We start from the raw sequence: 72,089 nt of genomic DNA on the forward strand, positions 1-72,089 counted from the left end.
GGTTTGGGATTATTCAGAGCAGTGTTTGATGAGCCAGCAGGTCCGCCCTGTGTCCTGGCAGGGATTTGTTCTATAATCAGGAACAGGAGATCTGGCAGAAATTCTGAAGTGAAAGAGCAGAAACAATCAGCTCCAGAAAAGGATCTGCAACGTTTGTCTGAGGAGTTTTTCACAACCTGCTCCATCAAAGGACAAGGAGGAATGAGTAGAGGTGGTATCTATCTATCTATCTATCTATCTATCTATCTATCTATCTATCTATCTATCTATCTATCTATCTATCTATCTATCTATCTATCTATCTATCTATCTATCTATCTATCTATCTATCTATCTATCTATCTATCTATCTATCTATCTATCTATCTATCTCTTTCTTTCTTTCTTTCTTTCTTTTTGGTGTCTACATTCCTATAACATTACCAACTGCTTGGATATTTTTCTGCGTACATGGAGCTCTAGTTTCCAGTGTTGGCATGAGGCCCACTGTGCCCACTGCATACTTCTGCACAGTGGCAGTAAAGTGGCTTTAGAAAGTAAATGTCAGGTTTCAGGGCGAATAAACACATCAGCGTGGGGGAATATGCCGTCCTCTGTTGTTACATAAACAGCTTTCTTCTCACTGAATGGTCTTTGTGATTAATGCCAAGAGTCACGAGGGTGAATTAACAGTGTGAAAATGTGTACAGATGATCCACGGATGTATGGATAATTATTTAATGAATGTAACTGGGCTGTTTTTTGTGAGAGAGAGATGGGGATAGAGAGGGAAATGGGCCATGAAAGCCAGAATAAAAGGTAATGTAGTTGAGGGTCAGTGGATGATGATGAGTGGGTCGGACGTCACACATAATTTCAGTTCGTCCCAAATAAACGAACAAAGCTTCACACCCCTTTGGATAATTTCCCAGCATTATTACTGTATTTTACATCCATGTCTTCTCATTTCCCCTCTTGCTCTGTGCATGACATCTGTTTTGGACGGCAGGACATGTCTCTGTCCAGCTGTTGTGTCCTGTCCTGTTGATAACTATATATCAAGTGGCTGCTTTGTAAGTTGTGCATCTGCCAAGATAATAGGCCTCGCACAGCAGTGTTTTCTGGAACTGTATAGCTTAAGCAATTGATCTGTAATTGATTATTCCATAAAGGAGGAACTCAAAAACGATAGCCTTAACTGTGCTGTATAGATATGAAAATATAGATACCTGTGAATCAGTATTAGTGACACTGAAGGAAATATTCTGCATTTAAAAAAGTATGCAAGCGTTATCAACAAAATAAAAGTATGATTAAGAAAAGAAGTCATTGTACACTTATACAGTATTTATTTATTTATTTATTTTTACAATTATTGGCTGTTTTGGATTCATATTAAGGCTGCATTAATGTATATATTGCATTTTACTATTTTTTTTCTCCCCAGCAAACCAAAAAGGGTCTTAGTTTAACCCATAACAGTCCCCTACTTTTATGTCAGTTCCCAGTTAAATTTTCTCTGTATCCAACTATTCGTAAGTGATTTCTCACCATTTATTTATAATAGTATCCTCGTTATTTTGTATTTTATCAGTAAATAAGGTATTTTCCTGTATTTAATTCACTGATCATGTAGATGTTCATAAAAGCTCAGGTTTAAGTTATGGGTTATTATATGAAAAATGGTGAAAACTGCAGAAAACGTGACCTTTTCAGCCAAATATATCAATACCTGAACATAAATCAAGTGTCTCCATCCACTGTTATTTATTCGACTCCATTGGTTTTACTGGTGAATCCATGTTGTAGAAGATGACGGTGTTTCCACGTTCACTACGGAGCCTCTGAACGTCCAAATGGGTCATATCTGATGAGCATGAAAAGATGACGAATTGTATTTGACACCAGTTATTTACATGGGTTGACAAGATTAGTGGATCAAGTATCAAATCCATGAAAAAATTCCAGCATGTGTCCACGTGTACTGTGTGAAACTGTATGATGTCTTATATTTGTGCTTTGCATTATCTTGTTCCTCATTGCAATTTTCGAAGAAAGGGGTTTATGGCAGCGCTCCACTAGGAGCAGCGTCCTGACGTCCCTAATCATCGAACTACAATTTCGTTTGATATACTCTGTATTGTCAAATGATAATAAAGACAATCAATCAATCATTAGACATTTTAGATCAGTTGATGCTTTTGGTCAACGATGGATGTTTGGGTCTTTATGGGTTAAGAAAAAGTAAAAAAAATCTTCACTCATAAGAGCACTTTTTCAAAATCAACACATTTGGAAACATGTGGTTTTCATTGAACAGTGAGGGGGTGAAAAACTAATGTTATAAAAAGGAACTAAAGCAGTCAGACAAATACAATAAACAGTGGAGTACAAGTATGAAGCTGCACAATATGGAAATACTTAATGTGTCAAATTGTACTTAAATAAAAAAAAAAACAACAACTACACAGTAAATTTGCCAGTGTAAAAAATGCAGTGTCAAAGTATTTTAATTCTTTTGGAGTTATTCCAACAGTGGACAGAGTAAAATTTAACAAGATAACTTCCAGTGTTGGTGAAAATAATTGGAGTTAACAGAGGTTTTACACTGTCAGTGTCATATATTCAGTGTTAAAGTAAATTGACTCTCAATGTTAATTCAACACTGATAAGAGCAAGATACCTTTAAGTGTTAAAAAATAATGCCTCTGAAAAGCCCCGCCCACCAACCTCTGTGCTCAAACTGGGTGAGAAGTTGGACTCTGGCATCGCCATCTTCCTCACATCGAAAAACTGTGTTTGTAAGTTTGTATAAATAAACTATGTCTTTTGTTTTTTCATCCAAGCAGAATCTGTGCAAGAATAAAGTTACGTCATCATTGTCAATGTTGGGTATGTGTTTTCAAATACCGATATTCAAATGGATAACATGATATCAGGTCGGCGGCTTTCATTTTACATGTCATTTTATGTTTACTTTTAATCGCAATATTTCATTTTTACTTGGAATAAATTGGGTACAGAAATAATTGTATCTTTTTTTCCCTCCTGCAGACACTGGGACTATAGTACATCATATGTAACACTGGTAGGAGGCAGAAAATCAACACTCTTTGGAGTAATTTATTTATCAACATGTAGTGTGAAGTAGGTTTAACACTGGAAAAGTTATTTCTTAACACTTAACTCTTCTTTGTTGAATTTGAATAACACTGTGGGTGTTACTTCTCACATAGTGTAAAACTTTATTGACACTAATTAGTGTAGTGTAGTGTAAAATATTAACTCTGACTACAGTAAAGTTGACTCTGGAAATGTAACTCTTATGTTCAGTGTAAATTTTACACTTTGTAGATAGGGATCATATGTTCACTGAGGTAGTGTTAAATTTAACTCTTTAAGTGTTATATAAACACTGGTGATTTTACTGTGTACATTAACGTCCTGAAACTCAGGAAAGTAAATATTTTGGCTTTTTTTTTTTTTTTTTTTTACATTAAATAATTGTCTTGATTGGAAAAAGCATAATGCTACAGTTTTTCAGATACAATTTTTATTTTTATTTAATTTTTTTGTGTGGAATGTCCAGTGCAGTTTTTTTCTAAGTAAAGCTATGAAACTCTTGTCCCCTACAGAGGACATAAATGCATTGCTGGGTCTCAGGAGTTTAACCCTTTCATGCATACTGGTCACTACAGTGGACAGCTATTCTACAGCTGTTCTCTTGTATATTCATGGATTTTTTTTTAAATTTTTTTTAAACATATCTTTATTAAAGTTTTAAGACACTACATACCTTTTCTGACATGAACTGGTAACATTATGTAGCTCTCTCCTGAGCATAAACCCCCAGAATCACAAGCCCTCCGCACAGTTTTCACACAATTTATCAGTAAATACATGTTTCTGTGTGTCAAAAATTAAACATGTGGTGTCCAGCTGAGTGGACATTTTTGCAACTTCAAGAAAAATAGGTTCATAAGAATTCTTTTTTTTTTTTCATTATTGTTTTTTTTTTTTAATGTATTTTTTATTTTTAAATTATTTTTACTTTATTATTTTTTAAAATTTATTTTTCAGAAGAAAATGTTCAACTGCATTGTTTTTTTCATGCCTAAAGAGGAATAAAAACAGGAAAAAAATTTTGATTAAGGTTCTCATAATTCGTGCATGAAAAGGTTAAATCACTGCAGAAACTCCTTTTGCCTCTGATTCAGCTGCAAGTCACTTGAAGCATTCAGGCACAAAACTGCTCCAGGGAAAACACACACACTGGGTTTCAGACTTCATCTCATAAAAAAGTGAAAGAAAAGTCTTGAGCAGCAGAGATGTGATGGGTCACGTGATCGCGGGATGCGCTCAATCCGTATGTTCTAGACAGCAGATGTGACAGTGGGTCCAACAGAGCTCAGACAGAAGCCTCCTCCTCCCCACCCCACCCCCTCCTCCTCCTCCTCCTCCTCCTGCAGGAGCGCACCATGATCCATCTCCACCGCTGCAGACCCGGCTGCGCCTGCACGTCTCCAAACTGTCACGGAATAAAAAAACTCGTCAGTTCCTGAGTGGGGGAAGCAGAGCAGAGGACCAGTTTGTTGTTGCATTAGAGGAGAATACTCAGAGCTGCTGCTGGATCTGTTTGGAAGGCTCTGTCTGTTCTGATTTGAGGGGCTTCACCTGCAGGAGTCAAACCATGCGCTCCTGGACTGCGCACCCCCGGTAAGTAAGTGTCATGACATAACTTTTGTTATGATTTGGCGCTATATAAATACAATTTAATTGATTGATTGATTTGATTGGTTTTCTCCTGTAAGTCGCTTTGGAAAAAAGCGTCTGCCAAATGCATAAGTGTAAATGTAAAAGTAAAAGTAAGTCACCCCCCAAACTCAGGTTTAGTCCTGGGGGCCAGAGGACTGTGATGGCTGTGGAATAAACAGGCAAAATTAACAAAACACGCAGATTTAACAGCTTATCTGAAACGTTTGCCCAAAATATGTGATTCCAAGAATTGCTGAAACACTCTATAGTGAAATATGTTAGTGTTTGTACATATGTATGTGTTAATTAAACTCCTAAATGAACATATTACAAGTCATTTTTTAACCCTTTCATGCATAAGTCACTCCAGTGGACAGTTCTTCTCCAGCTGTTCTCTTGTATCTTCATGGGTTTTGCTGTTTTAGTTCCATATCAGCCAACACAGTGGACGCTTATGCACCATCCCATACACTGACATTCAGACCATTACTGTAACTGTGCTGTTCTTGATAAACCTGATCTGCAGTAACATGTTTAAGTGTAAATCAATTGTTATTTGTTAGACAGGAAGTTTTTTTTTTTGCATATTATCTCCATTCAAGTGAGTAATTACATTAGAATATGTTAAAATGTGAAAAGACATCAGATTAGCAGCATTACAAATGTTTTTATTTCATTGTTTTCATCTCACTTTCTGATATTGGGTTTTAAACATATGTTTCTTTACTTCAAAAATTAAATGCATGGATATTTTTGGAACTCCATAGGGAAAAAAAACTCGATCGCATTGTTTTTTTCATGCCTAAGGAGGAATAAAAACACTGAAGAAAAAAATCTTGACTAAGGTTCTCACAATTCATGCATGAAAGGGTTAAAATATTAAATCTAGTGCCTATATATACTGACAGTGTATTTGCATTCTACAGTATCTAATGCAGTATCGGTGCCTGTTTTTAATCATTTTCAGCTGCCACAGAGAAATCTCCCCTTTCAAACATTACAAAGAAAAGCCTGCAGTCGATGTGAACATTACAAAATGTTTTTGAGCCTCTCTTGCAGGATTACAGCCTGTCCCCCAGGCCACTTTAGGAATTTTCCATCACAGCCTAAGGCCTGATCTTTGCCCTATCTGTCATATGTGCAGTATTAAAACCAGTGGAAGTTTACAGCGTCCAAATTCCAACGCAGATAAAAATTCTTCATGTTGAAAAACTCCCCTATCTTTCAGCTCCCATGCCTGTAATTACAAATACGTGATGCTGGTTTTTAGGAATGAGGATGTTTTTTCTGCAGACAATGTGAGAGGACATCCGTTTAAGTCGAACAGAACCCCAGCCCATGCTGAAAGCTGGGTCTGACCGGGTCACACACTGAATATTACAGAGTGTGAAGGCTGTGAACTCTATCCTGAATACTTCATCTGACCTGTCCTGTCCGTCCACAGGTCCTGGTCCATCCTTCCCCTCTTATTTCTCCTCTTTCTGTCCACTGTTGTCTCCTCTTCCTCCCGCCCACAGTGGGTCCTCCAGCGTGTCCCTGTAGTCCTCCCACAGCAGACAGAGGTTCGACCAGCTCCACACTTCCTGTCTGAAGCCCGCCTGGATGTCACCTCTCCTTGTGACCCTGAATGCCACATGAGGACCCCTCGCCCCAGCTACTGGGATCTGCGGCGTCTTCTAGCCTATGAAACGCTCCACTCTGACGGTAGACTCACTGAGACTGCCATTGGGATTTATGGCTACAACCCAAACTCTGACACCACTCCGGTCTACTCAGTTGGTTCATCTGGAAAGGCTCACGTCAGACGAAAGCGTCAGATCTTTGGACATGATGGTCGCTTTAGTATTGCAGGACAGGACTTCCTGCTTAAATATCCATTCTCAGTGGCAGTCAAACTGTCCACTGGATGCTCTGGCACCTTGGTTGGGGACCGTCATGTTCTCACAGCTGCACATTGTGTTCATGATGGTAAGAACTATGTGAAAGGAGCCCAGAGGCTTCGAGTTGGGTTTTTAAAACCCAAGCAACGAGACACACAGTCTTCTTCCCTTTATCTGTTCTCTAACATCACCAACCATGTTGAAGGAGGCCCTGGTCCTTATGCACCACCAACAAACGACAGAATGAAGTTCCAGTGGATCAGGGCAAAGCGTACCCATGTGCCCAAAGGATGGATTAAAGGCAATGCCAATGACATTGGGATGGACTATGACTATGCTCTGCTGGAACTCAAGAAACCCCACAAACGCCGCCACATGAAGTTAGGAGTCAGTCCTCCAGCTCAAAGGCTGCCTGGTCGACGGGTCCATTTCTCAGGATTTGACAACGACCGGCCAGGCCAGCTGGTGTACCGGTTCTGCAGGGCTGGGGAGGAGACGTCAGACCTGCTGTACCAGCACTGTGATGCTCAGCCCGGGGCCAGTGGGTCAGGAGTCTACGCCCGGATGTGGGATGGGCGGCGCCGGCGCTGGGAGAGAAAAGTAATAGGTGTGTTTTCTGGGCATCAGTGGGTGGAGCGACAGGGGGCGTCTCAGGAATTTAATGTAGCAGTCAGAATCACACCGCTGAAATATGCCCAGATCTGCTACTGGATCAAAGGAAACTTTGTTGACTGCCGAGAGGGGTGAGCTAAAAGAGGACATGAGCATAAGGCTGTTACTTTGAAATTGAGGGCCACTTCAATATTGTTATTTTACTGGAGTATTTTAGACCAGAATCAACAGACTTCCTCACCTGAGCTTCCAGCACTGACATAATAACCTTCAAACAGCTGCTGACTGTCCCCATTCACAGACACCAGACCCATCTGAACATAAACAACCTGGAACAAACAAAGTTTTGCATCCTCACATAAAATTTCATAATAAACATCAGTCACGTGCATACCAACAGGACATTACAACATTCAAGCTGTGTTCTGTAGACCAGAATAAGGACTATGGTTTTTAGAGGTGTCCCCTCTGGATCATGGACTGATAGAGACTGTCTTAGAAAAGGCCCTCAGATTACAAAGCACAGGACATAAGAGACTGTTTTTCTTTACATTATAGCCTTTTTAATGTGCTAATACTAAAGATTGCACTGTAAAACCTTTAAAACTTTTTCTACTGATTTATGTGGATGAATGTATGTGAGAAACCAAAGGTGTCGATAGTTTCGATCACTTCTTCTTCTTTACGTGGACTGCCTGTGTAAAGTCACATTCTGTCCACCACACATGGCTTCTCAGACAGATGTTAAACGACTGCAGATGATGTCATCATGGCTGCAGATTACTTCACGTGTGAAACGTTTCATACAAGAATGCTTTAATCATTGGCTCCCTCTGGTGGTAAAGACAACACATTGCAGGTGGATGCATTAAACAGTTATGTTGACTTGATGGAGACCTTGACTAGCAGCGTTTTTCCATCTTCTTCTTGTTCCTTATAGGTATAAATACACACAGACTTGGTTGGTACACGCTTTTTTTATTTTCAGATGTCAAAAAACATTGTCAGAAATGCCATGGGGAAACTGAACACTGTAAAAAGCCGAAATATGAGGACCAGCTCCAGTGACAATGGGTTCAATCAGGAGTCCATCCCTGTATCCTGGGATATGGCACATCGAATACATACCCTGCGAGTGACTTTGACAGCTTTTATTAAGGGGACACAGTTGAAGATGTCATCACTACACCAATTTAAAAATCATATTTTACCAATGGTGCCCAACTAAATTCTAATGCAAACAAAACATGCCAATTCAAGTCAACAGCACCATTCAGTTGCAAAATTTGCTACATTCATAAAAATGACCAAAGTTGCAATTGCAAGCAAACAGTACATAAGCACCAAGAATAAAGCAGAGTAATGGGCACATGTATGGCATTTGAGTTTAATCAAAACTCCTCACATTTCAGCTGAGGCACTGCAGCACCGAGCATCCAGGAACACTCACTGGTTTATTCTCAAGTGGTTACCAGACTTAATACTGCCGAGTTGAGTGCTGAATACAGCTGACTAATGAGGAGGCACAGTTCAGAGGAAACCAGTTAAGAGTAAGATGTTAACCTAGTGTGACTAAACAAAAAGGCAACAACATGCAAGGCAACCCGTTTGTAATACCATCCTGGTAACTGAGAATACATAAAATGGTAATGAGGTGATACAGTTGACACTCTTGAGCTTTCATTCATCCCCTCTAGCAATATTACTCCTAAATTTACTTTGCTGCCGTATTTTTTATAAGGGTGTCTTGAAAATAATATGTAGCAGGAGAAGGACTGGGTCCTAGACAAAGAACATTGTAATAGACAACTGTGTTCTGGCATCTTCATCCAATACAGAGAGATGGACCAGGTGTGGTCTTCTGTACCATTATGGTTTAACCATCCAGGTACCAAAATTACATAAAAATCAAACTGACCGGTTCAAGGTTTCCAGTATCAAGGACTACTCGTATTCAGCGTGTCAGAAGTGTGGTCAGGTATCAGTATATGTTTACGCAGCAGGGGCCATTCAAACACAACAAAGTAAACATCCTCTGCCAGACAGGCTATATGACAGGAAAAATGCACTTCTTTAATGTGATTTGGATGATACTTGATGCTTACGGTACCACAAGTCTTCCCTGCAGCCAATCACTTATCACTCTGACACCACGGTGTAATTTGGTACTGGTTCGGTAACTGCCCCTCCAGAAAGCCAATGATGTGAAACTAACAGGTCCTGATCGCAAACCACAGTAACACAGTGAATGGGAAAGAATACAGCATTACCTGAAGTGGCAAAGGACAGGAGTACCAAAGGAGTCTCTCCCTTCAGACTGATCTCAGGTCAGTTTGAAGGAACCTTTTAATCGAATGGGATTAAAATCCACACTAAGGGTCCACTGATCCACTCAGGGTCAGCACAAGTAGAACTGCCCAATAAGGGTTCTGGATCTCAGTTACACCGCATGACACCCTCCTGTTCTGATTCACTCGTCTGTGTTTAGAGAGGCTGTCAGATGCCACATCAGCTCTGTGATTGGCCACTTGCACTTAAAATATCTTTGGTGAAAAGTCACCTCCTGGCATTCCCCGATGTTCCTGTCACCTAGCAACAATATAACAAAACATGCTAATGTAGTCAGCGTGGAAATGCCCGGCGTAACTCGAAAACAGTATACAAAATAAAAATATTCTTTTAAATAGGTATATATAAACATTGCATTAAAAATAGAACCGTATCAAAACACGATTATGAGTTCACAGACTCTCCCTTAACCTCCAAGTGTGAGCACTAAAGTCTTCCTCTTTACAAGACCGTCACACGTCACCCTTCGACATCCAGAGTTCGTAGGTGATGTGGTCCCGTTGTGCCAGGACGTTACTGTGACTTGATCCCCAGGCTGTTGGAGGACACAGGGTAAGAGTAGGCCTTGCCGAGCACGATGCGGTCTCGGAGCAGTTTAAAAAGGACATAGTAGTTGCAGAAGAGAATAAGGCCCAGTGAGAGTGTATGGTTCCAGCGCTCCGAGCGCAGCAGAGAGTATAACTGGTACAGAACCACACTGGACTCGATCCAGATCAGCAGGTTCAAGATCCGCAATGGCTTGTGGAAGAGAAACTGGAGGAGAGAGGAGAAGAGAAGATCAGAAAGACTAAAAGAAAAACATTGATACAGAAAGAACATTCTAATTAACGCTTATATTAAACAGTACAGGGTTATAGATTTACACGACTGTCATCGTATACAACAGCTGAGGCATCTTTGGATGATTTCAACAAGACGCAGAGCCTGATGCTACCAACAGACAACGAAAAGTTAAGTCTGATGATCACCAAGTTCATTTTAACTTCATATTAAATTAAATTTTGGGGCTGGGGGTGACCTGATAGAGGACCTAACTAACTCCAATGCATGATTTTGAAAACGTATAAAAGCATATGTTGGAGTGGGATAAGAAATATCTGTTTAACTCTTTCGGTGCCAGACAGTTAAGGGGCTAATAAGCCTTAAAAGTGCCACAGATTTTGGCCGTTTTTCAGTATTTCGCGTCGTTTTTATAATATTTGAAGAATCCTGCAGGAAACCACTCGGTAACATCCGACCGATTGCTAATTAGATTCAAAACGCACCGGACGCAGCCGATTCATTATTGATCGTAATTTGCATAATTCATAATAATAATAATAATAATAATAATCTTTATTTATATAGCACTTTTCATACATTAAAAACTGTAGCACAAAGTGCTTTACATATCAGTTTAAAAATCAGTACCGCTCCCCACCCACACCCACCCACACACGCACACACAAACACACACACACACACACACATACATGCAAACCCACAAGCTCACACATACTTAAGAAGACTGACTGAGCACGGGTAGACCAGAACAAAAATATAAAAGTAAAAGTAAAACATCAGTTTAGGAGGCGCTGTCTCAGGGAGCCATCCGCACCAGGAGGCAGCCGCCGACCCCGGCGACCAGGCACCAGCAACACAGCCCCGCATCCCAACTAGTGGGAGAGGGCCAACTGGGACCCCCACCCACCAGAAAGGAGCGGACCCTAGTGAGAGAAGGCGCCACAGCCCCCGGAGTCCACAGCCGCCCCCCGGCATGGAGGGCTCCCTCTGATGAAACACCGGAGAATAAGAAACATTAAAAAGATATAAAAATATTATTCGGTCGCGTGACCTCAAATTCCCGTCTGCTTGGTCTCAAAAGGGGGACACAGAAAGAACGTCATCGAAATGTGAGAAAGAAATGAGGGTGGATGGTTTGTTTGTACACAAATGTGGCGTGTTCTCCAAAGCCGATCTGATCGGCCCGTGGCACTTTACAGGTTGTTTTCATAAAGCCGATTTAATCGGCCCATGGCACTGAAAGAGTTAAAGGAGTTACATTTTTGTTAGTTTATCTGAAGAGGATGTGTACAAACACTGAGCTTTATACTTTATTGAGTGAGTGATACAGTCGGTGGATACATTATGTGGAATTATTGATGGTTTTGGTGCTAGTAAGTGTGTCCTGGTATGTAACTCCACCTGCTTTTCAGAGTTTGAAATATCAACACTACATAGAGCCCTGAAAGGTGCGGGAGACTTTCGTGACCAATGTTTCATCAAATCTATAAAACTCCAGTCACAGCCTAAGTATCATGAATCTGTAAGTCTTTCTGTGATTACTTATTTTGAAGTGCCATCCACCATAAACAAACCATGCGCATTTACAAACCAAGCCGCGAGGTAACTTGGGCACCTTCGGAATTTTGTCGCAACGTGCATTGTGGGAAGCGAAGGCTTGCGCAGCCACCTGACAGCGGCAGCTGCTACAGACACGATGTGGAAACGGCAGGAGCTCCCTTCCCTCTATGCATATTCCTCCAACCGTTTCCGCGTCGTGGTTGTTTCATCCATATAATACCATATGTTTGTGCTGCCGCTGTCGGGTGGCTGTGCAAACCTCTGTTTCCCACAATGCATGTCGCCACAAAATTCCAAAGATGTCCGAGTTACCTCCCGGCTTGGTTTGTAAACACATGGTTTATTTATGGTGGATGGCACTAAGAAATTGTTCACCGTAATACAAGAGATTCAGGTGAGTAATCACAGAAAGACTTACAGATTCGTGATACTTTGGCTATGACTGAGGTTTTACAGATTTGATGAAAAATTGGTCACGAAAGTCTCCCGCACCTTTAAAGTCATCACTACACTTTGAAATATTTGTACCACTTTCTCTTGCAGTCAGACACAGAGCTAAAGCCCTTCAGAGTCAGACACCACTGACAAAAACATAAATTTCCTTGCACAACTGTCACTAATGGATTGTTGTATAATTATGTCACTTGGGTGTTTTAATCAATTATTTAAAATACAATTGCATTTCCCTTTTAAAAATGAGTACTGTTTCACAGACTTCCACTGAAGGTGGTTCACACACCTCAGATTGGAAGGCACCACTCACTTTGTATGTAATCTATAACATCAGCCTTAGAAGGTTCAGGGTGGTGTTTAGAAAGACTTTTGCCTAATTCATCCCCATTTGTTTTTGTAAATGTATACATAAGTTTTCCAATTTTTATACATGCAGAATGTGATCACTGATGAGTCATATGGCTGTATCACAATAAATAATTAAGTTTAGAGCACAAAGTCATTTTGTGCATTACCTATTGGAAGGTGCTGACCATGAACTGCATGGCCCCTGCTTTGTCTGCTGGTCTGTGGATTATTATTATTAATGAGCTGGACCTAAAATATCATGTTCATTCAGACCTATTGCTTCCTGTGGAAAAAAACAGATACCCGTACAGTAACTATGGCTTCATGTGTTTGTGATCCTAGAGCTGATGTACTTCAGACTTCCTTCAGCTGATCTGGCAAATCTGCAGTAATGCCACACATTAATGGATAGAACAAAATCATCTTAAGGCTCTTCCTCACTATGGTCACCGACCCAGATGAATGAAATTACAAAAATAAAACAAGAAAAGCATTCAGAGAGCGCAGACCTCCGCCAAGACAGATCTGCACCCCCCCCCCCCCCCCCCCCCCCAATCACCACCAAAATTTAATCATTTCTTCCTTGTGCCAGTATCAACATTTCCTGAAAATTTCCTGAAAATCCATCCATAACTTTTTGAGTTACCTTGCTAAGAAACAAACAAACACGCAAACAAACAAATGAACATGCAAACACACAAAGCAAAGTGATCACAATACCTCCTGGCGGAGGTTAAGAAGAGGAAAAATGTATACAACATTTTCCCAACATCTGGTTCTCAGCCAGAGAGTCATTCTGAAACAGTATAAACCACTCCACCAGTGTGAAAATAACACTACCATAGTTTGGCCTCTAGACCAAATTTAGTTTCCAGACCAGCTGTGATTCAAGGACTTGGGTTAATCATTACCTTTTTCTATATCCTGCCTGTTTCCTGCATCCTCTGTCTAAAATAATGGTGGAAAAAAAACAGGCCAATCTTCCACGTGTCACACAAACCCACCACCAGCTGGGTGTCCCAGTCCTACATCTGCACTACATCAAAATGATGGCAGCTTTCATAAACACTAGCAGAAGGATGCAACGTCATCCATCTTTATATACAACGAATGGTTCAAAGTGTAGGAACGTCTGCTCTTAGTGAAGGTGACCTTTATTTCAGGTGGGGGGGCGTTAGAATTGACTGTATAATGTCTTCATAACTGACTTTCTTCCTTGGTGATCTAAATAATTCATGAACCATTGAGCATGTCAGGATACTGTAGTTTTAGGCCCAATCCCAAGTCACCCCTTAGCCCTCCCCCTTACCCCTACCCCTTGAAACGGAGCTGCAAGGGGTAGGGGTTGAAACCCCTTTGCGACCTGATACATCATCAGCAGTCATAAATGCCACTATTAACAGATGCCACAGCTTTGTTTCCAAAAGTATCCATCATGCCATCAGTAGCTGTAACCGTCTCTGTTCAATTGGCTTTGGTCATCTTTTTGCGGCTATCAACTAGAAACTGCAGAAATGCGATCTATAACACATTGAAACTGCATTAAACGGTCGTGTTTTGCAAAGGAAATACGTACATTTGTGTGTTTCTTTCATCACACTGCTGCACTTTTTTGCTGTGTTTACCTCCATCTTGCCAATGATTCGAACAGAATTATGGGAAATTTCTCCTACCCATCTGTTCGTAGTGTGGTCCTGAAAAATCTCTGTTTTTGAGGGCTACTCAGCCCTCCGCCTTAGCCCTTCCCCTCCGTCTAATCGAGAATCGGGACAACACTACCCCTTCACATGTACGCGCAAAATGGAGGGGTAAGGGTAAAGGTAAGGGGGAGGACCAAGGGGTGAGATGGGATTCAGCCTTAATTTCTGGTTAATTTTCATAGAAATTATTATGACATAATGGTCTACTTTGTTAACTATACCACAATGCTATAGCGCAAATCTAACAATAATTTAATTATACAAATAGAATACATCTTATGGAGGACGGACAGACACTTGCATAGACTTTTAATATATAAAAAATACTTATATAACTGTATGCCTTTTGTTAATAAAAACTAAAAGAGGCAGATACAGTCACGGAAAAATTATTAGACCACCCCTTGTTTTCTTCAGTTTTTTGTTCATTTTAATGCCTGGTACAACTAAAGGTACATTTGTTTGGACAAATATAATGATAATAACAAAAATAGTTCATAAGAGTTTAATTTCAGAGCTGATATCTATCCATTTTCCATGGTTTTCTTGATAATAACCAAAATCACTTTAGTTCTTACATCAATAGCTATGGCATTGTACTGACAAAAACAGTGCTTTTAGACATTCCATGTTTCCTTTTCGGTCTGTTTTAGTCACACACAGGAGTTAGTACTTGATTGCATAACCAAAATCATAACCATGTTTTTGATGACTTTTGATGGTCTAATAATTTTTTTCCGTTGTTGTGGAAATGTTCAACTGACCACGCACTCAAAGAAGACTGTATGTGATGACAAACATGACTTCAAAAGTCCATAATTGAAATATTAAAGAATTTTACAAAATCTAAAATGAACCCCAGTGGTGCTACTTCAAACCAGAATAAGAATGAAGCGAAACAAAATGATGCCCTTCAAAGAGTCAAACAGTAGGAAAGGATGTACAAATAATAAAAGATTATTTCTGTTAGAGAATCACAATTATATGCGATATTCAGTATTAGTTCAAGTGTTTGCGATGTGGTGATTAAAAGTGTGGATACTTACATAAAATCTTGCATGTGACACATCAGAGGGCAGGGCGACGTTATAAGGTCCGACTGCCTTATACAGACATCGACTGTGTCGTACCAACACGCCCTGAGGCCAAATGGTGCTTTCTGACCACCTGAAAACCACAGACTCAACAGATCAGCGCACAGTCACAGGTGTGTCTAGGCTGTATTTTAACCCGTGTGTCCACTCACATGTGCTGAGGTGCATTGCTGTATGATCCGTGCTCCAGTTTCTGCCATCGACCCAAATGAGCTGCCGAGCGATGGAGCAGGTCACAGTAACTGGGGGGAAGCAGCTGACTCATCAGCATCACAAACGCATTGATCCACACCATGATCAGATGCTCACATGACCAGCGCATGTCATAGTACTGGGTGCTCTGCGGGAATCACATGTTAGAGGCAGTTAAAGCTTAAGCATCAGCCATGAAAATGTAAAATACACAGTAACGCATACGAACCTTGACAAAGCAAAGCGGCAGAAAGGCTACGTAGTAAGCACTGAACAGCGAGTTGAACAGCACTTCTTTTATTCGTCTGTTGAAGTCGCTCTTCAGCTCCTCCACCTCAGCTCGAATCAGCTCTGGTGTGTGAGTGTGTGTGTGCGGTGGGCAGGTGTGAGTGGGCATGTGCGGAGGGCTGGAAAACTGCTCTCTGAGGTTCTCTCGTAACAGGAAGAGGAAGTCGCGAGGTCGAAAGAACGGGGTCTCTGCCAGGTCGGTCTGTTGATGGTCAGCTGGGTAATCGCAGTCAGATGAAGCCGTCTGACTTTTGCCTCCCTCCTGGTGAAAACAGCAGAGAGGGACGTACACACCGAACCTGGAAAACAGAAACAGTAATGACAATGAAGACCAAAGAATACAGAGGCAATAGTTTTAGTTTGATTCAAATCAGAATAGTAGCATATAGGATTAGGAACGGAAGATGCAGTTTTTTTTAAAAATGAAGCACGTTAAGAATTTGGTTTTCTTTGACTGGGAACACCTCACTGCAGCCAACAACCACACCAACAGTACCTGCATCATTACTGTAAAACCCATGTTTATGGCTTTGGTTTTTCATGTTAATGCATTTCATTCCACTGTTAATCTCAACAATGGAATTTTACCATCAGTGTATTTTTTTTTTTTTTTTTAATTTTGATTAAGGATTGTGGGGTGTTGATGGAGTATAACTTCAACATGAAGATGTTTATCTGCACATGTTGTGTCTTATTTGGCTTTTGTGTAGAGATTTGACACAACTGGACAAATTCTGCATCTCCATCACTTGTAAAGGAATCACAAAAAGTATAATATGGAGCATTGTGCAAATGCATATTACAGTACTTTTGGATGGGATTTGACTGGATTTTACCTTGTCCCTTAAAAAGGAACTATATGTAGTATTAGTACTGTAAAAGGTTTAAAAAGTACCTTAAAGAATACCATACCATAAGAATATTTATAGTTAATACTCATATTAAAATATATATATATATATATATATATATATATATATATATATATATATATATATATATATATATATATATATATATATATAATATTTATTAAAAAAACAGAGTTTTGATGTAAAGTCAAAGCTGTCATGGTATCGTATTGCAGATATGTAAACTAAATTTATTCACAGCCACAGGGGGATATGTCACTGTGAATATATGAACACCAGAGGCAGAAATGAGTCACTTTGCTGGGCTTCAACCTGTTGTTTTCACCCCTGGACACAGCTCTAAATGAAATGAATGGAGTCTGATATCACAGTGTTTCTTCTACAGGGGTGAGTTTGATTATGAGGCTTATGAAGGTATAAAGTTATTATGTGATGTTATTATCTTTGTTCACTGTTTGTTGATCCACAGTTCAGACTAAATTGTGACAGTTCTGACCTTATTTGGAGGATTCCAAACGGTTCTCTACAGCAGCTACTGACAACACAAACTGTACAGAACAGGGAGGTGGTTTGTGGTTTCACTGGGATTGTTTTCTGTCTAAAAACAGAGCTAAGCTAACAGAGCTATAATACAAACTATCAGCTGATGCAGCATGTGAAGACATGATGATATTTTAACTCAGTGACGCCATAATACAGATGTGTGTAAATAATGAGCTTTATGGTTTTCAGTGAGTGACTCAGTCTGTGGAGATGCCTTTATTTGTGGTGGTTTTAGCAGCTGTTGGTGCATTGTGGCACGACTTCCCCCAGGTGTTGATAGTTTGGATTATGAATATATTGGAACGACTTATGTAATTACAGTCTCTGGTCCCAGGATATGTTATCTCTATGAGTTCCAAAAGTCAGGACAGAACTGGGAAAGAAAGCTTTTAAATTTTCTGCTCCTACTGCCTGGAACAACCTACAGAAGGAGATTAAACTAAAGGAACTGGTCTCTTAATACAAAGTCATTGTAAATGAATGGGAAAGGGATACATATGGAAGTAGAGGTTTTTCAAATTGACTGAATCGGCTTCTGCTTTGAGATGCTTTTAAGGAACACTGTTGTTATACTTTTAGTACCTCTTAAAATAATGGTGATGTTTTATATGTATGATCTTATCTAGTGTTTTATGTATGGTTTTAGTATTGACTTTTATTGTGTTTTATGTACACCTTTTATCCATATTTTTAGTGTGGATGTATGGCAGTGATTTCTATTTTGTGCAACTTCTGCTGCTGCTCTCTTGGCCAGGACACTCTTGAAAAGAGATATTTAATTTCAATGAGCTTTTTTCCTGGTTAAATAAAGGTTATAATGATAATAATAATAATAATAATAATAATAATAACAATAATAATAATAATGATCCCTTTAAGCCATTTTTTTTTTACATTTTCTTCATACATTTGCCTTTTATGTGCACAAAAGAATCCAACATGTATATGCCCTTAAGTAGAAACTGTGATTACGTGTGCACTGTTATTGCCATCTGAAAGACAAGTGTGTAATATCGTAGTCTTCAGAATACTGTGTGTGTGGGATGATGAAGACTCACGGGTATCCCAGGAAGAGGAGGTTCAGGACAGAGTGGTTCTTGCAGAGGTTGACCAGCGTCCAGCAGAGTACCCATCCACACATGGTGAGCAGGCTGAGTCGAGCTGCGATCAAAACCACATAGCGGACCAGCGATCCCCCGCTGCTCTGGGACACCTGGATGACACAGTGACAGAACTGTGTGACTCCGCCAGCAGAAACACAGTGTGCATGCAGTTAAAAAAGCATTAGCTGAAGGTATCTTTTTTTGTGCAATGTGTGTCATTTGTGTGTTTACCTCTGAAACTATAGTCCAGACCAGCCTCCTGGCCAACATGACTGTGATGAAGATAGCCAGGTGGTAGTCCATTAGATGGAAGTTCTGTACAGGCCCAGCAGAATAAAGTCAATTACTTTTGTGCTTCATCTCAAGTAAAATTTAATACTGTGACAGTACATGACAGTCTGAGCTCTACAAATGATGACAAACATTTGCTGTGCAGATACAGCGCGGGATTTTACTTAGAAACATAAAGAAATAACAGCATTGACTGCAAGTTCCTTACAAGTGAGGTAGAGGCAGCGGGGTGGCTGTATGGGTACCACCAGACCGTCCTGTAGATGTTTATGTACTGGACAAACAAGGCCACCAGCAAGTAAAGAAAGAGCAGAAACTCAAACAGCAGGCTGCTGTCCAACGGCAGCTCCGGGATCCTCGAGTGTCGGACCGGCTCTGGAGTAATGAGAGCTGAGAGGGGCGGAGCCGACAAACCCACTGAGTTACTGTTCCTGGAAGAGGACACATCACGCACACAAATAGTAGGAGTTAAACTTATGCATACCGCAATGTTCATGTCCTCAAACTATTTTAGTAAATGTATCTTATCAGAGTTTAGCAAAGAATATCCCTGAAAAACACTGCTGAGGTTTAAACTCGACAGCCAAACAAACACACCCCTCTGTTCAGGGTCGTTCAGGAGCTCCACCTCCCAGCTGCAGTTGGACGTTGTTGTAAAATGACATCTGGCTATAACTGTGTGGACTGACCATGGAAATTCATTTTTTCCCCAATTCCAAAAACAGCCGTTGTGAGAAAACTGTAATTTTTTTGCTTGAAAACTGTGAAAAAATATTTGTTGCATTTGACATTGTATTGAATCCGAACAGCTTAATCCACCTTTACAAGGCTCAGCACTGCCCTCCTTATTATGAGTAAATATCAGAGACCATTAGTAATTCAGAGAACATTGTGCATGCATAGAGGAAGGAGGTATTTGTTTTCATGCTCAAACATTTCAAATATATGTAGTGTCCATTTACATCTGAAATGATGTTGTTTCGATTCCCTGGCTATAACCTAGATGTCTGTCTGAAAACCTCTTCCAGCATCAAAAATACAAAGAGTGTAACAACAGCAAGACAAGAGAGGAAACTTTACCTGGCACACAAAACCAGGAACAAATGATGAATAATAACTGTCGGTGAATATGTTTATTTCAGTTCAGAAGCCTATTTCTAATAATATCTAATACCTCATAATATCAGTTCCCCTTTCTGCTGATACTGATGCTAGGCTGATTGATCGATACAGCTCTGTCAGGAACCATGTCTTTTTTGGAATAATGGACCTGCACATGTGGTCAGTGATGCAGAATATTGAGAAAACTGCTTCTGAAACCATTTAAAGCTAAACAGACAGTAAAAGGCATTTGTACCTGTTCCTGAACCCTGTACCATTCCCGAGGTTGCCCCCAACCAGAGTCTGCAGGGATGGCAGAGCAGAGCGACTTAGCTGCTGTCTGCTGGGACCCCTGCGACCCCCTGGCATGGTCGCCAGTTACCGTGGCAACCACGGACACCGCCCACCAACCGACAGCCTCTGGGACTCCTCTCTTTGTTGTCAATGAGTCACCATAAACATCCAGACCGCTGCAGAGAAGAAAACAGAAAAGAAAAAAATAAATACGCGAATAGAATTTGTTTTTTTCAATATGACAATAGAATAATAAGTTCAAGAATTAAATATTATAAAAGAACACATGGAGCCAAAGTGTTTACTTTACACTGAGCGCATATTATGAACTGTAAATTATAGTGAAGCTAAATGAAGTGATGATCACAGATGTCGGTGTCCCAGTTTCACAGAAAACCATTTCAGTGTGTGTTTTGTTGCTCATACTTTGATTTTTATTCCTTTTATGTGTCCTTTGAGTCTGTTAAATTTGAAAAACAATTCAGTTACAGCAGTGAGTTACCATTATTATGTGTCTGAGAGGGAATATTAGCTTCTTCTTATATGGTTTTATATTTAAACAGAATATATTAACCACATTATTCTTTGACATGGTGTGATTTACTGTGACACTTTTTAAGACTTCTAATGTTAATATAAAGTCAAACCACCTTTTTGTAATGGGTTTAAGGGTATGTGTCTGCCTTAAAAACTGAAGCCTACACATTTGTTTTTAGTTGAAGATGTTAGGTTAAAAGTAGGTAATGAGGTCATAGGTGAGGCCTAGAAAAACCCAGAACACCTGTGAAAAATGTAGTAGGTCCATAGCTTCAATGATTTTTTTCAGTTCCAAATATAAATAAACCTGAGGAAAGCACATGCACTCATTTTGATTATGTTCTTGTAGTCATGAAACTGCAAAAAATCAGAAACACAGCAACAGTAACAGAAAACAAGAACATATCAGTTCTACTAAGAGTGACAAGGTGACGTGATATAACCATGTCATGTCAACCCTCATACAAAGCCACCAGGTTTTCCCCAGGAAGTGATCTAAGATGGTAAACTGCGTCCTCACATATAGACTCTTGTGATCAATTTACCGAGTAAACACCAGGAGGCTCGACGTTTTACAGCTTTTTGGGTGTGAAGGAACCGTTGCTCTTTTTAACCCTCAGTGCTAATATTTGATTTAAAAAAAAACAAAAAAAAAACAGATTCATTTGTGACGTTAGCAGAGTTAGTAACTGGGATAGAAGAATCTGGTTGGCAATGAAGAAGGTCAGACAACAGTTAAAGGAATTTACACATCAACTTATCATTATGGCTTTTAAAAAGACAGAATTTACAGCCAGGCTTTAGTTTTAGCAAAGTGTGGTGCAGAGTGTTTTAGGACTCTGAAAAGTGTTATAAATCACCTGCACTGAGGCACTTTTACTTATCTCCACAGATTTCAGACCACAGAACCTCAAGAGACGTCTTTCCTTCCTTCTGGTTCCTGTCAAACCTCTCCTCAGCAAGCACCAAATACAAACAAGACATGCCACTTAGAGGTTTAGATGCAATTTTTGTGCAGTCTGCCTGCTTAAGCTCATATTGGGAAACAATCTGCATGAGGTTTTTTGTACAGACAGTAACAACTGACAGCAAGTACTGTACGTCTTAACTCCTTTTACAGCTGATATACCTTTAGGGCATTTACATCAGAGTTAAATCTATCAGCGGAGACTTAATGCACCAAACCACCTGAGCAGGACTTAACTCGTCTCAACTCCCACGTGGAAAGTATATAAGATGACTGGTATGAGTTAAAAATGCTGATCACAGGACTTTTCACTGTGTGCACTTGAGGTGTCATAGCAAGAGAAGCTTAAGTGTGACCGACTGCCTCCTGTACTTCAGGATGAGCACTGAGCCAGCTTGGACAACACTCCCAATTCATGAAACACAGCCATTAATTATCTTATTATTGATAACATCTGGGCAATTCCTGCACACTCGACAAACCATCTGTTGCAACAAAGAATAATTAGTTCACTTGTTCAGACCTTCATTTCAGTACTGGAAAGGTCCTAACAGTATGTAACGGGCTGAAACAAAAAAGCAAGATGGATTACCTAGATTTTGACCAGTTTTGTGTTATTTGTTGTCTTTTTCTGCTTTTTTTTCTTAATTCATTCTGCTTTATAATTTTTGCCATCATTATTTTGTCAAGTCAATTCATTCCAAGTACAACAACAGCAATAAAGACAACAGGGATTTATTCAAACTGGACAGTTTAGAAAAATGCTTATACAAAATAAATTATAATGTGGAAAAAAGAGAGACCTCTATTGTAGGTCAGGGCTGAATCAATTTTTTTTTTTTTTTTTTTTGCGATACAATTAAAATTTACAGTCTTTATAATCAGATTTTTATATATATATATATATATATATATATATATATAAAAAAGATGAAACAGAACAATTACAAAATGTAAGATTGCATTTTCAAACTACCATTTTAACTCAACCAGCAGCTCAATGCTTACAAAATAAAAATATACAAATTAGAACACAATTATCATTGCCAGCCAGTGGAATTTCATTTAGGAAGTATTTTTTTTCTGTTGAGATGACAAATGTTTAATTAGTGCCACACTTTTGCATTTTACTAAATATAAAAGAGAATGGCACTTCATTTAATACATCAATAAATCAACAAAAAATAAATATATGGTACATATTCTTTATATTACACATTCTAATTTAATCGCCTTCACACCTTTCAATTGTGACGATTTGCTGTTTCACTTGTCTGGATCAAAACAAGTATTAGAAAGACTTTAAGGCTATGCTGGGATTTTTAAACTGGGTTGCACAGTAAAAGAATGAATAATTAGATTACTGAATAATGTAAAGAGTACTCATTTAAAGTGGTGGATGGCATCTGTGTCAGAAATGTAGTTTTCCTATATATGTCAGATCTGTGCATGAAGGCTACAATGACACAATGAAATGCTTTATAAAAGAGTGAGTTAAAAAAAAAAAAGAAAGGTCCTGCCCTCCTTCGTGTCAGCCATTTATAGGTGAATCAGATAACATCCAGCCACTGTGCATTTGTTTCTGCTGACATGACTTCTGCAACTTGATGGAGATGATATTAGACAATGTGATGAATGTTCAACAGGAAACAGCCGTTACTACACGCACACATTCACAAACACACCACAAGGGGCTAAAACATTTCAGTTGAAAGTCAAAAGTGAAAACAGGAACTGAGATGCACAGAAATCAGAGGGATTGGGGGAAGATGTTTTTGCAATTTTGTGGAAATGCAACACGTTTCCAGTTTTCAGCTCAGTACAACTCCTGGTGTTCTTTTTTTTTTTTTTTTTAAAGCGACCGAAAAGCGTGAAAGATGTATCTGAACGTGGAGCTTAAATGCTTGTTTGATTGGACTGACTTTAGAGCGTCTTCTGGAAACACTTTTTTGGTGGTGTTTTTGCACAGACTTGCTATGACATGCAATAAAGCTGCCATCTGGGAGCCTTGTCATTTTATGTGTACCACGGAAACTTAGGTGCACACTTCACAGACAGACAGGAAAAAGGACAGTTCCGACCTCGTAGCTAACAGGTAGGTTGTAGAATCAAGGCCAAACTGTTGAAAAAGCTCTTACTCACACAACATGGACAACATACGGGGGGTGAACTAAACGAGGATGCATCAGTCAGTTGTGTGGCTTCCAGCCTGACGAGTCCAGGCAGCACCGAGCATTTCTCCGCCTTTCAGCTCCAATATCCCCGTCTGCACTTCCGAAGCGACGAGCTACCGCGGCACCGGCGTTCCCGGAGGCTTCCTTTCAGTCCAGCTGAAAACATAAAACGGCTTTAAAAGTTAGCCCTGGTCTGGTCTGGAGGAGCAACAGTGTAAATGCGTTGCACAGAGACCGACGTGGCAAACGCGCACCTCCTCTTCAAGCGACGTCATCAACGCGCGACTTAAACAGACCTTGCACAGTCGCAGTTTGACAGACGCAGCGGCTGATCTGGAGTCAGTGCTAGTGATGGGACTTTTTCGTACTTACGAAAAATCATCTTAGCTATCTAACATCACAGACAGATAAACCTTGTTAATTGATTAATGGCATTAATATTTTTAGTTCGAGTTGTAATAACAGACATATACGTAATGGATTGAATGAAAAGAAGAAAATCTCCCCCAGAGGTAATATCACAAAGCAACTTAGGTCTAAGCTGTGTTCTCATATCTTCACCCAAATTAATATGTCATACTGTTTTTCCCTGAAAGATGTTATATGTTATTATGAAAGTAAGGACAAATGTCTACAATATTTATTTATTTATTTATTTTATTGTATTGGGTAAATATTTTATTCATAAACAAAAATTTTCAGCCTCCAATCCAACCTTTCCTCATTTTTTAATTGAATTTAATTCACTTCATAAATCATTAATCCTTGTCAATAATAAAAAAAAAATTAAAAAAAAAAGAAAAAAAAAAAACAGAACATTGCTTGTTAGTTATGATAAATTATTTAATGTTTCCTCAGACATTTGATGAAATTTTAGGTGAGAAATTATTTATGTATGTATTTATTTATTTATTTGTATATGAATTATTGAAAATGTATTTCGAGCATATATTGATTTTGTTTGTATTTCATTTTTATATCTGTATTCTTTTGTATGTATTGTGTTATATACTAAATGTTTGACAGTTTGTTATTGATGTTTAAATAAAGTTGAAAAAAAAAAAAAAATCTCCCCCAGAGGTAAAGCAGTATGGAATTCAACTTCCTCTAAAATTGAGTGGTCAAAAGTATGGACATTACCATATAAATACTGTATTACAAACAAAATTAGAATTTTACATCTCAAAATTTTACATAACACATATCCCTCCAACGCTATTTTGTGTCGATTTTATGACATAGAAGAAATATGCAACTTTTGTCAGTCTGAATCTGAAACTACTCTACACTTATTCTTTTTATGTGAACATTCTTTTAATTTTTAGTCCAAAATGGAAAATTATATCATTTCTAAAAGTAACAATAAAATAAATATAACATCCTAAAATGTAATTACTTATTTTAAACATGATACTAACAATCTAGAATTTATTGTAAATTTATTCATATTATTTGGAAAATTTCATATACAAATATACTAAAACACACCCAAATTTTAAAATCTTCCTATTAGAATTTGAAAATTATATTAAATCTTTAGAATTCATTTATAATAATAATAATTAAAAAAAAAAAAAAAAAAGCACTAACACATTGGCTATTTATAAGCAATTTTTCAATACTGACTGAACTCTCTGTTGCATTTATTTATTTATAATTGTCATATTTATTATTTATTTACTTTTTTTATTATTATTATTTGTCTTTTATGCCTTGTATTTTTAAATCTATGCATTATTTTCTTAAACTTATTTGTTCAAATGCTTTTTTGTCTTTTGACATCTTGATGTTTTGTTTTAAATTTTGTACTGTATACTCAAATGTTGTTAAAAAAAAAAAGTGATGGGACTTTTGGCTCTTTGAAGGGAGCTGTTCAATCAGGAGTCATTCAAAAGACTGGCTCTTTTATGTTTTTTGTATTATTTTGAAACACCAATGTTTTAATGACTAAATAGGCTACATGTGATGATTGACATTACATTTTAAAGGTGTTTAATTGGCACGGCAGTGAATATCTTAAAAAAGAATAGTTAGTTCAAATGTGTGGGCTAAATACATGACATGAGAGGTGACTTTAAGCAAATGATGGAATTTGACAAAAACAAAAAACATCACGGTACATTATGTGGACTAGTCTAAAAATGTACAAAATGTAAGATTGCATTTTCAAACTACCATTTTAACTCAACCAGCAGCTCAATGCTTACAAAATAAAAATATACAAATTAGAATACAATTATCATTGCCAGCCAGTGGAATTTCATTTAAAAAGTATTTTTTTCTTTTGATGAGATGATAAATGTAAATTAAATGTAAATGTAAATTTAAAAAAAAAAATGAAATCTATATATAAGCATGACACAAAGTTTAGAAACATGTAAAATTTAAGCTTATATTCACATACAAATAAGAACAAGAGACAGTTTTGTTACCTTCACAAAATTCATTTTATTAAAACACAACCCGTATGTTGTGCAACAGTAAAAGAGAATAAAATATTCACAGAAAACCTTTGATAGACATGGATGCATCTCTGAAAATGACCATCAAAAAATATGGAAAAGCATTTTACTTAAAGCACACTATAGAAAAAGGCATCACGTTGCTGCACAATGTTCTCAAATCTGTAAATTATACAACCTTTGTGGCATTTTATAATTTTTGGCCCAGTACTTCTTTTACGACACAATGACAACTTCATATCAACTTATTGTTTACATGTATTCATAAGCACTCTGTGTATATAGTTCAACTAAGTTATACATATATTCCTTCAAAATACTAGTAACATAATGCAAGTCATTTCAAGACATCCAGCAGATATGAAACATAAAACTATTTACAAAAGTAATAAAAAAGACAATATTTCAGAATTGGCACAGTTTACTCATTTATATGGGCTAATGTAACAATAAGAGTTTTAGATACAAAAAGTGAATGGCCCTGAGGAAGACATTTCTTCTGTGCCAAATCATGATGGTTTCATGGCTTTATCAAGTAAGACTTCACTGACATATTTCCAAATTGACTTCGACTTAGATCTAAATCCACCTATACCCTCCGCAGACCCAACTATGGGTTTTCTGCCCACATTTGTGGACAAGAGTTTCACAACTTTATACAAAAAAGAAAAGCAAACTGTCCACCACAAAGGACATTCCATAAAACTTTTAAAAACTGCATCTGAAAAAACTGTTGCATGATGATGTTTCCAATGTAGGCACTTATTTAATAAAAAAAACAAAAAGAGCTTGTACTTTGCTGACATTTCCCAGGTCTTAGGAGGATAATATACCTACATAAAAATCTATAGTATTTCCATTTCAGTAATAAACTAACAGATGTGCTTATTAAATATGTAAAAGAGTGAATGTATCACAGCAGACTGATGTCAAAGTGATTTCTTTGCTGACATTTCTCACACCACGTGCATCGTTAAAAGGGGAAGATTATTCCAAATTGCAGAATCTTTCATTAACACATTTCATGAATCTATCTGCAGCAGCTAGAGTTTAACAAAGAGCCAACTCTGAATTCATTCTCTGACATAAAAACATGGGGACTTTGCAGTTTGCAGCTCCCAGTTATAAATGAGGTGTTCATGCTCTTTCAGAAAGAGATCGCAGGGCGTTTCACAGCTGGAAGGTTCAGATGACGACGCTGGTGCCACTGCGAGAACTCTTGTCCTGACAGAGAGACACTAACTTTAGATTCAATTCATTAGCAATCAGCAAATTTCACATCTGTTTGATGACTGTGCATTTGTTGTAAGTGCAATAGTGTAGATGCAAAACTGTGATTTTAACCCTTTCATGCATGAATTATGAGAACCTGAGGCAAGATTTTTTTTCTTGAGTGTTTTTGTTCCTCCTTACACATGAAAAAAAAAAACAATGCAATCAGTTGTTTTTTTCATGGAGTTACAAAAATGTCCATGCATTTAATTTTTGAAGTAAAGAAATGTGTGTTTAAAACCCAATATCAGAAAGTACAGAAGAGGATTAAAGCCACTGGAAAAAGATAAAATAAAATAAAGTCCAATATATAATAATAATAATAATAATAATAATAATAATAATAATAATTATTATTATTATTATTATTATTATTATTATTATTATTATTATTATTATTATTATTATTACTATTATTATTATTATAAAAAAGTCAGAATTCTGAGTTTAAAGGCAGAGTTCTGAGAAAAAAATTCAGAATTCTGAAAAAAAAAAATCAGAATTCTGAGATTTAAGTCCAGTGGCCCTAATCCTGTTCCGTAAGAAAGTAATATGAAAACAATGAAATAAAAACATTTTTAATGCTGCAAATCTGATGTTTTCTCACATTTTAACATACTCTAATGCTAGTTATTACTCACTTCATGGAGATGATATGCAAAAAAAACCTTTGTGTCTAACAAAAAAAACAAAAAAAACAAGTGGTTTACACTCAAACATGTTGGTGCAGATCAGGTTTATCAAAAACAGTAAAGTTAAAGGAATGGTCTGAATGTCAGAGTATTATGGGATAATGCATGAGCGTCCACTGTGTTGGCTGATATGGAACTAAAACAACAAAACCCATGAATATACAAGAGAACGGCTTTGAACAGCTGTCCACTGTAGTGACCACTATGCATGAAAGGGTTAAGGAATGGTTGTTTGGAAATTAAAGCACTGATTGTCTTACAGAGTAGTGTCCGTTCCTCCGTGCACCCGGCTTCTGTCCGGGCTCGTACTCCGTGTAGCTCGGAGGTTTGTCAGCCCAGCCGCCGCCGCCTCTCCTCCCTCCACCGCCTCCTCTCCGACTGCTGTCCTCATCGTCTGAGCTCCAGGACCCTCCTCTCGACCGTCGTGATGCTGGAGGAGAGTAGTTTCCTCTGGACCTGCTGTCAAACAGGTCATCTCTGGAACGGGAGCGAGGTCGGTTCATGCCTCCCCCTCCTCCTCGTGCACCTCCACGACTCGGCCCATCTAACGACTCCTCGCTGTAGCTCCTAGGAATGCCTCTAGAGCGGGTGGGCGAGGGGTAGCGTCTACCTGCCGCTCCTCGATCGTTGCGGCGGTCGATGCCGCTACGGCCACTCTCGCTGGAACTCGGGGGGCGGGTCTTGGGTGCAGGGGGCGGTATTCTGCCTATGTTCTGCTCTCTTATTGGTGGAAGCGTGATGATCCGGCGTTCTGCAGGACCATCATCCAGAGCAGAGATCATACTAGGAGGGCCTGGGGAAAAGGGGACAGTGGTGGGCATGTGCTGAGGAGGAGGAGGCATCTGCTGCATGTGTGGTGGAGGAGCTGGATGGGGCTGATGGGAAAAAAAAGGACAAAAGGAAAAGTAAATCCTCAAAGTCATACAGCGGTTGTGTCGTATTACCAATTTATTGTGGTATTTATAAAAAAATAAATAAATAAAAAAACCCACACACTGAGTGAAACAGAAATGTCAAAAATCAGACAGATGGCACCAAACCTACGAGTGAAACTTTATTTTTTATATAATCTTTGAAGGAAAATTAAGAAAAATAAAGATGTTTTGTAAAAGATTTCATACTTTTCAGTTTTGTTTGACTCCCAGTTAAAAGAAATATTTTTCTGTTTGATTTTAATGGATTACCAACAGGTTGTTAGCAAACAATACAGTTTGGACGTTGGTGATGCTCTCCACTTGAATATATACACTAGTGATGGCAGGTGTCTGTAGGCTTTCTACTGAAGCTGTATGTTTTTATGACTTCCCATGTGCTTTTATGCCTCAAGTTCCTGATTAAAGACTCTTCTTGCAAAATTCAACTGACTTTAACCAACACTTGTCAAAATTCACATTTAAGACAGTTTAAAGGGAAAGATTCAGATTACTGGAATCAGATGTAATGAAACCATGTTAAAGTGTAAAGAAACTATGTTATACTGGTTACTTTATTTACTATTATTATTACTGTTTATATCATGTAATCATTCATTCATTATCTGAACCCGCTTTATCCTCACTAGGGTCACGGGGGTCGCTTGGAGCCTATCCCAGCTACATAGGGGCGAAGGCGGGGTTCACCCTGGACAAGTCACCAGTTCATCTCAGGGCTGAACATCTAGAGACAAACAATCACACTCACATTCACACCTATGGGCAATTTAGATGAACCGATTAACCTATTAGTGCATGTGTTTGGATGGTGGGAGGAAGCCGGAGTACCCGGAGAGAACACGCAAACTTCACACAGAAAGGTCCTAGCCCCCGTCGACTAGTGTTGGAATCGAACCCAGGACCTTCTTGCTGTGAGGCACGAGTGCTAACCACTGCACCACCGTGTCGCCATCATGTAATCACTTTAATCAATTTTTTTAAAATATTTTTTAATCTTCTCTTTATTTTTCTATTGTATTTGATGTTTTTTGTCTTGTGCTGCTGTACATTTGAATTTCCCCTTTGGGGGATCGATAAAGTATATCTTATCTTATCTTAAAATGGTAATAAGATTTCTTTTCAAACAGTGCAAGCTTTTGAAAGTCACACATGTCCATTATGCCATCCTGTATGCAAATATCAGTAAAACCTTTACTGTGAAATAATCAGGTTTGTAACTGAATGGGAACTGATCAAAAGCATAACAACACTGGTGCTTTTATTGGCCTGAAGGCACAGATGAAGTGAGTTGGACAAACTAAAGTGATAAAGAGGTTGACATATAAACTGTTTTGAGTGTCAACAGGGTGACATGCAGGTGGGTTCCATACCTGCAGCAGAGGGCTGGTCATGTCCATCCCCCTCACCTGACTCTCCAGGTAGTCAAGCATCTGATTGGTGTTGGCGGGAGTGTGGGTGCCGTGAACACTGGGAGCGGGCATGCTGTAAGCTGAGGACTGGGGAGGGGGGAGGGGCATAGGCTTCATAGGCATGCTTTTTCCTGAGACAGATCCTGAAGAGAAATAATCAGCAAGAAAAGTTCTGTTATTATGGAGACATCTGTGGGTGAACACAGACGACAAAGTAACAACACAAACAGCCAACAGTCACAGGAGGCTCCTTCACTGACTTAAAGTGTAGTAAGGTGTGTGTGTGTGTGTGTGTGTGCATGTATGTATGTGTGTGTGTGCGTGTGTGTGACTGCGTCTTTTTATGTGTTTTCCATCCTCTCTCACAAACAGCTGATGTGTCATCACCTCTCTGCTCTGATCCTCCTCCTGCTGAAATCTGTCTGTCACTCTCGTATTCCCACTGTGTGTGTGTGTGTGTGTGTGTATGTGTGTGTGTGTGTGTGTATGTCTATATATATGTGTGCGTATGTGTGTACCTGCGTGTGTACCTACCTACGTTTGTGTATATGTGTGTATGTGTGTGCGTAGGTGTGTGTGTGTATGTGTGTCTATCTATCTATCTATCTATCTATCTATCTATCTATCTATCTATCTATCTATCTATATGTGTGTATGTGTGTGTGTACCTGCATAGAGCAGTGGGTTCATCTGAGACGAGGCGTTACTCATTGGTCCATACACAGGTTGTCCTCCCATCCATGGAGCCATGGCCCTCTGAGCCTCCTTCATCATTCGATGCTGCATCACCGCTGAAAGACAACGACGCTCAGATCTTTCAAATTCATCAACTCAAAAATCAGCATTTACATTAAACTTACAGTAAACTTTAAACCTGATTGTCTCCAAGAATACCTCGAATATACTTGTGAAATTCCACATTGTCTGAGCGTTTAGTTTAAATGCTCATATGCTTTGAATTTAAAATGATCCTCCTTGTTCAACTAATTACACTCTAAAAGCCTGTTTTTCTGAGCTCATGAAAATCCTAGTAATCACGGGACAGTGATACCACAAACATACAATGATTATACAGAAGATGGTGCATTACTTTAAGGCATAATAAGTATTTTAAATGAGCTCAGCCTTTAAAAGTAAAACACAACATGCATTTATAGAAGCACTAACATCAATCCAAAAACATCTGTAATTGTCAAACACTTGTGAACGGTGGTTACTTCTGCTTTTCATACATAATCCACATTTTCTGCACAAGAATTTATTATTTTTGCTTCAGTGAAGTTTTGAAAATAGAAATTTGTATCATGACAGTGTGGTTTTTGTGCTTTTACTAGAGTAAAGCATCTGAATGCTTCTTCTCTCTCTATCAAACAAGATTATAAGTGTGGAGATAAAGATAACAGTACACTGTACATATTTACTTTTTATCAACCTAGCATTCTCAATAACTTCAACAATCAGTAGTGATGCTTCCTAGAATCTTTTAAATGCACCAAACAAACAAAATAAAATATGATCTGCTTTATGATGCTGGTATTGCTGTGTGTGAGTTTCCCTGACTGTCTGTACTCTGTACCTTTTTCAGGACAGCAGCACTGCTGTGGACAGCAGGGACAGCGAACGTAACAGCAGCACCTCTGAGGACAGCACTGACAACAGCAGATACAGAAGAGGAGGAGCAGGAGGAGGGCTCCGATGATGATGAACAACACAGTCAACCAATCTGAGACAGAGAGAGAGAGAGAGGCAGAGAGAGAGAGGCAGAGAGAGAGAGAGAGAGACAGAGAGACAGAGAGACAGAGAGACAGAGAAAGACAGAGACAGAGACAGAGAGAGACAGAGACACAGACATCCTGTGTGATTTCAGAAATGATGTCTGACCACTTCTCATTATCAGTCTCCACTGATGGAACACTGAGTCTGTTTCCATGACCACAGAAGTCTGATATATGGGAGTAATCAGATAATTGTAATCATCAAATCTAACACATTTACATGCACTTAAGAAATGTGATAATCAGATTTTTAAAATCAATGACAGGAGAATTTATTTATTTATTTTTTTTAATAGGGCCCCTTTTTTACCTCCGCCAAGGAGGTTATGTTTTTGCCGGTGTTGGTTTGTTTGTCTGTCTGTTCATGTGCAAGATAACTCCAAAAGTTATGGACAGATTTGAATGAAAATTTCACGAAATGTTGATACTGGCACAAGGAACAAATGATTAAAATTTGGTGGTGATCTGATCTGCCTCGGTGGGGGTCTGTGCTCTCCGAGTGTTTTTCTAGTTGGATGAAGTGCAGAATAGATGACTTTGAGCGGATCTGACTGCAGTCTTGGTTATTCCTATGATAACTTAAGGGATTTGTATTCTGACACCACAATGTATTTCTGTAAATGTTTGAATGTTTTATTGTCCTGGCCTAGGCCTCATCTCACCTAGAAAGATTTATAATGGAACAGCATATCCTGTAGAACAAAACTGACAGTACTCTATGGTTTGTTTGTTTTTTTTTTTATCTTTGTTTGTTATTTTAACTTTTGATTTTATTATTTTTATTAATCTATTTTCCTTTAATTTCAGTCTATTGTATCACTGTAAAATGTTTATCGTGTGAAAAGAAAAAAAAAAACAGTAGTGTAGGTACGCACATAGTGATCATATACTCAACTTTCTGTTATTGTTTTCCGCTCACGTTTGACAACGCAACTTCCGTTCTCTACGATTGTCATTGTTTACACATGTGCAGATGTAAAAAAAAAACCAAAACAAAAAACAACTAAATAAATCAGATCAACCTGTATAATGCAGGAAGACATCAGAGTATTAAGGAGAAATCCAGGTGTGTTAATCTGATTTCTCATAATCAGATTACTGCTGTTACCTGATAAAACAGATCAGATTATCCTCTTTACATGGTCACTTGAATAATCAGACAACTCCAGAAATCAGATAATGATCGGAGTATTAGTGCATGTAAACAGGCTCAGGGATCAGTTCAGTCTTGTTGATTCTTACGGTAGACGATGAGCTTGACTTCTTTGTCAGAGTCTCCAGAGGTGTCTCCAGGAGCAGTGACGGTGCAGAAGTACACTCCATTATCCCACCACATCACCTCAGTGATCACCAGGTCGGCCTCTGTAAACATACTCACACATCAGGAAAGATGGCTCTCACTGGAAACATTAACCCTTTCATGCACAAACTACAAGAACCTTAATCAAAATTTTTTCCTGAGTGTTTTTATTCCTCTTTAGGCATGAAAAAAACAATGCGATTGAAAATTTTCTTCTGAAAAATAAAAAATAAATAAAATAAAAATAATTTGAACATTTAAAAAATACATTAAAAAAATAATAATGACAAAAAAAAAATTCCTATGAACCTATTTTTCATGAAGTTGCAAAAATGTTCACTCAGCTGGACACCACACGTTTAATTTTTGATGCACAGAAACATGTATTTACTGATAAACTGTGTAAAAACTATGGGGAGGGCTTGTGATTCTGGGGGTTTATGCTCAGGAGAGATCTACATAATGTTATCAATTCATGTCAGAAAAGATATGTAGTGTCTTAAAACTTTAATAAAGATATGTGTAAAAAAACAAAAAAACAAAAAACGAAAAGAACAACAAAACCCATGAATATACAAGAGAACAGCTCTAGAATAGCTGTCCACTGTAGTGACCAGTATGCATGAAAGGGTTAAATGAAATATTGGTAGGCAAATAATCGATTTCATTTAACTATTATGGGATGGACCAAAAAAATATACCCAGCCCAAAACCGGTTTAGAAAATGAAACCCACTGTTTAGAAACAGACACCAGTAAAAGTCATAAAAGACAGACAACTTATAAGCACTGACATTAGATGATTCCATTCCATCACTGTCACTGCACTATATCATTACTGACATTTAATTTAATGTAGATGCTCTTAACTCCTTACAAAGATCCTTCTTGATATGATTAAATCTATAAATTTTAAAAAAGGCCAGAGGAAAAAGCCCTTATCTCGGCTGATCTGATAAAACCGTAGTAAGTTTACTGCTACGTAAGTTTCCAAGCTATAAATGTGCATGATTTAAATCAGTTGTTTAGACATCTCTTGCCCATTTTCTTCTAAACACTTTTGTGCTGTGTGCTAAATTATTACCACAAATAATTTGTGATTCAGCTAAAACCTTGTCATTGACCCTGTTTTCTAATTATCTTTTTACTGGAAAGGCAAATGTCCTTTACATACATTAATTACAGCCTTAATCATTAATAAAAATAAAAAAAAAAACATACATATATATCTATATATATGTAATAGGATGAATACAGAAAGTTTTATTGCTTATATCCATATTGCCTTTCTAGAATTTTTCTTTATGGACCGTTAATTTGTGGTGAAACATTTATACAACAAAACAGAACAGAACAGAACAAGGGAGCGCACCACCTCACACAATCTCAGTTTCACATAACAGCAAATAGATTCACACAAAGCACACATCACAAATACAATCAGATGAAATCAGATCTGGTTGGTTTTACGTACGCAGTCCATTTGAAACAGATAATATAAAATTTTTCTTGTTCAGCTTTGATGGAAAAGGACATCTTCTCCATAACATAAATCTCACAGACAATTCCAACCCATTCATCAATGGTGGGTGGTTCTATTTTTAACCATTTCCTCATAACACATTTCTTACTGGCTGCCAACAGTATAGCTAATAATTTTTTGTCTTTAAAGTTCCATGACTCAAACTGTAGATTGCCCAAATACATGGTTTCACATTTTGACCCTGTTTTCTGACACATTAAGCCAGTGTTTCTCAAACTGTTGAAACTGGGATCACTGCTGGGTTCTTCAGGTTAGAACATGTACCAGGTGGAACTAATGTTTTAGCGTTGGAGCACCCTGGACTCATTTTAGGGACGTACAACAAACCAATCTACTGCCATGGTGATCTGTCACTAGACTAGACACAGAGTTTAGGTTTGGAGAGTGGACAAGGACTGGACTGGAAAAGAAACATGGGTAATGTTTCTGCTTTTGCACAGTTTGTACAGTTTGCACTTTAACGTTCTGAGATGTGCAATGGAAACAGGCTCATTGCAGCCACTGATATTGTTAAAATATTCATCTTTGTTACCAAAATTTGTTTGTTGTTCTAAAAAAAGTAACTTTATTGTCATAGTTGTAAGGTAATTGTGCATTTCCTATTTTTATTTGGAAAAAAATATTGTCTCAGGGAGCAGTCTTGTTGAGTTTATTTGTATTATTATTCAAGCAAAAATCCAAGTTATTTTAAGTTAAGTTTTTTTTTAATTGTCATTTTTTAAGTTAATATATTTTTAATTTGCACAAAAAATTATTCAAAGAAAAGCAAAAAGTATTGTTACAATATTGATGTTTCTTTTAATAAAAGTTCTAACTGCACCACTGTTACAATGTTGTTGGGGTTGAAGGGGGGTCTGGAGACTTTTCACCCTCCAACAGGGGGCCACACAGAAAAAGACTGAGCAGCACTGCATTAAGCCAAGTCTCCAACTGTTTTTATCATTTCACTTCATTGTCCCAGGAATCCAACATGTATCACCCTGACCAGCCAAAATAAGGGCACATTTATGAACATTACTGCAGTTCTACTTCACATTTTATGACTTCCAGTATCCCTAATGTACAACTGAATATCGAGCACAGACATGCATCTTAAATTTGTGTACAATTAGAATTTACAAGATAAAAGTATCTTCTAATTTTGGTTATATTTCACTTAAGACACGAATAGACCAGATAAATGCTGCAATTCTTTTGTATTTCAGTAGGTACATTAACTATGCATTTTCTTTCTAATCATGTTACATTCTGCTCATGAATGACTTCTTCTTTCAAGTTTGCTGCAGACCTAGAAATTTTTCTCAGGAGAAGCCAATGTTTAGCCAAAAACCACTTCCATTCTGAGAAAAAACAGATCAGTGCATTTCATTCCAAAAACCAACAGACGAATGCTAACCTAAATTTAGGACACAGCAGTCATTTACTTGCTAAACTGTACAGCTAGTTACAAAGCAGTCAGAGTTTTCACATTGTGGTTTAGACTCCAACTACTGTAGTGTTTACTGCGAACACTCACTGTTTTGAATGGTGATCCTGCGCTCCCTGTATTCTACCCCCAGCGTCGGCTCGTTGCTTCCTCTCTTCTGGATCACGGTGCGTACTGTCCGCTGACGGTCTGGACAGTCATTTGATGGGTCCTGACCCAGTTGAAGTGCAGACTGGTAAGCTGAGGAAAAAAAAAAAGGCAGTGTTCTCAGTAAAACCATAAATGAAGTCTTAATCAAAGTCACTTTATCTCCAAATTTTATTCAAAGCTGCAGCATTTGAATACTAATAAGTTATCATTCTTACAGAAATCGTGGGAAACTCACGAAAACAACAATAGATACTGATGTATGGGAGGAAATCTTACTTTTACCTTCAAAAATATCCATATGTAACAAACAGATTCAGAGAAATGCAATATTGTATTTTACAAAATGTCTATATATCTCCATACATGTGCAGTAAATCTACAGCAGGGGCCTCTCCAAACTGCCCCAAATGTAAAACTATTTTAGGGACAAGACTTCACTGCCTCTGAGAATGTGAAAAGATTCAACAGTTTTGGCGAACCATATGTGCTGAGGTCAGTGTGGTCATTAAGCACCAGTTCCAGCCTAATCCATTATTGTGTCTATTTGGATGTATCCCTGAATCATTGAGAACACATAAGTTTACCGTTCAGTTTTTGTTCATGTTGGGCCGAAAGGCTGTTCTGACCAAATGGGTTGAAGAAGAACCTCCTCCAACACATCTGTGGAAGTCTTTGATATCAGACTATATTTCTCTTGAAAGACTAAGATTTTATATTAACGATCAGAAGGACGTCTTTACAGCAAAGTCTGGAAAAGTGTTGGAATATCTGGGAACTCAGACTGCAACTACCTGAAATAGACTTAATAGGAACTTTTGAGATCATCGCTGTGGACATATTTTGGATCTGCCTTATATTTCATACAGCCTGAATGTACTGCACTGGACTGGATAATTTTGAAAATGTTCAATAAAAAGAATGTTAAAAAAACAAACAAAAAAAGACCATAAATGAGTCTTCATCACCGTCAACCCCATCCACACATGTCAAAAACATCTGGTATTTTCACTTTTATAAATACAGTAAATTGTAACTGATGGCAAACACACCTGTAAAAGTATATTCATCCACCTTAAAGTTTCCACATTTTGTCAAATTGTAATTGTACAACTTCTCTCCATCCAATGTGACTGAACTGGATCTATTTTTTAGAGAAGAGAAGTAGAGACTTGGTTTGGGGAGATTTGGTTCCAAATCTTAGGTATATAAAATTAAAATTGTAATAAATTAAAACTATACTCAAATATTTGACATAAAAGCAGATCTTTACAGGGGTTTTTTTCCACTTAAAAGTGCGGTAATCAAACACGGTTATCATGATAATTAGAATTTAAACGGTAATACTAACCGTTGGCAATTTTACCGCGGTTTATCGTTATACTGGTAATCGTTACATCCCTAGATGGGAATATAAAGCATGTTCTGTGTGGAAAAGATCTGCCCTAAGACAACTGTGTGATTTGTGAGCCTGAGCTGCTGAGGCCTTTCCTCTACATTAGACTGTGTGTGCTTTGGTTCACACCTGTGGAGTGGTACTCCAGGACTGGATCTTTGCAGAAGGACTTGTACTTCCACACAACCAGAACATCTTGGAGGTTTGCGGAGGTGGAGAAGTCACAGCGGAGAGTCACCGAGGCGAACAGGGCTGTGCTGCGCTCCTGTTGGGGAACAACCACCTGGATACCCACTGACACTGTGGAGACACAGCAAACACTCACACACTCAAAAATACAGGTACCAGCTTGTACTTAACCCTCCGGTATCCCGTCCACCAAGGCCCTTACCAAGCACCAAGTGTGCCATTTTGGCACACTTGTGGAATAATGCCAAAAAAATTTAATACAGTTTGTTTTTAATTCTTTTACACTTTTTTCTATTTCATCAACTTGAGCCATATATAAAAATACCAAATACTCAATAATTGTCACATTTTTTAACCCTTTAAATGCCGTGTTTGTAATATAAACAAACCTTTTTTTTTTTTGGATGCAAAAAACACACAAAAATGTATTTTTTTTTTCAATATACTACATAAAAAGTGGATCATATATTATTTGATTTTTCCAGCCTGGCATATGTCAATGAATTACAGTGACATTGGTTAATTTGCATTATTATTTTTGGCACTAGGTCAAATGTTCAAAAATACTAGCATCTGTCACCAAGTGTGCGTAAAATGCACACCTATAAATCAAACTATTAAATATTATATATTGATTTATTTCTCTGCTCTAATTTTATTTTATTTTTGGTAAATCAAGGTCAGCTCTAATCCTACAGATCAAATGGAAGAAATAGTGCGTTTTAGGCACACTTGGCAGACAGATGCTAGTCTGGTAATTTTCTTTTGTTTACAATGTGCAAATTTTAGTTGGTGGACAGAATTTTAAAGATCATGCACAAATGAACAACTTTTGAATTCTAACCTTATTTCAATTGTGAAAAATAATATGAAGTTTTTTAAAACGAAGTGCAAAGTGTGCCTAAAAGGCACACCCAGATACCAGAGGGTTAAAAGGGTACACATGCTTGTCGCTGGGTGTGTACTTTTTTGAGAGACATTTCTGTACCCTTTTGAAATGGTCCATTTTTATACCTTTAGAACTTTACATAGAAAGAAAACTCTCATATAGTTGATAATGCCATGATGTTTAAAGTTTGAACCGGTGGACTAATTGAGAAAAAAAAAAAAAAAAAAACAGCATAGGCAAGCTACGACACCAAGACATAGAGGTGTGAATGAAAACTGGATAAAACAGAGATTATGGCAATAATCAGAGGTCCTAATAAGATAAATAAATTATTAGGCTATTATCAGTGAGCTAATTGGGCTATTAAATTAAAACACAAATTATTATTAAATATACAATCTAACATTTTTTTACAATCTAAAACTTTAAAACTCATTGACCTTGCGGAATTCAAAACTATTCAAATAATATATGAAGCAAAGGATAATTTACTACTGGGCAATATTCAAGAAATGTTTTGTGAAAGAGAGGGAGGCTATGATTTACGGGGAAAATTAAATTTAAAGATTCATAAAGTACGCACTACATTAAAAAGTTTCTGTATCACCATTTGTGGAGAAAAACTGTGGAACAAATTGTGTGTGGAGATAAAACAAATATAAACATAATTCAGTCTAAAAAAAGATATAAAGAATTGATTCTTGAGAGGTCCAGTATTTAATAATGACAATGAGGCCTGTTTGTTTATGAATGATGTTGTACTGATGAATCTGCTGGAAGTATTGAAGAGAAGGTTTGATTTGTTGAGTCTGTTTGTCTGACTGCACTGACATGAACAGACTGTTGGGGATAATTCAGTTACTGCATTATGGATTGTTGTGGTTCGATGCTAAAATTAGGGAAATAGTATCGGCCGATTGATGTATTAAGTTAATGATAAAGGTGTAAAAGCACTGAGGGGTAGGATTAAATAAGTTCATACTTCTTCCTACTCCTTTTCAACCATGCAATACTCAGACTTGTATGTGCTTGAAGATAGATTCTGTCCATTTAAATGTTATTTTGTTTATGTCTTAATTTGCTTTGTTTTGTCTTATTTTTCTTTGCATGTTCGAAATAAAATAAATAAATAAATAAATAAAAATAAATAAATTTAAAAAATAATATAGACTAATTACAGTATGATATATAATAAATAATGTGCTAAGCCTAATGTTTGAACTATAACACTGGTCAACAACAAATTTATTGTTTCAGTTTTTTGAGCTGATTTAGGATCATTTTGGTGCTGAATCCAAAAATCACATTCATTTTGCTCAATCAGGTCAACTTTCTGAACTATGCTACATATTGGCTTTTTAACATTTGTGCTTACATTTATGGGCATTTTCACATCATATGATACAAAATTCTTTCATATTTCTTGCAATAAACGAGTTCTGAAGATTTTACGTTTGCCAATTTATGATTAAAGTTTTTTTTAATATTACAGGTGAATGAAATGGCTTCGACTAGAAGATCTTGCAAAAATAAGCCTGACGTATTCTGCTTCATCTGCGGTGAATACACCATTGTACCTAACAGGAATCCTGTTAGAAAATGATTTTTTTCTCTTAAAACCTATTTTGGGTGAGAACTATATAAAAAAATCAATTGATAAAGTCAAAAAAATGTAATCAATTTTGTGAGAAGATCAAATTTTTCAAAATCAAATTAGCAAAAAAACCTGACCTGACTGAGAAAAACAGATGTCATTTTTGGATTTAGCGGTGCAAAATGGTCCTAATTCAGTTGAAAAAACCTAGACAACTGGCAAAAAACATTTTTTTGTAACCCAGTGTAATTCGTCCTACTGTTCAGTTCTAGCCTATAGCCTATTCTCATGGTCTACACACAGTTTTTAATGCTGCAGGGTACCTTATAGTACACATTTGTACTTTACAGAACTTTGGAGCCTTTTTCATAGTCTAAAGGTACAATTCTGTCCTCCTACAGACCAATATTGTACTTCTGAGAGAACATTCTTTAAAAAAAAATGTACTTATAGATAGATAAAAGTTCTGATCTCGTACCTCTGTTTTGGAGAGTGCATACAGGACATCACCTGTCTGAACAAACCTCTGAGAAGGAAAAAAAAAAAAAAAAAAGCTGCAGACAGTTTAGCCCACAGGTGTCAAACATGCGGCCCGGGGGCCAAATCCAGCCCACCAAAGGGTCCAGTCTGGCCCTTTGGATGAATGTGTGCAATGCAAAAATTACACCAAGATATTAACAATCCTTTTAGTTCAGGTTCCACATTCAGAACAACTCAATCTCAAGTGGGCAGGACCAGTAACACACTATCATAATAACATAGAAATAATGACAACTCCAAATTTTTGTCTTTGTAAATGTGAATGTTTTCATGTATTTACACTAAAATAAAGTATAATTTAAAAAAAAAATGTGAATAACCTGAAATGTCTTAAGAGAAGTAAGTACAATTTTAACAATATTCTGTCTGTTACTCGGTGTTTTGTGTGTTTGTAGAGCCACTGTGATCTGTCAGTTCTAATGTACATGTGGAAATGATAAACTGAGGCAGAATAGTGTTAAAATTACACTTATTTTTTCAGTTTGTTCATGTTATTCACATCTTTTGAAAGGATAGTTTGTAGTTGTAAACCTGTTTATAATGTAAATTTACTTTTTACGCTCTAAAACATTGAGAAAAGTTTGGAGTTGACATTATTTATATATTATTATGTTATTATTTTACTGGTTCGGCCCACTTCAGATCAAATTTGGCTGAATCTGGCCCCCGAACTAAAATGAGTTTGACACCCCTAGTTTAGTCAAACAGTGTCCAGTGTCACAGAAGGAAGAGTGAAACCGTGTAGGAGTCCTGCTCAGCTATGGGGATCATTTCAAAGCAGTAGAACCAGAAAAACAGGTGACACAGACAAAAGGCACAGGAAATGGCGTGGTATGAAACTACAGGCCAGACTTTCAAAAGAAGGAATGAAACCTGAAAACAATCATAGAATGTGCTCCTAAAAGTCTTAGAAGAAGAACTCAACAAAAACACTGGTCAATAACCAAGAATTATTTAAGGCTTCACCTCTGTGGGTCAAAAAACAACCAAACCTGATAAACATCTGTGTCAAATAAACAAACCCGTCCAGTCATGTGACCGATACCTCCACTCACATCCTCTCAGTGGTTCATTTTGAAAACATGTAAATCCTAAACAGTGTTGTTTGTTTTAATCCAACAAAAGGCCAATATGTAAAGGAGTTTGGAAATTACCTTTTAGGAGTGTCAGGAGGAGGACAGCGGCAGGGACAGTCTGCATGGTGCCAACGATGACAGCTGAAAGAGATAAAAACAAACAAACAAAAAAAAAAAAAAACACGGCTTCTAGTATGAATGAACAATCAAAAACAGAGAAAAAGGTGACAAAGCTCTGTCCTAAAACGGCTTCTGTGCTGGATGTCAGCTCATCTGTGGAGTCATTGTGTGCTTCTGTGCGTTTGTTTGAGGAGCGTCAGTGCGGCGCTTCTTCATGCCTGAGACCGGAGTCATCTGTGGCCACGCCCCGAAACAGGTGAGTGGTGCACGCGCTGCCAGGAAGTGATCTGGTGCATAACCCCCCACACACACACACACACACACACACACACACACACACACACACACACTGTTTTCAAAGCCCTTTTTTCCATTTACGTAGACAATTTGAGAAACAGTATAAATATTAAAGCAATTAAAAAAAAAAAAAAAAAGTCAAATGTATAACATTATTCAATTTGTATAATTTCTATTTATTCCTCGAGCAATTTTTTTTTTATTTTATTACATATTTTTATTTATTTATTTATTCTGTCCTTATGTTTTTACTTACATGTATTTCTCTATATAATGTAAAAGATTTTGTGAATTATGGAACTTTTTACCCTTGTTGTTGTATACTATTATGTATATTTACTGTTCAATGTTAATTGTTCAAATAAAATAAAATTTAAAAAAAGTACAGAAACCCACGCAAATACTCAACTGCAAAACAGACCAACTCCACTGTGTTATTCCGCCAGCATTCCCATCCAGCTGCATTCCATCATGAGTGTTTGTAATATGTTCAGATGACAAAATATTTTCCCAAAACTAGTTCCTAAGGTGTTTGACAGTGAATAAACAATGATTACCTTTACATGAACACTGATGTAGGAGCTATTTGTAGTGATGGGACTTTTGGCTCTTTGAAGGGCAAGCATTAACAAAGTTAATGCTGGCATGGGCTGAATGAATGAATGAATGAATGAATGAATGAATGAATGAAATGGCAGCACTTTAACTATGAAGATCTACACATTAGAAAAGTCATAATGGTTACTTAATCACTATATTGCATAATTTCTGGATAATATAATTTTTTAGTTTTTGACAATCCAACAAGCAGTGAAAAAAAATGTATTTACAGTATACATTCATTAATTAAGAGTTATGAAGTTACACAGTACTTTCAGGATGTCATACAGGAATTTGTAAAGTATGTGTTTAATTGATATAAAAGCACAAAAATCATTTGAATATGAATCATTTATTAAAAACAGCATGATGCAATCAATTCAAAAACAGCTACAGTGAGAATCTGACAATAAAATGGCAGTTGAGTCTGTAAGAGCATCCATCAGAAGGCAGTGGGGGCAGAAGAAAAGGAAATGCACAAAGCTGAATGTCATCTGAATATTATTTTATTTGAAGGTAGAATTTTAAAAAAATTAACCCATAACAAATTCTTTGGGAAATTTATTTTGGATGGCTTTTTTTTCCTCACATTTTTAAAACAGAAAATTGTGTGGTCCAATAAATATATCTACTGTATATAACATTTCCTGTAAATACTGTTCCACCTCTAGACTGCAATATTTGCTTATTTTTTGCACATTACTGATTACAGAGACTTTTTTTTTTTTTTTTTTTTTTTTTAAATGACTGAAATTACTTAAGCTTAAGTCTGACTTTCTGTAACATTATCTTATGATATTTAAATATTATACCTGCAGTGAAAAGCATTTTAACATGTACTTATGATATATTAAGATGATTTTAATTGGACACAGTTTATGGATGTGGTTTCTTTTTTTTTAACCCTTTCATGCATAGTGGTCACTCCAGTGGACAGCTGTTCAAAGCTGTTCTCTTATATATTTATGGATTTTGTTGTTTTAGTTCCATATCAGCCAACACAGTGGATACGCTTATGTATCATCCCATACACTGTAATTCACACCATTACTGTAAATTCACTAATCTAAATAAACCTGATCTGCAGAAACATGTTTGAGTGTAAAAAAAAAATGCTAATTGTTATTAGACTGTGATTAACTATTATTATTATTATTATTATTTTTTTTTTAATAAAAAGGTTGTTGTTTTTTTTTTGTTTTCTTTTTTTGCAAATTATCTCCATGCAGGTATGTTAAAATGTGAAAAAACATCAGATTAGCAGCATTAAAATGGTTTTATTTCATAGTTTTCATGCAGTATATCAGTAAATACATGTTTCTTTGCTTCTTCAGCTGAGTGGACATTTTTGCAACTCCATGAAAAATAGGCTCATAAAAATGTTCCTTTTTTCATGCCTAAAGAGGAATACAATCACTCAGGAAAAGTATCTTGATTAAGGTTCTCATAATTAATGCATGAAAGGGTTAAGATAAACACAATGATACCATTTTAAGAAGATCGGTATGTGCTGTTATTATTATTATTATTATTATTATTTATTTATTTATTTATTTTAAGAATATATTTATTCAATTTTCATTTTTTCAAAACAACACAAAACAAAACAGCTCAGCACCACAGTCAAAACTGAAACAGTGATTCACAGTCAGCATGAAGACAGATACTCCTCACATTCATATCTATACAATACACCAGAAAGTTCATTCAAGAGCAGATGAAAGCTCGAGACAGAATTGAGGATACATTTCCCTCAGTATAGTCCAGGAAGGGTTTTCAAATGTGATTGAATATGTCGATCCTAGAGTGTGTCAGGCATGTCAAAAAGTCAAGTGGAATGTGCTCCAGTATCAGCTTCCTCCATCCAGAAATAGAAGGGGGTTTATCAGAAGTCCAGTGTACTAGTATGTTCTTTCAGGCACAAAAAGTTAAAATATGATATAGTTTCCTATTATGTTTGTTACTGATACACCTATTTGGTAAGCCAAGGAGAAGAGACAGAGGATCAAAATCAATGTGGGTTTTGAGAATTTTTCTAATTTCCAGTAGGACAGACTCCCAGTATCCCTGAATGTTGAGGCAGGACCACAGACAGTGTGTGAGGCTGCCTTTAGATATTCTACATTTGAAACACTGTGGAGAAGAGCCCAGTTTAAATTTAGATAGACGGATTGGCGCCAAATGGGCTCTATGTAGCAGTTTAAGTTGTAAAGCCCAAGAATGATTGCACTGGGTTACAAAGAAATGTTATATGCAAGTTGTCTAGGTTTTTTCAACTGAATTAGGACCATTTTGCACCGCTGAATCCAAAAATGACATCTGTTTTTCTCAATCAGCTCAGGTTTTTTGCTAATTTGATTTTGAAAAATTTGATCTTCTCACAATCTGTGCCCAAACTTTATCTTGGTCACCAAGTTTAATACCAAAATAAGATTGGTAAGCACACTTTATGAAACTTGTGACTTGAAAAAATGATTCTGACCCCTAGTAAATGTTACATATAAATAACAAGCGTATTTTAATAAAATATTTGTGTTATTTGACTCCACTAATAAAATATAAATAATTCCAACGTAAAAAGTCAAAATTATGGCAAACGTATTTCGTTCAATTAAATCTAACTCGAAAAATTTAGTTCATCTTAATTTGCCCCATAATGCTGCGTTCGAGTGCACTCAGAACTTGGAAAGATCCGGGTCGGAAATTCCAATTTCCAAGGTAAATGTGTTTCATTGCACAACCTCGTAAAACACGGCCGGCTACAGTAAGTTGATGTTTGCTTGGATATCTTTCGAGTATTTAAAAACACTTCTGGAGAAGTACATCAGCTACAGGGAGAGACTTACTAAGGAAATTTAAGTGAATGTACTCAAAGTTATTGAGGTAAAATTACTAATATTATTTATTTGAATTTGCTTAACCTTCGTCTTGTGTTAACTTTCTGTTACCAGCTCTCATGTTAACGGGTCGGTTTTGACCCATGTCTTAAATCAGCCATAAAATACACTAAAAACAATTATCTATCATCCATTTTGTTTCTCATCTCTTGGTTTCCTTGTTAGACTTCCTTATCCATAAAAATATTGGTTTTAATATTTTTGGTGTGGACCTCTGGGTCTTTTTTTTTTTTTTTTGGTCAGTATACCCCTCGATGTGCACTCTGTCAGTCACCAGCTCTATACTGAATTGACCTCACATGTGTGGACATGCCAATCTCTGCTTGTTTTGTTTTTGTGCAGGTATACTGGATAACAAGGCAAAATGAGAATCCCAAAAAGCTCACGATTGGGAGAGGAGCTGTCTGTCAGTGTGCTGGCTGACAGTGCACTTAGGATTTCAGTTTTGGCTCTAATTTCTGCTTTATTATTTCATTTTTATAACTGGGTCGAAATCGACCCTAACAAAACAAAGATCATAATTTCAACCAGAGCATATTATAATTTAGTGAAAACATTTTTTTTTTGTATTATTTTGTTGAAATAGAGGTTCCTGACAGAGTCAAAAAGCCTTGATGCAATAAACAAATTTTATCTGGTTATTTATGCATTTAAAATCTAAAATGGGTCGGTGCTGACCCTAACACAAGAGGAAGGTTAAAAATGATTAGTTGAGTCAACATAAATATTATGTATATCTTAAGATAAAATTATTTCGTGCAAAAACTTGACGAAATAAAATTACGTTTGTTCAACAAAACATTTTTTTCAGTGTAGGTACAATGGTGTATTCACCGCAGATGTAGCAGAATACGTCAGGTTTATTTTTGCAAGATCTTCTAGTCGAAGCCATTTCATTCACCTGTTATATTAAAAAAAACATTAATCATAAATTGGCAAAAGTAAAATCTTCAGAACTCGTTTATTGCAAGAAATATGAAAGAATTTTGTATCATATGATGCGAAAATGCCCATAAATGTAAGCAAAAATGTTCAAAAGCCAATATGTAGCATAGTTCAGAAAGTTGACCTGATTGAGCAAAATGAATGTGATTTTTGGATTCAGCACACCAAATTATCCTAAATCAGCTCAAAAAACTTAAACAATAAATTTGTTGTTGACCGGTGTTGCAGATAGTAATTTTTTTGGCTGCATTCCAGATTTCCCCCCACATGTCTTCTGTGATATCAATATCCAGTTCTCTTCCCCAGGACTGAGCCAAAACAGGAGAATCAAGCGTACAATGACCTTTCAGAGTTTTATAGCATATACTAAGTGGCACCTTCCTAGTTCCAAAGAACAACTGTTCAATGTCCGAAACCTCATTGTCCTTCATTAACAATGTTTCTTTTTTTAACAAAGTCTCTTATCCGAAAAAAAGCGAAAAATATTGTTTTTCCCTGTGTGCTGTTATTTAATAATTTACATTAAAAAGTAGGATTTCATATTTTTATGCTTCCTTTGTGCCACAACCTGACTTGACCGTTCACTCGGCATGCTGGTGTAGTTTTAACCTACCACCACTAGATGTCAGCATAAACTGGATTATGAAGACATCTACTTCTGGAGTCATTTTTAATTTCATGTTAAACCATGTCTGTAGTTGATTAACCCTTTCATGCATACTGGTCACTCCAGTGGACAGCTATTCTACAGCTGTTCTCTTATATATTCATGGATTTTGTTGTTCTTTTTGTTGTTGTTGCTTTTTACACATATCTTTATTAAAGTTTTAAGACACTACATATCTTTTCTGGCATGAATTGGTAACATTATGTAGATCTCTCCTGAGCATAAACCCCCAGAATCACAAGCCCTCCCCATAGTTTTCACACAATTTATCAGTAAATACATGTTTCTATGTGTCAAAAATTAAACGTGTGGTGTCCAGCTGAGTGGAAATTTTTGCAACTTCATGAAAAATAGGTTCATAATTTTTTTTTTCCATTATTATTTTTTAATGTATTTTTAAACATTTTTAAATTATTATTGTTATTTTTTTAAATTATTATTATTTATTTTTCAGAAGAAAATTTTTAATCGCGTTGTTTTTTTTCATGCCTAAAGAGGAATAAAAACACTCAGGAAAAAATTTTGATTAAGGTTCTCATAATTCATGCATGAAAGGGTTAAATAATCCAGTTCTCCATCAGATCTGTCTTCCTTCGTTACAAACCTTTATCCATATATGAATACATATACATTAACCCTTTCATCCATAGTGGTCACTACAGTGCATAACTATTTAAAGCTGTTCTCTTGTATATTCATGGATTTTGTTGTTTTACTTTCATATCCAACACAGTGGACACTAATGCAACAGCCCATACATTACAGTTCATACCATTACTGATCCTGTTGTTGCTAAACCAGATCTGCAGTAACATATATCTAAATCAACTGGTAATTGTTATTAGACTGTAATTTAAATTTCTTTTAAAACAAAAAGTTGGGTTTTTTTGTTGCATATTATCTGGGTGAGTAATAACTAGTATTTTAGTATGATAAATGTGAGGAAACATCAGATTCACAACATTAAAAATGATTTTATTTTATAGTTTTCACACAGTATGTCAGTATATACATGTTTCTTTGCTTCAAAAATTAAATGCATGGTGTCCAGCTGAGGGGAGATTTTTGTAACTCTGTGAAAAATAGATTCATAAAAAAAATTCGATCACATTGTTTTTTTCATGCCTAAAGAGGAATAAAAACATTCAGGAAAAAAAAAAATCTTGATTTAGTTCATCATAATTCATGCATGAAAGGGTTAATGTTTTAAACTAAAGACTTAGTTTCTGAATCCTTCCAATTCCCAAACATTGTTTCCCTCAAAGCGCTCCCACTCTGCACCTGCAGTTCAAGTCTTTTGTTTTTTTCCTGGAAAGTTCTGCCAAAGTCCACTCAGTGCTTCCTACTTGTTCTCACTTGCATCCTGTCCTTTCACTGAGGCCTTAAAGCACAAACACCACTTCACTCCATGTATTTTTGCTCATACTACAAGGTTAAATGCAATGACAACATTTCTATTCTTGCACAATAAACATACCAGTCCGTGGTCAGTGAGCTTTAGTGTCATGCAAGTTGATGTACAATTAATTAAAAACTAAGTAGAGAGGTATCTGCTATTACAATGACGCATTCAGACCATTTACAGCACAGAAAAGATGTAATATAATCAGAAGCTTCACCGCAGCCACTGTGGACCTTGTTTTTGTTTATATTTCACTAGTTTGGAGCATGATGTCATGGTTTTTGGTGTTTTGTTTGACTTTATAACGTCAGGAAGGAGTTGCTCAACAACATTCCTGACATAGTCTGAAGCTGTGAGCGGTTGCTGTCTTAACCCCTCCCATCACAAACATATGATCTAAGATATCCACACTGTATCTTACTCTCATTAACACACGGACAAGACATCAGACTGAAGGAGTTTCTTGCCTTTTTTTTTTTTTTTTTTTTTTTTTTACATTTTAGAATGAAAGACGTCCTCTTGTAGTTTCCTACTGAAAACTAAATGCTACCACAGTAGATAATGTGGAAGATTTTAATGGATGTTATGTAATTTCACTGATGGAAAACAGTATTTTATTAGTCTTTATCTAAAGTTCAGATATGTCCAGTAGTTTCAACAGTAACAATCAATATTGTCATTGTATTTCTTGCATGAAAATGACATAAAATATATTGTTAGGTACAATAATATCCCAGTGTGTTTAACCCTTTCATGCAAACTGGTCATTACAGTGGACAGCTATTCTACAGCTGCTCTCTTGTGTATTCATGTTTTCTTTTTTTTTTTTTTTTTTTTTACACATATCTTTATTAAAGTTTTAAGACACTACGTATCTCTTCTGACATGTATTGGTAACCTTGTGTAGATCTCCCCTGAGCATAAACCCCCAGAATCACAAGCCCCCCCATAGTTTTCACACAATTTATCAGTAAATACATGTTTTGTTGCTTCAAATATTAAACGCATGGTGTCCAGCTGATTATTATTATTTCTTTTTTTTTTTTTTTTTTTAACTTTTTTATTTTTTAATGTTTTTTTTACTTTTTATCTATATTATCTGTTTATTTATTTTTTATTTTTTTTATAAGAATTTTTTCAATCACATTGTTTTTTTCATGTTTAAAGAGAAATGAAAACACTCAGGGAAAAAAAATCTTGATTAAGGTTCTTATAATTCGTGCATGAAAGGGTTAACATAATTTGCTGAATAACCTTAACCTTCTAAGACGCAGCTATGGGTTTTCTGTCCACATTTATGGATAAGAGTTTCACAACTTTATACAAAAAAAAAGAAAACTGTCCACCACAAAGGACATTTCCATCAAAATTTTAAAAACTGCATCTGAAAAAACTGTTGCATCATGATGTTTCCAATATAGGCACTGATTTAATAAAAAACAAAAAAAGCTGGTACTTTGCTGACATTTCCTGGGTCTTAGGAAGTTAAGTAATAAAGTAAAATAACACAGGTTTTATCTTTTCTGCAAATTTTTATTGACTGGAACATAGAAACACTGTTGGCCTTGACGTTTGTGTTGCGCACTTTTCCACTTACTATAAAACAAATAATGGACCCAAGCATTCAAACAAATAGTAACAACAAACAAAGTGTAAGAAAAGATAAGATAAAAACGTACGCTCATGACAAAACAATTGTGAGGCAAATTTCTGTGGCTGAGCTGGCAGAAGTGATATGAGTTTGGACACAGCTGTGAAGTACAGACACACAGTCTGTGATTACAACAATGGACAAAGACACAGCGAGCCGTGAGTCATACTCAATTACACATTGTCTCCTTTACAGAAAAGTAAAGAGTCATCTCTCGTTCTGTCACACAAGGTTGTCAGTACCAGACAGCAGAAAACACAGAAGACAACCAAACACTGATATTAGGCTTATTCTAAGACCAGCCGACCCAAGCACGAAGCGATGACACAGTAAGTCTAATGGAAGTCAACCATCAGAGGGAATGTGTTCTGTGTGTGAGGGCATGTGTGAGTGTGTCGATCAGATAACACACTGTAAGTACTGGTTTACAGACTGACTCAGCAGTGATAAGAAAACGCCAAATTACAGTAATCACCTGAAGGACACTTCATCTTATGCAAACACACTGAAGTGCTTAAACAAACATAATAATTTACACATTTCAACAATCATATCAAACCACACACAGGGCAAATATAAATAGGTTGAGTTTCTATGTTTCTGTATAAAATGTCATTATATTCTTGTACAAAAGGACTTGGATAAGCAAGAGGCAGTTCATGACTTTAAAAATGCACACAAAATACAAAATTCCACTATTTTAGTCCATTGCTACTGGGTAGATACTGCATGTAAAATAAAACACTTCCATACACAAACAAACTACTGATACTGCTTCACACATGCACTTGTTAAATTGGAGGTTTCTGTGTAACTGCTACAAATCTGCAAAAAATATGTGTATCAAGTCAGGATTTGTCCATCTTTTTGTGTTATTTAACCATGTCTCTGTCATCATAAATCCATCTTACTGAGCCTTTCTGACAGATCTGTAAACCTCACATTGCTTGGAAACGAATCTGATGACTTAAACTTTTAAGACCCATTTTACTTACACTGTTGTAACTGTAGAGTTATGGCCAGGCAGGGTCGGGCAGCATTTTTAATTTCCTTTTGGTCGCAAAACAAGGTGTAAACACAACACTGAAATCATCTCAATTCATAAAAGAAGAAATAGCAACATTGTCTTTTAGTCCTCTCTGAGCTTGGGTTTTGTCTTCTAATGGTTGAATAAAACATGACATTCTTTACCTTTTAATTCATGTTTTTTTTTCTTCAGTGAAACACATACCTCCTGTAGAGGACGGTGGGTTTGTTAATTAGAATGATACGGAGCTACACACTGCATTCAGTCAATGGACGTATAAAATTAGTGACAATGATTAGGGCAGCTTTAATGGTTAGAGTCAATTCAGAAAATGTTAGCATTATTTTGTCCATAAATGTAGAAATGAATCATATGCAAACCCAGCTTTAGGTAAGACTTCAGTGCTTTAGTTGCTGTTCATGACACTGAATGGCATGCAGTGTCATCCAACTGAAACGCTCCTTTACAATAATAGTGTTGTCGTATACCTTCTACTCTACAACTCTGTGTATATGCCTCATCAAATGCAGATGAATGCGGTCATTGTGCTGGAAGTGCAAAGAAACTCTTTCTGCTTTAGAGCCTTTTCCACGGCCATGAGGGAAGACGAGACCTGCTGAGACGGACAGTCCAGGTCATACGTACACTGAGCCCACATCAGTTCAGTGTTGGTCCAGATGACGTGTATACGAGGCAGCCAGTGACAGAAACTGAGCGCTGATGACTTCATTCAATCACCAACGTCGCAGGCAGAACAGTCTTGATGACAAAAGCTGCTACAATTTCCTTCGTTCGCTGGCCTTCATCCAGTTTTTTTATGCTACTTTCAGCTGCACTTTGCATATATTTTAGAATCCATAAATCCCAAAGTCAGTTTAAGATTGTTTGTCAGGTTAAAAGTAGTTCCTGTACAGGTTTGTTGTGGTATGCTCCATCTTCTTGAAGTGCTCAAATGTGGATACTAGTCCATCAGACAATGAGGGAGTCCCGGCTGAGGAGCGTACTCTGGTGGAGATACAAAGGTGTAGACGATCAGACCAATAACAGAGAGGAACAGTCATATTAAAACACTTCATTTTCATTAAGAGTTAGACAAGAAAAAGACATTAGCAAAATGGGGTTATTAAGTAAAACCTGGGACAAAATGCACTTCATTTTTTATTGCATAAAGATTTTCATAAAGCCTCTGATGGATTCATTTATTTGGGATGTGATTGTTTGATCCTGAATATCATTTTGGCCCAGGTTTGACAGGGTGAAATCAACCTGTTATGAGTATTAGGGTGAATGGATACAGAACAGAGGATTCTACCTAGTTTTCATTCTGGTAGCATCTGAACCTGACCTGTCAAAGGTACAACAACAACACTTACTATAATTTAAGGTATGTAGAGTTTCTAAATCTTAAATTTAAGGGTCCCACATGAGGAAGAGTGGTTAAAAGACACACTACATGAATCTGAATACTCTTCATTAAGAACAGGATTTGAATATATCACCCAGTATCTGCTGTATGTGTCTGAGGAAATGGACAAAAATGTTTCATAGAGAAAAACCAGATGTGAGGGAAGTATCAAGACTGCAAAGGTAAAACACGTCTGCTTTCACGATGCTTGTCTGTGGTTTTTCACTATTACTGACAATTACAGATGTGCTCAGAGGAATATGTCAACATTGTGTAAAATATTTTGTACATTCATCTAATACAATGATATCTGAAAGGAGGCTATTGTTGACTAGAGCCTGGCCTGTGTTTTTATTCTAAAGACCGACTGACCTTCCATCCATCCATCCATCCATCTTTTTTTATGCCTGACCTTCCACTTCTAATTTAGGTCATTCATTCTTTGTGATTTTCTTTCTTTCTACAAATTAGAATTCACAGCATATGGAAACAGTAGCTTACATTTTCTCCAAAACTGCATCAGGTTACTGGACAGAGCTTGTTCATTCATTCATTCATTCATTTTCTGAACCTGCTTTATCCTCACTAGGGTCACGGGGGTCACTTGGAGCCTATCCCAGCTACTTACAGGCGAAGGCGGGTACACCAGTCCCACAAGGCTGAACATATAGAGACAAACAATCACTCTCACACCTATAGGCAACTTAGATTAACCAATTAACCAATCAGTGCATGTCTTTGGATGGTGGGAGGAAGCTGGAGTACCCAGAGAGAACATGCAAACTCCACACAGAAAGGTCCCACCCCCATCGACTGGTGTTGGAATCGAACCCAGGACCTTCTTGCTGTGAGGTACGAGTGCTAACCACTGCACCACCGTGTCGCCCCACAAGAGCTTGCTTTCTACAAATATAGTCCAACTGAAAACTAACTCTATCAGACTAGACAAGGGGTCAGCAACCCTGGTCCTAGAGAGCCCCTATCCTGCATGTTTTTGGTGTTTCCCTCTTCCAGCACACCTGATGGTTGTTATCAGGCTTCTGCAGAACTTGATGATAGACTTATTATTTGAATCAGGTGTGTTGGTTGGTTTAAATTTTAGTGACTATGTTTTGCTGTGCGTTGCTTTGTGCCTGATATTATCCGATGAGGGGGTCATTCATAAAATGGTCAATCTGAACAGAACTGAATATACCTAGTCACCAGTCGGTTTGGTCGAGAGCTGACTGATCTGTGTATTCCTGTTCAACATGTACAGTATAAGGCTGATTTCAATCTTCTCATCTAATTCTTAAAATAAGTTCTCGAAGATTTAAAGTGTTTCTTTAAAAAGTAATACATTTTCCTCAGAGCATAGAGGAGGATGTTGGTTAGAGATGTTGGTTGCTGAGAGCTGACTGAGTACAGCATAATATAAGGGCGTACATCGCTGTTTAATAACAACAGCACACAAATAGTCTAATTAAACTCAAGGTGCTCAATTGCTGGCACAGTATTTTCATATGCCAATTCATGAATGTTGATCTGCTAACCTATGAAACAGCCATGCAATCTACCCCATGTTGCCTTTAGGCTAACTCACCACTTTCCGCGACTTCTCCCTAGATTCCTCTCTACGACTGGGAAGGGAATGTTCAGGAGGTTGAGAAGAGCGACTGGTTGCCGGGAGCGACCGTGAGGATGGCCTGTCAGATCTGCCCCGTTCTGTATCTGAGTAAGGAGACAGCGATTCCACTTCGGGCCTGTTACTAGGTGAGCGGCTGTCGTGCCGATTCGACTCCCCGCTGCTCTTCTTTGAGCTGCTTTTTGAGGGGGTGTCTGACTCGGCTTCACCCCGTGCCCCACTCTTCCCCTGGCTCACCCCTCGCAGCTTTGCCTTGCGCTCCAGAAGACTGTTCAGGAATGCGCTATCGTAGTCCTTCTCCTGAGATGATGTTGATGGGGGGCTGACTCTGGGAGGAGGTGGGACAGGGCGGTCATCATCCCAAGTGCCCCTCCTCTTTTTTGGTGAAGGAAGTGGACTTATGTTCCTATTTCGCCCTGGATGATCTTCATGGTCACTGTTGTCTTCTAGCCTATTTTCGTCATTGTGATAATGTTGAGGCGGTCCGTTACGATAGGAAGGATATCGACTATACTCCAAAAGCTCCATGTCATAGTTTCCTCTTGCATCTTCTCTTCGTTCCATCCCTCTGCCTCCCCTTTGCCTATAAGAGACGGCAAACTCCTCCAGCTCGTCAAGTGAGCCAGTTCGTTCAGCAGAGCGGTACGTCTTCCTCTGCAGATGTTCTGAACGGGGGTTCCATCTGCAAAAAAACACAGAGGGAAAGAGAAGATGAGGGACAAGGAAAAACAGACACGACTAAAGTTAAACTAGACAGTAGTGATAAAATGTTTTTGCTTGTGGATTTCTGGCTTCTTCCAAGATTTTTTCTTGCTGGAATCAGCAAATATTGTTTTAACCGGACAATTCTGAAACTTGCCTTACTTCACTAATAGTCTGTGCTACAAATGCAATACACACTTCAGTTGATGAAATAATGACAACAACCTCAAATTAGTTTGAGTATTTAATAAAGAGGAATATTGAGCACTCATTCAGTTGTCACTTTAATGCCAAAGTGAAGCATTATTACTAAATACTTTATGATGCATGTTGTTCTTTTGTTACAAATATTATCAGTCATAAATCTGTAATTACGATTCAGTGGAAACCCTTTTGTGTTTTTGTCTGTGTATGATTTCATGAATGCCTGTACCTGTTGTGGTTGTCCTCATCGCTGTGATTTTGTGGTCTTTGACTGCGGCCAGGTCTGTGTGACTGAGAGGAAGATGGAGGGTCGTCGCTGTAACGTCGCGGAGGAAGAGACTCCTCTTGGCAGCGGCGTGGCTCTGAATCAGGGTCATCTCGATAGCGCTGGGGGGAAGATGGATTTTCACGATACCGCTGTGGCTCTGGGCTGCGGCTCTCACGGTAACGCTGAGGTTCATCGTGAGAATCGCTGTCAGGGATAGCAGGTAGAGCTTTCTTCTGGACATTTCGGTAAGTCTGACGGAAGTTGGCTTCTCCTTCGTGGAGAGAGCTCAGCTCAGACAGGCTACATGCTGAAAAGGTCAAAACACATTGAGGTTGATGTAAAGAAAAACATCTTGGGTTGAATGCCAAATATTTATAGGCTTTGAAGACAGCAAATACAGTGAAGACACAGCTGAAGAGGAAAGTCAGATTTGAGGTATGCAAGAGGTTACATGAAGGATTTAAAGAGATGTAATATTTTTTCAGAGAGGTTGCCATGTCACATGCAACAATTCACTGCTGAAGTACAGGATATGCAAATTTCACACGGGGGCAGAGAAGCATGCCAAGCCAAGTTCAAGAGAAAAAACACAGAAAGGTTAAAAGAGACTACAGTATATAGACGACAACATGCATTATGTGTAGATTGTGATACCATGCTAAAGCAGATTTGTTTTAGAAAGTGAAGCCACAGGTTGGTTTTATAAAGCTTACACTGGTGGCTGTTGGACCTGGCAGGGTTGAAGTGAGCCAGTTGTTTCTCTACATACTGTAGCACCCTGAGAGAGTTCTGATCCTGTGGTGAAGGCACACGGTAGGGAACCCCTAGAGCATGCATCGGCACTGGAGATACACACTTGAACCAATCAGCACGAAGAACTGTTTGTCCTCTGTGTGTGTCTTAGTAGTGGTCACAGTATCCAATGGACATTCCATGTTTTACTAAACAGACATGGTATCTTCAGGCTGGTCTAAAAGCTGCACATTTTATTTTATCTACAGACCTAAAAATATAGATAAATAAATAGAGAGATAAACATTTCCCTTACTCTGTTTTCATATAGGGATGTACCTGCTTTCATTAGATTTCCATGGACCAAAGTCTCCTTAAAATACAAGCAAATGAAACCAAAAGGTACTACTACTACGCTGTGGGAAAAAATATTATAGTTAGGAATGTACCACCCTAAAATTATGGGCTGATGCCTATACTGATAAAATATATACTGTATCTAACATATAAAATATATGCAGGTTAAAGTACAAGAGATGCTTACACTTATTGTTATTGTTTTGTGTCTGGCTGTTTATACTTTTGTTCATATTTTTGTCACTAGTGTGTGAACCTCTAACAGGCTGAACTCACATGTTACATTAATGAACACTATTATATAGACATCATATACAACATAGGCTACTGGTGATTCAGGGAAGAGACTTCAACAATTACTTGGTAGCACACAGAAATGGACTTAGCAGTACTAAAACTGCACCATAAATACACAACATCTCACCTGCTGAAACTAAAGTGCCATCTGATGGTGGAATGGAAGACATCTTGTCCACCAGTGAGGGTGGAGCAATGGGAACCATCGCTGGGACACCAGAGACAAAATATGGAGGGTAGGCAGGTGTTTGAGGGGTGGAGGTGCCTGTCTTTATGGCTTTACCAGCCTCATACACTAGAAAGAGAAATGCACAATCTCATGAATACTTTCTAAAAAAAACAAAAAAAAAAACAACTTCACACACACTTTTGTTAGTCTGTGCACACGTGTACATCTTTGTACTGAACATGTGTTAGTGTTGATACATACAGTGTCTTGGGCAGCAGCATGTGTCAGGGCAGCACCAGCAGCTCACATAGCAGCAGCAGGAGTGAGGACAACACTGACACCAACACACCCCCACCAGCAGCAGGAACAACACACTGCCCAGTGCCACTGCAGCCACAAACACCCACTCTGGAAGGACACACAACACAAAATCCAGAACATAAATACACACATATGGGAATGTCACTGTGTAGCTAGTATTTTATCCTGCTTTCTCTTTGTATGTCTCTTTGCATTTCCATAGACTGTTAGAACAGACCATGGAAGACCATACACCTGCAGATGTCTCAACAGTTCTTTTTTTATTTCGTATTCACGTAAGAACCAAACTTTTCCAAAATACATGCAGAAATAAAACAACCTGTTGCAGTTTTAAAAATTGGAATACATATTTTACCATGATTATCACCTCATTTCACAACTTGATTAAATAACTATGAAGAAATATGACTGAGTGATTTTGGACACTTAACTGCTTTTAAGGTTTGAAGCAGAAATATGTACAGAACATGTATGGTAATAGTAGTTGGTTTAAATGTTTTTTTTAAGTCAACACCGGACATTCTTTATTCTTATTCATGCCTTATGTCTCAAATTTAAGCATTTAGCATGGTAACTTTACTGATATGATTGCTATGTCTACAATGAGACCACTTTGTACTGTAATAACCACGAAGGCCGACCAAGATAGCTACCAGGAATTTTCCTAATGGGAGTGACATTTGAACACTGTTCATGAATGAGTTTAAGCTTAAAGGTTCATGGTTTTCTATAAAAGATGTATTTTCTGATGAACCAGGCTGTCAACTGGAAGAAAATCTTTATAGTTTTAAACTGTTGTAGAGAGTGAAGGCTGGTGAATAGATAAAACTGTTTGTGTGATAAAAGTGTTTCTTCATTAATCTGAGTTTTCGCTTTTTCCCTGTTGTATTGCCAGTAAAAGGTTTTCTTCACAACATATTAAAAAGTACAAAATCTGAGCAAGAATTTGAGCTGCTACAAAAAATACAACAGCGGTGAAACAGCTAGTGGAGCAGATACACTACATGTATCAGACTATGAGGACGAAGCAAAGGAAAGGGAAGGAGAAGACAGAGAAGGAAATCTGTAACAATGTAAAACCAGGGACAACACTATGTCTTTTCCACACATGAAAAACACAGTTTGTACACACACACACACACACACACACACACACACACACACAGGAAACCTGTTTTTGCTACAGGAAGGAAAGGGACAGTTTATGTTGCCCTCTAAGATAATGAAGATTTGTCTGTGAAAACAAAATCGCTTGTAATGTGATCTAATTTGCAACCATTATGACTCCTGCTGCACGCATGCACACACACAGGCGCACACACACAAACACAAACACAAACACAAACACACACTCACACACACATACACACACACACACACACCCACAAACTCACTCACACACACCCACAAACAAACTCACTCACACACACACACACACCCCTGTTGTAGTTAATGACAGTGCATTCAGACACTTCAGAGTACTGTGGGAGTCGATGTGGACATCACATACTAATCCAACACTAACACCTAGGTAAGCTACCAGCAGTTCTGTCTGGATGAATCACCTCTCAGTCATGGTTATTTCATACAATGACCATAAACTTTTTGATAATTAACATTATATCCATTACAGGAATTTAATGTGACACAAGCAAACCTCCCTCCTTCTTGACTGCTGTGCTTCTGAGTGTCCAAATGTCATAGGATGACATGTAAACCACAACCATAAATATCTGTAATGACCATAATAGCTGTTTACCAGCACAGCTCATCTTAGCGGTAGCAGGGGAGTAACAGCTAGTCCACTATCTGATGGCCGTGGGTCGGGCCATGTGGTTAAAACTCATCTGTGTCAAAGCTTTCCAGCTGAATCACAAACATCCTTTGTTAATGTTAGCTAATAGATAAGTGGTATAAGTGAATGAATCCACACTGTTACAGCCACGAGGAGAAGAACCATTAAAACTGTCATTGCAAGTTAACTAAAAGTGCCTCCATTCAAAAAGTTCCTACGCTAAGGATAAGAGCAGTAAATTGGATTAGTATGGCAGAAGAGAGGTGAGAGGAAAGGATGCATTATGCCCATACCTGGCATAATCTTCAGATCAAAGTCTGGTAGAAGATCTTCAGGAACACCAGACAAACCTGGAGAGAAACACAGCAGGAGAGGAGAGGAGACAAGGAGGAGAGGAGAGGAGAGGAGAGGAGGAGAGGAGAGGAGAGGAGAGGAGAGGAGGGGAGGAGGAGAGGAGAGGAGAGGAGAGGAGAGGAGGAGGAGGGAGGAGAGAGAGGAGAGGAGAGGAGGAGGAGAGGAGGAGAGCAGGAGGAGGGAGAGGAGGAGGAGAGCAGGAGGAGGAGAGGAGGAGAGAGAGAGAGGAGGAGGAGGAGGAGAGGAGGAGAAGAGAGAGGAGAGGAGGAAGGAGCAGGAGAGGAGAGGAGAGAGCATAGGAGGAGAAGGAGAGGAGAGGAGGAGGAGAGGGGAGGAGACAGAGGAGGAGAGGAAGAGAGGGGATGAGAAGAGATGAGAGGAGGAAGAAGCAGAGTCGAGGAGAGGAGAGCAGGAAGAGGAGAGGAGAGGAGAGGAGAGGAGAGGAGAGGAGAGGAGAGGAGAGGAGAGGAGAGGAGGAGAGTTTCTTATAAAATGGAAATGATTGATTTGAAGAAAGTTATTGCTTTGGCAGCATGCACAAAAAAGACAAAGAAAGAAAGAAAGAAAGACAGAATGAAAGAAAGAAAGAAAGAAAGAAAGAAAGAAAGAAAGAAAGAAAGGAAGGAAGGAAGGAAGGAAGGAAAGAAAGAAAGAAAGAAAGAAAGAAAGAAAGAAAGAAAGAAAGAAAGAAAGAAAGAAAGAAAGAAAGAAAGAAAGAAAGAAAGAAATGGATACAGCAGTTGAACAGTTGCATGCATAAGTAACTTTGTGCACAGATCATGTGATTTCTGTTAAATTGAACATGTAAAAGGTTCATCTGTCTGAGACAGACTGGAACATGAATCATTTTCAAGAAGAGACAAACAGGTAGAAGCTGTGAATAATGACACATGCAGAGCTGCAAATATGACAGGTGGGAACATTACTCAGCCACTAAACAACCTAAAGGGAGTCTCCTCCTTTGTCTGTGAAACCAGTCGATGAGAGCTAAAGCAAGACCTCTGTGTGATAATCTGAGTCTAAAACAGACAGATCAGTTCTGAACTAAACATAGTACTGGTGTGTTACAGGACAGCATAGTCCACTCAACAAACCTATTATGATCATCTTAACAGACCTTTAGAGGGAATGTTTCTTGTTTTCTGGATGTACATGATCACTTTAAGTGCTTGTTTTGTTTTCGACAATTACTTTTATATAAATGTGCCTGTAAAAACATCACCTTTTGTGATTGCTAACCCTGTGTGTTATTTTTTCTCTCCCCTTTAATTCCTTTGCTCTCAACACACCCTTAAAGGACTCCACATAAGGTCATCAGATGTCTGAATGAAAATTTTACAGATGAAATGCACTGTCATAATGTGATACAAAAATGTGCCTGATTGATGCGCGCTCTTTTGGCTGCATACAGTTTGTCCACACAAGCATGAAGCACTGTGCAAAGTGAGAAAGCATGTAGGTGAGAGTGATGAGAACAAATAGTGGTGTTTTCCTGCTGACAGGGTGAGTACTGTGTGGAGAGGAAGAGGAGGGCCAGCTTGAGAAAGGAGGGCTGGAGAAACAGAGACTTGGACTATCTTGATCTGGCCCCACTGACAGCACACATACCTCAGTTATTATCTTTCTGGAAGGCTAAATGTGTCCCTTGCTGGATTTTGAAACAGAAAGAAACTATTAAGTACACACATAAATTATAAGACCAGGAGATAAAAAGGGCATTATTTCAATTGTGCACATTTGAAAGCAGTTTTACTGTCTGACCTCTGTTTTGTCTTCTTCAGCTTTTGCAAACAGAACACAGCTCACTTGTGGAATTTTAACTCTCTAGTTGTGCCTGGAGGCTGGTTATTGGCCCAGATGCTTTTGGTGCTGCTTGTTTTGACCCTTTACAGTGATTTACACAAGTATTTTTGTACTCTGGCACATTTAATGCTAGAGCTTGAATACTGGTGGCACTCTGGACACATCTACATGGTATATAAAGATATTTCTCAAATGTTGTAGACATACTACGATTCTTTAACATATATCTGACTAACATTTGTATTCTCCTTGACCTTCCTTGGCACAATATTTTGCACAAACATTTATCACACAACCTTGACAAATTTTGTGATCTCCTTATATTTTTTCTGGTCCTGTCAGAGATGTAGTTTGGATTATTTCTGTGACTGTTAGACTTAAATCTTGATTGTTACACAGTCTACACATGTTTTTTTGTGATAGCTTAGCTTTTCATCAATACCCTGATCTTTCATTTTGGTTTAGGTCACTTGATGTAGATCATGGATAAAGTGATCAAATATTACTGCATGTAGAACAAAAACCCTAGGACAGAATTATTCCTTACAGTTTAAAGTGTTCATTTTGTTTTGTTTTTTTTCTTATCAGTGGCTGGTACTTCAAGTACATTAATGTAATCTTCTCTATAATAAAATATAATAATAATAATAACAATAAATAAAACAACATAGCATAAGCTTCCTTAAAGCTTATGACAAACAAAAAATGAGCCAACAATATATAACAACAAAACTTGGTCATCTTCAGAAACAGTCCTGGCTGCTGGTGGTCCTCATCTATGGAAATAATGCCACGTTGACCAGGCCTTTAATGAGAGAAAATGGCAGAAGAACTGTCCTAATTCTCAAAAATAAAACTGTATAGTAACTTTAGTGACAGTTGACTGATTAAAGACTTCCTCATGGTAACTGACTGAACCCAATCAGAACAGATCACTGTCAGTGTTTTCTCCTGTATTACTAAATATCCCCGTCAGTCTCACCTGAACTTAGTGTTTAGTTCTACTTAACAAAGGTTAGGACACTAAAAAACTAAACTCCAGGAGTGACAATGGTTAATATTACATCTGCTGATGGCTACCAGTTTAGCATTATTATTATTATGAGCAGGCTAGCATGCTGTTATTGGTATTGGTATTTACTCTAGCTCAATGAATGACTGTACTGAAAGAGTTTCAAAGATCTCCGAATAGACTTTGACTGTGTAAGACCCGCTGAAACAGCTCCTGAACCCTCAGTGGTTCACATCAGTCGAGTGACTTACATGGTGTCACCCTCCATCTATTGTATCACAGTGCTCTGCTGTCCCCCCTCCACCTCATTAAATCTTTCTTGTCTTCTTCTCTGTGGAGCCAAAAGACAAAAGAACCCCTGAGCCATCTGCGGCGGCCCCAACTGTTGTTATGGAAACACAACGAGTGCTACTCAGGCCATATTAGCTACAAAATACAGCATACTTGCCCCCAGGAAAATGTATGATTCTGAATCCCAGGTTCAAGAAAAGCTCCATTTTTGACTAGAACATTAATTTGTGTTTTTATTATCTTGAAGATAATGTCATAGGCTGTACCTAACAGCAGAAATATCATAAGGTTTTTGACCAGTACACTGTATACTCAGTGTGTATTTGTCTTTTAGTGCATACACATAAGTCTGAGGGCCAGCCAAACAAAACTAGAAGTAAATTACAACCCCAAGAGCCACATGGGCTCTCAGCTGTTGCTAAGGTAACATGTGCAACTGCATAAAGACAAATGCACTTCAAAGCTACATCACATTACAAAAAGTACAAAACACATTCATGCACAATCGAACAAGTACACGAGCAATCAAACAAATGAGTATTATTCTGTGGCAATCTAATTATGTTGAAAAACCCCTGTAGTGCATAATATGTAACATACAGTATAAGTCAGTGAATACAGTTACCATGGCTACACATTAGGCATTAGGCTGCCCCAAAAAGTGCCACAGCCTGTTACAAATCAACCCATTAATGAGTCTGCATTGTTCAGTTGGTGAATAATAGGTAGGCTGGTGAAAGCCGTGTTGTGTAACTGCAGCTTGTAGAAAAACTGAACTTTACAGTTAATGAAATTCAAAAAATAGGAACTTTAACCAACAAAACAGCCAGTCAAAGATGATATCAAATTGGAAAACCATCATTCTACTCTCCAAAAAAAAGTCTAATAAAATTAAATGAAACTAAAATACCTGATTAGAGAAGGGTATTGTTTAAACATTTTTGTTACCAGTATTAACACCAATACCGATACTGAGCTGATGAAACTATGCAGCCAGAGGGGACCGCATAGTTCCAAACAGAAAAAGTGCATTTGGTCTGGCCTCATTTGCAGTTATAGCTGCATGAGTAGAACTCTATTCCAGTGGCAATCAGAGAACTGTCTTCTTATAATGAGTTCAAAATGCACCTAAAACTGGTACATTAATAATCAGAGCTGCCAACATTTGAAATGTTTTAGTCCTGTCTCTGTTGTGTTTTGTACTGTAAGTGCTAGGTGTATTTAATAATTTTACTTACTTTGTCTGATGTGTTATTAATTGTAAATTTTGTTTTGCAAAACTTGTATTGTACTCATCTGTATTTAGTTATTTAATTTTTTTTTTTTTAAGTTGTATGTTTATAACTTTGTGCTAACTTTTAGGGTGACAACTCAACATCTGTCCGGGGACTGCAAATAAAAAATAGCCATTAGGCTAACTCCAGTGCATTTACAACAGTGTGAGTCAATGTACAATGTCCCTGTTAAATAAACAAATAAATAAAATAAAATGTTTTTAAACTGGGTATCAAATGGTACCAAATAATACCAAGTAGTTTTTGATACTTTGTATTATCTAAGTAGTTTGGTTGGTGTCATATAAGAATTGACAATCAGTACTGAGTCAGGACATGAGAGAGGATGGCAGCTTACCTAGGACCAGCAACTCCACAGACGCTTCATTTTGTCCCTCTAGGTCATCGGATATAACTACTTTACAGATGTACACTCCACTGTCTCCCCACTGGACCTCCCCTAAGCGTAAGTCTGCCTCTACAAGAAAAAGGAGGAGAAATTAAAAATCCAAATGTTTAACCTCCATGGTGCACACATGCTTCCATGTGAGAAGCAGCAGAGCTTGTTGTACCTGAGGAAAAACTAACCTCCTAATAATATGGACATTTTTTGTAGAAGAAAAATCTTTATCTTTATTTGTCAGTGTATTTTACATGCAATACAAACTAATATTCCCCCTCTACATTTATCCCATCACTCGCTGAAATATGCAGGAACACCACATATTGCTGACTAGGAGCAGTGGGTTGCCATGTCAGGCGTCTGGGGAGCAAATGAGGGGGTTAAGTGCCTTGCTTAAGGGCACATGAGCCAACAATGTTTCTGCCGATGTGGGGAATTGAAAAGGGCAACAATTTGGTCACAAGCCAATTCTCCAACCTTCTAGGCCACTGCTGCCCCAAAAAGGCATTGTTGCCTCAAACTCTCAACCTTGGCGTTGATATTGCTTCACTCTAACCAACTGAGCACACCGGCCGTACAAACATGGCTTCTCAAAGTCCCCACTGGACAAGGACACCCTGTTTGCATACTGCCTGTAATATACAACATGGCAAACAATAAACAGACAAATGTTTTCATACATCCATCAATGTATGTCAGCTAAACTGAGGTGATTCTGATATCAAACACAGAATTTAGGCTCTCCTTCTAGGGCTTTCCACATGATTTTAAGACTTGGCTGCTGGGATTTGCTCCAGCTAATTTCTAAAAAAAAACCATGTGAGGTCAGGCATGCTGGACTACTACAGCTGGTTGGCAGTTTCAGTTGTTCTCATATGTGTCAGATGTGGCGTGACTGGAAAACCAAGTGGTTAGGGCACATACTTCATGAGCACAAATGCCTTTAGCCGCAAGCCTACTACCCTCTTAGCCATGTCTCTGCAATGATTTTTTTTTTTTTTTTTTTTTAACCCTCTGTTTATTGGTTTTTGTCATTTTTTACATATATATATATGTATATATAAAAAAAGAACATAGTTCCAACATATGATACAAAAGTCCATCACACAGACAAACAACAAGCGGAACAAATCCCCCCCTCCCTGGCACACATCCCCTCAAATCACAGGAAAGATAAAAAAAACATCAAATAAATAAACAGTAAATAAAATACAAATAGAAGCACAAAATTTCCACTTTAAATGTTACGGGAAAAAAAAAAAAAAAATGTATATCAAAATACTCAGTCAAGAGAAACACGACAGATTGCACGATTAACATAGATCAGAAAAGGAGTCCACGTCTTTTCAAAAGTGTTCGAGGCTCCAGCTAATGTCAAACGAATTTTTTCCAGTTTGAGAAAATAAAGTACTTCCTTGATCCATTTTGAGAAGGTTAGTGGAGATGAGGATTTCCACTTTAACAATATAAGTCTCCTGGCCAATAAAGATGTAAATGCAATCAAGTCTTTGTTAGCAGAGGTAAATTTAAGCAGAGCAGGTACAACACCAAACAAAACAGTAAAAACATTATGAACAATTTTCTTTTCTGTTACCGTTGACAAAACATCAAAGATTTCCGACCAGAATTTATTTCTCTGCAATGATTCTACCAAATAAAAGACAACAAGTGGCAGATGCTGAGGCAGGTTATGTGGAGCTAATTCATTCACAGATGATCTTTATTCTGAAATTTGACACAAAGGTTTTCACTTGTACTGCATGTGTTATATCAAGTCAAATAATCCAAATGTTAGTTATTGTTCTCTTTGAATACTAATAACAGACTCGTGGTCAATTCTTAATACCTGATTTATTCAGGGTTATGCACATGCCTGCTAAAAGTGGAATAAACAAACTACTGTCCACATATGTTTGGACGGATTGAATGTTACTATTATTATAATTATTATAATTATTATTATTATTATTATGCAATTTGAGGTTCTTTTAAATATGGAAACAAGATCCCACTGCGATAACAATTCTTGTAACACTACATGAAGAAAAACATGGCTGAACTCAAGAATCAAACTTGGAGATAACACAGGGCTGCTGAATCCATTGTAAGGGGAGTCATATTATACAGAAGACGGGAAATGGGCTGTACAATATCAGTCACTTCCTTTTCCTCTTTGCCAAGGAAGGGGGACGTGCAACAGGCTGACCATTACACACCACTATGACCAGTCAGCTTTTGAACAACCCCATCTAACCCTCAGCACAGATTTTTTTTAATTTCTACTGTCTGAATTAGTTCATATTCATTTGAGCTGCATATTAATAACATTATAACAATACTTGTTTTGGCTTGGTATATTATTTCTAAAGACCTGAAAGTCAGATGCAAGTGTGTATGAGTGTGTTCATTTTTTGTGATTAGAAGAACACGTCCTAACCGGTGCATGCTGGGGCAGACGCCAGCCTCCCCGTGACCCTGAATAGGATTACATGGGTATGGATGACTGGGCGCCTCAAAAGCCAACACAGTCAAAGCTTTTATTTTTGTCCATTCACAACATCATTGCACTGACCTGTTTCAGAACAGGAGGTGGAGTAGGACAGAGAAAGAAGGAAGTGCAAAATGAAAGAAAGGCCTTTAACAGAAAGAAAGATGTGTTTGGTGGGACACGGGCAAATCTAGAGAGCAAAACTAAAAGCCAGACATTGAAGTACATCAGAGGGAAGGACTGAGAGGTCAGGATGAATAAGAAGACAGCACGAAAACGGTTTCTTTTGTCTGTGTTCCTGGCTGGGGAAGAGAAGGTTGATTCTTCTTAGAGCTCCATAAATCTGAGGCCTGCTTTCTCTGTTTTCAGCACAGGCATGCACCCACATGCATGTACCCACAGTATCCCTTAGATGGTACATAAATAGTATAAAACATGGGTGCTAATCTAAGACTCAGGACAAGGTTTCCACTTATTCACATTCTTGACTATTAAGTTTGTTTATTATGGTATGGATTCATCTTGTCTGTTTTCTTTTTCTTAGATCATCTTACTTTCCTCACACTCTTATATTGTATTCTATTCTTTTCATGCTAAGCTGAAGAGCTGGTTAGTAACAGCTGGTGGATGAATCCACATTTCAGCCAAGTTATTTGTTGTTGATTACTTTCGAAGTACAATAGATGAAGCTTTCTCCAGGTGCTTATGACAAAGCTCTAAAACTTGCACCCTATTCTTTGTGTACTGTTGTAAGTTTTAATTATTTCTTAAAGTACTTTCTGTAACCATTTTAACAATTTATCATAATATTATTTTCTGTAATTACTATTTTTATTGTACTTTTAAAACAATATTTTAAATGCTTCAATCTTTCATTGTATAAACTATATTTTTACTTACCTCTGGATGCACTGCCTTTGTAAATAAAATACTCTGCATAAATAAACTTGCCTTGCTTTATCTGCACACATTTTTGTACAAAATCTCTTTAGAGACAGATTATGAAGTCTATTTTCTAAGACTATGAGAGGGTTTTGTTTCATATTCCAAGTAGGACAATCTGATAGAAAAACATAGAGAAACATACAGTTTCATGTTATTCATTCATTCATTCATTATATGGACCCATTTTATCCTCACTAGGGTCACGGGGGTCGCTGGAGCCTATCCCAGCTACTTACGGGTGAGTTTGACGTTACTCTCCAATATTCACTTTGTTGTGTCATAAATCATACTCTTTATGGTAAAATTTTACTTCATTTGGATGATTCTTTGTAGTGTTCAACATGGAACAGATACAATTAGTGAGGAAAAAGGCAACAAAAACAAACATGTAGGTGTGTTAACAGGATAATTCTGATCAGAAGGAGGACTATGACTTAAATGTTATGTTTTCAGCTTTTCAGAGAATATCTTTGGGTTTTCCACTTAACAGGACATTTATCTTTTTTTTTCTTGAATTCTGGTCAATGGTCAATATTCATTATAATTTTCTGATATTTTATAGATTTGATCATATGAACTATTTGTGTTTTAAATAAACACTATATATTCTATGTCATGATACAAGTAAACAGAACCATTGGTCTACACAATCCTACTGTAGTCTTACTGTTGATGATGGAGATGTCTCTGTTCTTGTAGTACTCTGACAGTGTGACTGAGGATCCAGAGATGGAAGCGACAGTTCGGACCGTCCGGCTGTTGTCAGAGCAGTCGAGGTAGCTTGTTGACACCCCAGTCTCATACAATCCTCCAACTCCTCCTGTGCCCCCCGTCATCCCACCTCCTCCTAGACCTCCTCCCAGGCCTCCACCCAGGTTATCGGAGAAGCTGAACGCATCCCGTGTGCGGTCACGACAGTATGACTTGTACACCCACTGCACTACAGGGGTTTGGGTGGAAACACTGGTGTACTGACAGGGCAGAACTACTGACTGGAACAGCACAGCATACCTCTTCTGATCTCTCACAAACACGTGCACCCCTGAGCAACAGGGGGGGAGGGCGCCTGTGGGAGGAGAAGGAGATAATTAGGAAAGTTCAGGGAAGTGTGAATGCAGAGAGTTAATATCCATCTGTGATGACCAAATATGCTTTTACAAACACACTTTAGATCTGTCAGTCAAAACAAGTTCTAATAACTGGTAATGACGTAGAATTTAAGGACTACTACAGCAGACGGCAACAGTGATTCAGATCCTCCTCCACATTTGAGGAAATGCCTCTGTTTGTTTACTTTAAAAATAAATGAAAATACAGACACTCCCAGTACAGCTGCACAAACAACAGAATTAATTTGATAGAAATGGATTATTAGAACTGAAATTAGAAATGTATTTATTGTGAACCTGTTTTTTCAGTCATAACCTATCAGTGGTCCTTTTACTAAAATTATAATTTTTTTTTTACAAACCATGTTGACACTGCTTTTACGTAACTATTGATGTCTACTGATATTGAGTAATGCTAATGTTATATACAGTACATGCAATATACTACATACAAATAGATTTTGAAACAAAAATCATAAATGTGTATATACTTTTGAATCAAGTTTTGTTGAGAGTTCATGCAGAGAGAAAAAAACAATTCAAATTGAGAATTGTCCATAATACTGAAAAAAAAAAAAAAAAAAAAAATCATCATTTGGTTGTTTGATTGTATCTAGCTCTAAGGGTGGTCCAACAATCATGGTAAAAAATAAAGTTTCAGATAACCTCAATTAGAACCCTGCATTAGGTTTTGGCATTCAAAAGATGATATAAGAAAAAATCTGGAAGAAAAAGGAGATGTTTTAGAGGTTGCACAAGTTGCTGGAAGTTTCCTGGAAATGGACTAATTGTTCATTTTCAGCATAGCCGAGCTGACCTTCTAAGACAGGGGTGTCAAACTCAGATCCTCTAGGGCCGGTGTCCTGCATGTTTTAGATGTGTCCCTCTTCTAACACACCTGATTCAAATGATCAGCCTATCATCCAGCTCTGCAGAAGCCTGATAACGACCGTCAGGTGTGCTGGAAGAGGGAAACATCTAAAACATGCAGGATACCGGCCCTTGAGGACCTGAGTTTGACACCCCTGTTCTAAGAGAAGCAGCAGTACTATCAAAACCAAGGTCTGAGTGATTCATCTAGATTCTAGAAATATATGTATGAAGTAAGACCGCCCACATCTGTGGTACTGGAGTGAAGAATTGGTTGGCCTGGCATTCTGTGACTCCAGTGTGACACACGAGCAGAAGCAGCTGATGGTTCACAACATGATGGAAAATGAAGGTTCAGAGGTTCCACTAACGCGTTGGGATGTCCTTAATCAAGCAGATTATGAAGGGAAGCAGATCAGGGGTTTTGTCCCCACCAGCACCATGCATTTCTTTGAACCTTTGGATCTGCCACAAACATTCTGAACAGTTCCTCCAGTAGACTGGGCTGATGATGCAGACTTTCAGAAGGCTGATAAAATTGTGCATTCCAGAAAAGTTGTCAATGATGTTGCTGAAAGAGGGGTGGAGCTTATTCAAGACTTCAACTGTAGCCGAACAAAAAATGAAGATCAGAAACAGTACTGGCTCCAAGTTGTCAAAGAACACAGGAACATTTTTTGTCATTTCAATAAAGCAACAGTGGTTGCTGGACTTTCTAAGGAACATTTTTATCTCAGTTGCAGTTTGATTTTGAGAATAAAATTACAAATTATTCTAATATGCCTTATTCATTTGGCTAGTTATGTTATAGTATATAGAGCAGTCTGCACGTGTCTTGTGCAACTTCTAAATATTAATTAATTTGTATAAAATTTGGACCCAAGTAATTTGGCCAGATATGGAACCAAATGCAGGATTCTACTCCAGAGAATCTTAAACAAAAATTTTTTGGACCACCCTAAGCTCCACGTAAGTAAAAATACCAGAGTATGAACCCTCCCTGAACCACCCTCAAAAACCATGCCTTCTGGTACAGATACAGGGCTGTTGGAGGTGCGTTTGCTCAGTCGGCTCTGACTGTGAGCTGAGTTGACCCGAGGTTGTTCGGAGCTTCTCAAGCTGTAGGACTCTGAGTCACCTGATGACTGGGAGTTCAAGCTCTAGAGTTCAACAGCAACACACACCAGAGAGGTGACCATGTCAACAAAACACACCCACACACACTCATGCACACCCAGAAACATCTGTGTAACCTGAGAGCATGTGTGTGATTCTTGAACTGGACCAGTGAACAGGGATGAGATGGGAAAACAGTAAGAGGAGGAAAACTTCAGCTAATCAACACCAGGCCTGTTGAAGGAGTTTTATTTTCTTTTTGTTGATAGACATAAATGAGTAACTTGCCTGCCATGAAAGAAATAATTCAAGTATATAAACAACACCAACAAGGTACATCAACCTCAGTGTTATTCTTACTAACATCATGTCCTCAGGGTTGTTTACACAGTTACGTACAGTACACCTGGCTAATGGCTACTGGTGCT

At 37.7% G+C, this 72,089-nt stretch overlaps 4 protein-coding genes across 10 annotated transcripts in view; 1 reads left to right on the forward strand and 3 right to left on the reverse strand.

Annotated features, from left to right (window-relative positions):
• Positions 1-4,306: 4,306 nt before the first annotated feature.
• Positions 4,307-8,120, forward strand: LOC115411813 (serine protease 23). Its single transcript, XM_030124020.1, has 2 exons — positions 4,307-4,695; positions 6,179-8,120. Exons 1-2 carry the CDS (start codon positions 4,670-4,672, stop codon positions 7,359-7,361), a joined length of 1,209 nt encoding a protein of 402 aa, XP_029979880.1. The 5' UTR covers positions 4,307-4,669; the 3' UTR covers positions 7,362-8,120.
• A 64-nt stretch (positions 8,121-8,184) lies between these two features.
• On the reverse strand, positions 8,185-24,143 carry tmem39a (transmembrane protein 39A). 2 transcript variants are annotated; one of them, XM_030124000.1, is made up of 9 exons: positions 23,844-24,143; positions 20,160-20,373; positions 19,011-19,233; positions 18,743-18,826; positions 18,467-18,621; positions 15,935-16,292; positions 15,666-15,853; positions 15,466-15,586; positions 8,185-10,328 (listed from the first exon to the last, which is right to left on the reverse strand). In XM_030124000.1, exons 2-9 carry the CDS (start codon positions 20,270-20,272, stop codon positions 10,089-10,091), a joined length of 1,482 nt encoding a protein of 493 aa, XP_029979860.1. In that variant the 5' UTR covers positions 20,273-20,373; positions 23,844-24,143; the 3' UTR covers positions 8,185-10,088. The 2 variants fall into 2 exon arrangements, with proteins under 2 accessions (XP_029979860.1, XP_029979867.1); XM_030124007.1 differs by having other exon boundaries at positions 23,862-24,132.
• A 2,155-nt stretch (positions 24,144-26,298) lies between these two features.
• Positions 26,299-42,832, reverse strand: LOC115411785 (immunoglobulin-like domain-containing receptor 1). 2 transcript variants are annotated; one of them, XM_030123980.1, is made up of 9 exons: positions 42,595-42,832; positions 38,358-38,528; positions 36,776-36,925; positions 33,660-33,779; positions 32,219-32,365; positions 31,311-31,433; positions 30,604-30,785; positions 28,562-29,176; positions 26,299-27,561 (listed from the first exon to the last, which is right to left on the reverse strand). In XM_030123980.1, exons 1-9 carry the CDS (start codon positions 42,638-42,640, stop codon positions 27,523-27,525), a joined length of 1,593 nt encoding a protein of 530 aa, XP_029979840.1. In that variant the 5' UTR covers positions 42,641-42,832; the 3' UTR covers positions 26,299-27,522. The 2 variants fall into 2 exon arrangements, with proteins under 2 accessions (XP_029979840.1, XP_029979848.1); XM_030123988.1 differs by having other exon boundaries at positions 26,299-27,680; positions 28,523-29,176.
• Positions 42,833-52,146: 9,314 nt separating this feature from the next.
• The window catches only part of LOC115416393 (immunoglobulin-like domain-containing receptor 2), a 22,001-nt gene continuing 2,058 nt past the window's right edge, over positions 52,147-72,089 (reverse strand). The window contains exons 2-10 of one of the 5 annotated variants that reach the window (XM_030130146.1): positions 69,234-69,632; positions 65,089-65,208; positions 60,290-60,346; positions 58,142-58,288; positions 57,839-58,006; positions 57,039-57,167; positions 56,290-56,632; positions 55,110-55,839; positions 52,147-53,127 (exon numbers count right to left, since the gene is read on the reverse strand). In XM_030130146.1, the coding sequence (XP_029986006.1) occupies positions 53,092-53,127; positions 55,110-55,839; positions 56,290-56,632; positions 57,039-57,167; positions 57,839-58,006; positions 58,142-58,288; positions 60,290-60,346; positions 65,089-65,208; positions 69,234-69,632 (2,129 nt within the window). In that variant the 3' untranslated portion in view covers positions 52,147-53,091. Of the gene's footprint in view, positions 53,128-55,109; positions 55,840-56,286; positions 56,633-57,038; positions 57,168-57,838; positions 58,007-58,141; positions 58,289-60,289; positions 60,347-65,088; positions 65,209-69,233; positions 69,633-72,089 lie in introns of all 5 variants that reach the window. The other 4 variants (XM_030130155.1, XM_030130135.1, XM_030130163.1 and 1 more) reach the window with 4 other exon arrangements.

Source organism: Sphaeramia orbicularis, chromosome 3, assembly GCF_902148855.1.
Source record: "Sphaeramia orbicularis chromosome 3, fSphaOr1.1, whole genome shotgun sequence".
NCBI classification, from domain to species: domain Eukaryota; kingdom Metazoa; phylum Chordata; class Actinopteri; order Kurtiformes; family Apogonidae; genus Sphaeramia; species Sphaeramia orbicularis.

What these genes read in the sequence shown, in the direction of transcription:
- LOC115411813 (XM_030124020.1), top strand. Translation starts at nt 4,670, where the DNA reads ATGCGCTCCTGGACTGCGCACCCCCG. An exon ending in TCCTGGACTGCGCACCCCCG is followed by an intron (nt 4,696 to 6,178) that starts GTAAGTAAGTGT and finishes GTCCGTCCACAG; the next exon opens with GTCCTGGTCCATCCTTCCCC.
- tmem39a (XM_030124000.1), bottom strand. Translation starts at nt 20,272, where the DNA reads ATGCCAGGGGGTCGCAGGGGTCCCAGCAGACAGCAGCTAAGTCGCTCT. An exon ending in CTCCTCTTCCTGGGATACCC is followed by an intron (nt 16,293 to 18,466) that starts GTGAGTCTTCAT and finishes TCTGTTTTCCAG; the next exon opens with GTTCGGTGTGTACGTCCCTC. An exon ending in TGTCACATGCAAGATTTTAT is followed by an intron (nt 10,329 to 15,465) that starts GTAAGTATCCAC and finishes TCTCTCCTCCAG; the next exon opens with TTTCTCTTCCACAAGCCATT.
- LOC115411785 (XM_030123980.1), bottom strand. Translation starts at nt 42,640, where the DNA reads ATGCAGACTGTCCCTGCCGCTGTCCTCCTCCTGACACTCCTAAAAG. An exon ending in GTGCTGCTGTCCTGAAAAAG is followed by an intron (nt 31,434 to 32,218) that starts GTACAGAGTACA and finishes GTTGTCTTTCAG; the next exon opens with CGGTGATGCAGCATCGAATG. An exon ending in GAACCCACTGCTCTATGCAG is followed by an intron (nt 30,786 to 31,310) that starts GTACACACACAC and finishes ATTTCTCTTCAG; the next exon opens with GATCTGTCTCAGGAAAAAGC.